Consider the following 70,632-nt stretch of genomic DNA (forward strand, 5'->3'; position numbering starts at 1 on the left):
CACGCACTGTGAGAAGCAGCAGATGCGAGAGGGAGGCTGCAGGCCTTCACCCCCACTCACACCTGACACCCCAAGGGTCTCCCAAAGCAACACGGAGACCATCGTTCCGGACCACTAATACTTTGGTGGCTAAATCAATAGGCAACACACTGACATGTTAGTCATGTTCATGTTTAGCATTATCTCATTTAATTCTTACAATAGAATTTTGAGTTCGGTGTCATTTCTGTCTTCTCTTTGTAGACAGATAAAAATAGGCTGGAGGGAGTTAGGCTCGGATTCACTCTTCTGGTGTAATGGAGGACTGATAAGCAACTATTCCCAGAGCCTCAGTTCCAGCCCAGCACTGTGCCTACCCTCAGGTGTCCCCACTGGTGACAGGTGTATGTCCTCCTGTCCATCCAAACACCACATACCTATGCCTACCCTCAGGTGTCCCCACTGCTGACAGGTGTATGTCCTCCTGTCCATCCAAACACCACATACTGTGCACAGAGTCTTAGTACTTCACTGTGGAACCCCAAACCCTGAGTTGTGACCAGTGGCAATGAATCTAATTGTGAATAGAGTTTCATCTAATTTAATAGAAATGTAGTAAAGAGCTTCAGACTTGGGAAACACTTCATCCAGGAACAAAGTTTGGCTTGCCAGTGACTATATACGGAACTATGAATAAGTTACTCATTCTCTGTGTCTTGCTATGTTAGTGAAAATAATAACTGCCTAACCTCATAAATTGTTGGGAAGAAACGGCAACCACAGTTGTAGGATCTAAAGTTTGTCTAAGGAAAGCTGAGCTCTCCTTGGTAAATTCCAGAATTGCCTTGCTGCAAGTTTTGACTACATTTTCAAGTCTCCATTTAAAAATATTAAAGAAGTAAAAAAAACGTCTTTGAGGTGATCAATGATTCCTTATTCAGCAGTTCAGAATTCTAGAGAATTTATACATTAAATTATGCATTGAAAGTCATTAGGTACAGAGAGTCTTGAGAACCACACTCTTGCTATAAGGCAGTAATGACCCTGCTATATAAATATTTAGGTTTCCTGTCATTTCCACATCTAACTCTCTATTCTTGTATATCTAATTGCTGTAGGACATCTAATTGCTAAGTAACCTCCATGGAGAATACCACAGAAGTGACCCAGTTCATCCTCCTAGGACTGACCAAAGCCACAAACCTAGGAATCCCTCTTGTAATGATATTCACTCTTATATATGTCATAAATGTCATCGGGAACCTGGGGATGATTGCGTTGATTGTTTTGGACACTCGTCTCCACACGCCCATGTACTTCTTCCTCAGTAACCTGTCCCTGATGGACTTCTGTTACTCTACTGCTGTCATCCCTACGGTCATGGCTGGGTTACTTGTGGGAAATGAGGTCATCTCCTACAATGCATGTGCAGCTCAGATGTTCTTTTTTGCAGCCTTTGCCTCTGGGGAAATTTACCTCTTGGCTGCTATGGCCTATGACCGCTATGCAGCCGTGTGCAAACCCCTGCATTACACCACCATCATGACCACAGGTGTGTGTGTGTTTCTGGCCTTATTCTGCCACGCTGCTGGTTTCCTGAATGCCTCCATCCATGTTGGGGACACATTCAGTCTTGCTTACTGCAGCTCCAATGTAGTCCATCATTTTTTCTGTGATGTTCCAGCTGTCATGACTCTCTCTTGCTCTGATAAACATATTGCTGAGATGGTTCTTGTTTATGTGGACACCTTCCATGTCTTTTCTGCCCTCCTCGTTATTATTGTATCCTATGTGTTCATTTTTATCACCATCCAAAAGATGCGCTCATCTGCAGGCTACCAGAAGGCTGTGTCCACCTGTGCTTCTCACTTCACGGCCATCACCATCTTCTATGGGACGATCATCTTCATGTACTTACAGCCCAGCTCCATCCATTCTATGGACAAAGACAAAATGGCGTCCGTGTTTTATACATTGGTCATCCCCATGCTCAACCCTATAGTCTACAGCCTGAGGAACAAGGAGGTCAAGAATGCAGTCAAGAAGTTGAGTGAGAAGACAAAATTGTCTCTGGGATTATGATTTAACTTTGTGTGGGTCTTAATTAGCTATTTTCATTCCTCTTGATCTCCTTTGTGTGCTGAGTTAGAATAAGAAACATTTAAGTCCTGAATTGAAAGCCTATCTTTTCTAATCTTATTTCTAGAATAAGGAAAGTGCAGCAATGTAACTAGTAATTGCTAATGGGAAACATAAAATATGTGTTTCTCTGTGTCAAAAAAAATTAGGGAGCCCTCCCTGGTGGTGCAATGAGTTAAAGCACAGTACTGTAAGCTAGCTGCAGCCACTTCAGCACAATTCCCAGGCCAGAGAGGTGACCCACATAGCACAACAGACCTCTCCTGTCTCCCCACTGATCCCCTCAGCAGTGTACTTCATCAATCTGCCTATTTTGCTCCACTCTGTCCCTGGTGAATTCTCTCACCCCACAAACACACATCTCTGGTCTGTACCCAAGTTCCATATGCATAAATAAATAAGTCTTTAAAAAGAAATAAACTCTCCTGTCTCTCCTGCTGCTCCCTTCAGCAGTGTATTTTGTCAGTCTGCCTGTTCTGCTTCCCACTCTATCTCTGGTGAATCTTCTCACCACTCCTGCAATTCGGACCTGTACCCCAGTTCTGTAAATAAATATTTAAAAAGAAATACACATTAGGGATATTAACTTATTCACTTGTTCTATATGAATTTCTCCTACCATATGCACTAAAATTCATGACAGCAGAAAATTAGCAAGAAGTTAAAAAGAGTATTATTCTTAACAAAAATAATTTAAATATTAATTTGAGATATTAATACATAAAATATATTATGGTGACTTTTGTCAAAAATAATCTAAGGCTCCTAGTATGAGGGAAAAAATGAGATACAATCATAATACTCCGCATTTATTTTGTTTGCATATTTTACTGACAGAATATAGACCTGGCATCATAAATGAGTCAAAAATTCTACCTTGTCTGTATCATCGTCTTGGGATGATATTTTCTCATTTTTCTTTTCAAAAGGAAAATAGCCACAGCACAAAAAAACAAGGAAGAAAAGTAAAAACAAGCATTTTCAGTTTCATCATAGATGACTGCTAACTTGCACATTGTTTCAAAATGCACTGAGACATTGATAATGTCTATTGATAGTGTCTATTAATTCTTAATTTAGTCAAGTTGCATTATATATTTTCACTCCTCCAGTCTCTTTCCACAGTTTATTCACAATGATTTTTTCACAATTTCCTCACAACTCCAAGCACCTTCCACTTCAAAGATCTTTGTCCTTGTTTTGAAGGCTCTAATTAAATGACATTATGTTTCCCAAATGTTGTCTTCAACAACCATCTTCATAAATGGTCAGCACCCACCCAGTGTGCACTGTTCCCTTATCCTGTGTAATTCTTCTTAATTTGATTGGCACTGCCTAATTATATGTTATTTCCTCATTACTTTATAATCTCGCTCTACAGTTAGACTCTAAATTCCAAGACATCAGTGACATTGCTTTCTTTATAAAATGATCGTTAGTACTTAAATATGTGTGTTGCATCAGAGATTCTCAATAAATGTTGGTAAACTGAGTGAATGAAATAAAGGTTGGTATCTAATTGTCCCAGTATGTTGTGTCTTTGAATCACCAATCATAGTGTGCTGCCGTGATTTGCCTGCCAGGTATATGTTACTAGTACCCCGAGAAAAACACAGCTAAGTGTCTGCTATGCTGAGATATTTTAATATATTCTCACTTATTGTTAAATTCCAAGCTAGTGGACAAGATTGCTTCCTAGAAATCCATCCGTCATGAGTGTCATCTCAAACCATCTTCCGAGGAGTACCTTGAAATGATGACTATGGGAGGAAATGTATCAAACATATATTATTTTGTAAATCCAAAGAAACATTAACTATGAGATTATTTTAAGAGGTGATATGTTTGGAATGTTGTTTCAAATATCTTAATTACACATTTAACTAAAATATTTCTAAATATCAATATACAATATCAATATGGCAATAGGTATAAGTAATAAAATATATATTCCTTAGGTTGTAATAATCCAGAGTATTTAGGTTTTTTCCTTCATTTTATATATTTTTTAAATCTTTTATTTATTTATATTGTTGCTCAACTTTGTACAATAATTGGATTGTCCCCTCAGGTATAGTCTCAATAAAATTCCTACCAGCAAATCACTCATGCTCCTTGCTCTTGTATTCCTCACTCTTCCCTCTCCATTCCTCCTTATTGTGGTATTTCTCAGTTCTATAGTTTGCCTCCCAGTTTTGTCTTTTATTTCTGACCCAATGTTTGCTTTTCCTATATTTCTCCTATAAAGTAAACCATCTGATTTTTTTTTTTCCTTCTGACTTGTTTCCCTTACCATAATTCCTCCCAGATCCATCTATGTTGCTGGGAATAGCACGAGTTTATCTTTTTTGTTGCTGAGTAGTATTCCAATTTGTATATATACCACATATTCTTGATCCAGACATTTGTTTTTGGAAATATAGGTTGGAGCTCAAAAAAATATATGGAAAAAAACTGATATTCACTTACAAAGGAATTAAATTTGACCATTAGACCATACACCAAAATAAAACTCAAAATGTATTAAAGATTTAAATGAAAGATAAGAAAATTCAAAAAAAAAGAAAGAAAATGTCAGAATCAAAGAAATGGATACTAAGGCCCTAGGGGAGAACATTCTGACAGAGGCAAAATTATATAGAAAAAAAACAGGTAATTATGGCAGTGTTGACTCCTAAGAAGTTAAAGGATCAAAATCTTAGAACTATACATTAAAAGGTGTGCATATTGCTCTCTGCAACTTATTAAATTAAAAATGAAAATAATATGAAATAATAATGCAAATACATATGGACACCCTAAATTTAAATGGTGTGGTTTCCATATGCAGTTTGGTTAATTTTTCCCTTGAAAGTGGAGTGAGACACTGGAAGTGGCCTCATGGGGGGACATCCCCTGAGAACCTCATGTCTTTATAATCCATCTTGGTCCCCACGCACTACCCTGGAATCCACCGTGATTTCTGAGCTGTATTTACAATGACCAGGCGTTGGCCCTAACCCCACTGAACATCATGTGTTCCCCTGAACGCTGATGATTTGCACACAGACGTCTCCTCTTCTGATCTCAAGATTTCCTACCAACTTGCAGCCATGGCCCGGGAAACACCCGAAGGTAAAAATAATGGAATGACTTCAAAATGAAACCCCTAAGCCCAACAAGTTGTTTTATAGCCACTGGATTTATTATTTGCAAACACAGTTCCATGGGCTACATGAAAAAGATGATTTTATTCTTTTTATTTTAGAAATAAGGAGAAAGAAGTGACTCCAAAAGAATACACGGTAGATTCAGGACTTGAACCCAGTTAATGTTTTGTTTGTTTTTTTCCCTCCATTGTCCCTGCTTCAGCGCCCCGGGAACCTGTGCCCACCACGACACAGAGCTTCTCCGGCAGACTCTGTCCACTCTTCCACCGCTGGATTTTTCTTTCCCAAACACACAATTGAGGATTGACTGTCATTCGGTTTCAAGTGGAAGGTGAGCATCTATATTCAATCTGCTTTTGGTGAAAACCACAATTCATGCAAAAGTTGTGAGGCAACTACTGTGAGTTGCTGAACACAGAAATAGATATTTTCAACATTTTCTTTAAAATCTAAGGTGAAACCGGGGAGTAAGTGTCAAAACAGCACCAAAAGAAACCTAGATGCTCACCACACTGCTCCTCTAAAAAAAAAAAAATTAGTGAAGGAAAGAAGTATTGCTCTGATTAGGCAGAAATTTCATCTAATCCACTTCAAGTCAGCAGTGGAATTTAAGAAAAGTGAAATGGCCTTCCTTTAGACTGCAAAGAAACCAAAGTGAAGTAGCAGAATCCAAGTTTCAGTTTAACATTCCTGCAAAATGGCACCGTTATTATTTCTGTCTTGTCTACACATGCCGACAGTGAAATAGATAAAACATTGCACTTTTGATTAGGTCAAAATAAGTTTGAATCTTTCACTTCTCAGCCTTTTGGCTAAGATCAAGTGTAGCTAAATAAGTTTGAATCTTGAATGTTCTTCCTAGAGGTGTGCACCTGTAGATACAAATCCTGATTCCCTGATGATAAAATATCACCTCATACCTCGCACAATCGCACATACTCTTGCACACTCTTAAATGGATAAAGCTCTTAGCCTTATTGTAGCACACAGGTTTGTTAACGGTGGTTGTGTGTGTTTGTCAAGATCGAGCCCTCCTGGGCTAGGCTCAGGGGCAGGTGCTCAGGAATCACAAAGAGCATAGAGGCAGGCTGCCCTTCCAAAGACAGCTGATTAGAATGAAAAGAATTAAGATACTACACAAGAATAGATTCACATAAAATAGTCACGATTTTTGCTACAAAAATGAATGTATACGTTAAAGGCAAGCCACAAACTATGAACTTTCATCCTCTATCCCAGTGATTCAAATGTGGGATGCCAGTAATGAAACAGAGTGAGTTTGAGAAAAGGAGGTTCCAGTCTTTGCAAGCTGACGATACTTAGCATCTGAGGAGAAGGAAAGACAGGGGAAGGGTGGGTGAGCACAACGATGGGGTGCTGCCTTGGGGAACCATAGCCTTGGAATCTGCGCAGGATGAGAGAAAGTTCACTTTAAGTCCACGTGGAGCAGTGAGAAGTCTACACCAAGGAGTCGCCCCTATGCAAGGACCAGCCTCTATTTACTTGGAGCGAGGTTCGGAGAAGATGGGCAAGCGCGTGGGGAAAGTGCCCGTAGCGTGTGTGTTATGGGGATGCAATATCAGGGATGTATCATGGTCTGGTGCCAGACAGGGTGGAGTGACAGGGCTATTGCCTGGGGGCTCCATGATTCCTGCTAATCAAAGCCCCATCTCCATTCCTGTTCTTACCCAACCTACTGCTACCCTACAGGGAAGGTAATTAGCTGACCTTGCTAATCGGGCACATCTGCTTGCTGCTTTCAGCAGATGTTGGTTTCCCAGCCCGTTCCTCATACCTGGAGTTTTGTCCTTGGTAAGCTGCCCCTGCCTGAATACATTTCCTTTGACCAGCAGGAACTCTGGGCCCAGAGACCATCGCTTTGGGGGGGTTGGGGAGGTGGGAGTGGATTCCTCATGGTGGAGAATTATGGGTTCTTCAGTGGTGGGAAAATATGGGGGCAAAACTCGAGGAAGAAATTATTTATGGGGGGGGGAGACGAACAAGGATATCAAATATTGGTAGTTCAGTTAAAAAAAATTAGAAAAGGAGACTCTTTAAAAGCTAATTAAAATAGGAATCTAAGGAATAAATTATGAGAGTAGCACTATAGAAAAGGGTAAAGCAGCCAACGTGCAGGGGACAAGCACAGGGTGAGCGATGGGGAAGCCGTGACCCTCTAGTGTCCACACACTGTGAGAAGCAGAGGACGCGAGAGGGAGGCTGCAGGACTTCACGCCCACTCACACCTGACGCCCCAAGGGTCTCCCAAAGCAACACGGAGACTATTGTTCCGGACCACTAATACTTTGGTGGCTAAACCAATAGGCAACACACTTACATGTTAGTCATGTTTAGCATTATCTCATTTAATTCTTACAATAGAATTTTGAGTTAGGTGTCATTTCTGTCTTCTCTTTGTAGACAGATAAAAATAGGCTGGAGGGAGTTAGGGGAGTGTTCACTCTTCTGGTGTAATGGAGGACTGATAAGCAACTATTCCCAGAGCCTGAGGGCTAGCCCAGCGCTGTGCCTACCCTCAGGTGCCCCCACTGGGGACAGGTGTATGTCCTCCTGCTCCAGCCAACCCCCCACATACAATCAGGTTTCCTGTCAATTCCACATCTAATTCTCTATTCCTATATTTCTTATTGTTGCAGGACATCTGATTTGTAAACAACTTCCATGGAGAACACCACAGAAACGACACAGTTCATCCTCCTAGGACTGACCAAAGCCACAAACTTACGAATCCCACTTATAATGATATTCACTCTCATATATGCCATAAATGCCATCGGGAACCTGGGGATGATCCTGTTGATCCTTTTGGACACTCGTCTCCACACGCCCATGTACTTCTTCCTCAGTAACCTGTCCCTGATGGACTTCTGTTACTCTACTGCTGTCATCCCTACAGCCATGGCTGGGTTACTCATAGGAGACGAGGTCATTTCCTACGGTGCATGTGCTTCTCAGATGTTCTTTTTTGTAGGCTTTGCCACTGGGGAAAATTTCCTTTTGGCTGCTATGGCCTTTGACCGCTATGCAGCCGTGTGCAAACCCCTGCATTACACCACCATCATGACCACAGGTGTGTGTGTGTTTCTGGCCATAGTCTGCCATGCTGGTGGTTTCCTGAATGCCATCATCCATGTTGGAGAAACATTCAGTCTCACTTTCTGTCGCTCCAATATGGTCCATCACTTTTTCTGTGATGTTCCGGCAGTCATGTCTCTCTCTTGCTCTGATAAACATGTTGCTGAGATGGTTCTTGTCTATGTGGATACCTTCAATGTCTTTTCTGCTCTTTCAGTCATCTTTGTATCCTACATATTCATTTTTATCACCATCCTAAAGATGCGCTCATCGGCAGGCTACCAGAAGGCTCTGTCCACCTGTGCTTCTCACGTCACTGCCATCTCCATCTTCTATGGGACGATCATCTTCATGTACTTACAGCCCAGCTCCAGCCATTCCATGGACACAGACAAAATGGCGTCCGTGTTTTATACATTGGTCATCCCCATGCTCAACCCTATAGTGTACAGCCTGCGAAACAAGGAGGTCAAGAATGCAGTCAAGAAGTTGGGTGAGAAGACAAAACTGTCTCTGGGATTGTGATTTAACATTGTAGGGTGTGTAATTAGGTTTTTGATTCCTCTCAATTTTCATGTACTGACTTAGAATCTATATCTCGAATTAAATACTGAAGTGATATCCTCATCTTTTCTAAAGTCTATTGTCTAGAGTAAAAAAAACACATCCAGCAATGCAAATCTAACTAAGAATGGCAAAGGAGATGTATAAAATATCTGGTTCTGTGTATCAAAAACACATATAGGGATATTTGACTTCTTTACGTGTATTTTCTCTGCTACATGCTCTACAATTACACAAAGCAGATGAAAAATCAAGTGCAATGAAACAAGTGAGTGCAGATACACACAGAAACAAACTTAGCAAGAGATAAACATAGAGTATTGTTAATAAAATTAAAGATTAAATTATTACCTTTACATATAGAATATATCAGGTGACTTTAGTTTAAAAATAATCTGAGCCTATTTCAGAAAAAAATGGGATACAGTCATCATAGTATGTGTTTAGCTCATTGGCATATTTTATTAATAGAATAGAGAGCATCATAAATTAATCAAAAATTCTACCTTGTCTGAATCATTTTGTTGAGTTTATATTTCTCACTATACTTTGCAAAAGGGAAAGAGCCACAACACAAAAAAACTAGGGTATAAAAGCATTTTCAATTTCTTTATAGATGAAACTTCCACACACATTGTTTCAAAAATGTGCTGAATCATTGAATATGTATTTCAAGTCTACAAATACTTTAGATGTTAATGTTGCTCCTTAATTCTTCATTTAGTCAAGCTGCATTGTATCATTTCACTCCTTCAATTTTCACCAATGTTAAGTTCACAGTAATTTTTTTTCACCTCTCCAAGCAGCTTCCACTGCAGTGATTTTGTCCTTAACTGTCTCCTCAGTGAGAATCAAGAAGACTCTGCTTCACTGACCCTCTAGTGCCCATGGTATCCACCATAGCATCTTCAGAAATGTCCATCACGCACTCCATTGCATTGTCCCTCACCCTGTGTGATTCTGCATTGATATCACCTAACTGTAAAGTATTTCTGCATTGCTATGTAATCACTCTCTGCAACAAGACTCTAAATTCCAAGACATCAGCAATGTTGTTTTCTTTGTAACATGATCCGTGGTACTTAAACATGTGTGTTGCCTAGGAGATCCTCAATAGATGTTTGTAAAATGTATGCATGAAATAAAGGTTGGAGTCTAACTGTCCCAATGTGTTGAATCTTTGAACCACCGATCATAGCATGGCATCTGTAATTTAGAACTGCCAGATAGATATTAGTTGTACCCTAGAAAGGCCAAGCTAGATATCTGCTTTCCTGAGATATTATATTTTCACTCATCATTAAACTCCAAACTATTGAACAGGATTGCTTCCTGGAAATCCACCCATCATGAGTGTCATCTCAAACCATCTTATGTGTAATACCTTGAAATGATGACTGTGGAAGGGAATACAGCAAATAAAGTCCATGCACAGCACTTTGAATCTTGGACTTACAGCTTCCAGAGCTGCGAGAAATAAATTTTTGTTCTTTAGAAGCTACCCAATGTATGCTATTTTATGATAGAAACCTGAGTGAACTGAGAGAAGCAGAAGCATTAGAAGAGCAAATGAACTCAAGCTCTCCCCAAACTACTAGCTATGATAAGACACTTGTGAAAAATCAACAATGATGAGAAATCCTTCAGGTCTGCTCTGTAGGAATGAAATAATATGTTCTGCCATAACAAAATGGAGTTCTCTACATGTTAGAAAATGATCTCTGGAACTGGCCTCTACCGGGAATTGCTCGCTCCTTAGGACTGGGATTAGCTCCTAGTCAGCCTTGTCTGGTTTTTATATTAAACCATTAAATCTCATTCAATAAAAACAAATAAATTAGGAAGGAAATGCGTGAGTAGATGATTGTATGTTGAGTAAATAAATGTACTTATGGGCTGAGATTGAGTGAATGAGTCAGTTCCATCCTGGGCCTCCAACTCCAATGTACGATTGTAGGATTTAAGATCTGTTCATGCTTTGTGTCCAAAGAGGACGTTTCTCAAATCACCCAATAATGTTCTCTTTTCCCTCACCCCATGAAAATACAAACCATATTCGTTATCATTAAATCCAATGTTCATCTATTACAACCAAGCCCACTCTCTATCCTAAATAAAGCCTTTTCAGGCCTCATAAAAGTCAAGAAATTAAAAGGGATAGAAATGGAATTTAAATAGTGAACTCTATGTAGTATATTCACATGCTGGTTTCCAATGAGGAACACTTGAATTTTATATGATGTGCTAGTACAAGATTATTTCAAACAAATAAATAAAAGCAAAAAGAGAGGCAAGATGCATTTCAGTCTAACAAATCAAGGCAATAAACATCATAGCATCCAACCTTTATAGGAAACCTCTGTTCATGAAGATGGACTAGAAGAAAAGGGCCCAGTCTTTCTTCATCTCTGGCCCAATGACCAGAAAGACAAGCAGAGAGCATGAGAAATGATATGGTGGAAATAGCCACCACACTTGGCGAAAGCACCAGGTACTCTCTCGAAAGGACTACAGAGTTCTTATTGCTTATGGGGATTCACAAAGTGCAGGGTCACTATGCAAAAACAGAGCATGAACAAAACTGACTTTTTCTAGGGAATTCTCTTTAGAAAAGAAATCACAAGCTGCCTTCAATTAAAATTATTTCATAAACTCTTCACTCTGAAGGAGTGGAATTTTACAAGAATTCAATCAGGACCCCCAAAGTGAGACAATAAGGATTCAAGGGTTACTGATCACTGTCACTTTGTATGTAAAATATGCAAAAAAAAAAAAATTATAACTACCTCAAAAGGTTGAAGTAAGATTTCAGGGGATAGTACATCTCATGTGTTTTGCACAGTGCTTAGTGATAATAAACAACCAATTGTTATTATACCTTCAGCAAAAGTGATAGAAACTAGGCCATGACCTCTCCCTGCCCTGTGCCACCAAGCCCACCTCTCCTACCGGTCTTGGAGTTCTATGACCTCTACTTCTGCTCTTATCCTGTCTCTTCCTGGGGCAGCTTCCTGGGGCCAAGGTTATGGGGAAACCCCCCAAAAAAGACCAATTTCTCTGACTTGACCCCAATCAATCAAAGCCCTGTGACCTCAGTTACCTATTGTGCCATCCTGACACATCCTGAGCACCCGGGTGCTCAGCAAATGTGTTGAGAACAACGGACTTTCGTGTCTTGTTAACAGTCCTCAACTACAAATTTTATAATTCCAGTAATAATGAAAGTGGTGATTTTGTTTATTCTTATGCTCAATACAGGTACAGAGGTCATCACCTGTGTACTTAATTGATCCTCTCTACTATTCTAGTGAGAGAGCTAGTGTGCTTTGCAATAACATGCATGAGTGCTAGCAGTAGTCATCCAAGAGGATACTATTTGTTGATATATGGATGGATTTTGCAAAGGAGGAAAGTCAAGGCACAGATGATACTGAGTCCATGTGGGCATGAGATAATATTTTAATGATATCGTGAAGGATTGCTGCCTTCTCAGCATGTCAAACCCTTTCATAAAGTGTCTGATGAATCCATAAAGAATAATTTGTTCTCAAATCTTATTGAGCGTGAATGGCAGCACCATTTTACAGGCAAACATTTCTGAATGTGTTGATTGGGAAAAACATTACTGATTGGGGGTCAGAACATCTGGGACCCATTGAAGGTAATCTGCTATTTGATATTCAATTTCTTTCCTTCAGAACCAAACTAAATGAGCCAAAATCTATGTGGGTGAACCTAAGACTGTGTAATTATCACCTAGGATAATAATCATATCTTGAAGGGAGCATAGCTGAAGTTTGATCTATTGCAAAAGGAAATGAAAAAGAAGAAGTGTGATAAGGATAAAGATCTTTTTTCACACAGCAAGTTTATTATGACAAAGTAATATTTGAGTGAGAACACAATCCTATCTATGAAATGTATAGTACATTGGCTGAATATATGCACATTCCTCGAATTCACAATAAGGAAAATATTTTTAAATTAATAAATTATGTGGCTGCCTCATGCTCCCCCTCAACTTCCCCCTTTATAGACAACCAAGGCTTCCACTTTTTCATATGAAATATAAACTATGATCTCAATTCTCCAGGACAATAGTAATTCAGAACTTGGGCTGAACTAGCTCTGACAACCATTTGGATGTAACTCCTTGAAACAGAAGGCTGAAATACCTTGATGAAGGAACTTCATGTGTTTTAGGAAATTATTTTTAGCACTTAGGATGTTGTTAATGGGGTTATACTGGTCTTTGACAAGCATACTCCAGACTTCCTGCTGACAGTGGATCCCCAGTGTAGGGGCAGTTTTTGTTTGGACTAATTAATCTGGTAGCAGGGGAGGAGATCAGCAATCAACAGCCTCTGGGAGATTGGAGTTTTGAGACAAACCCTAGGTCGCAAAATAATTTACTGCTTGCATAGCTTTTGTTTGGGAAGATTACTGAGGTCTCTGTCCCACTGGGGAGTGTCTCCAGGCTCAGGGTCCTCACTTCACTATCCACAAGAGCAACATCAACTGCCAAGTCCTGTCTTTTATGAACATAGCAGAGAAGGCTGGCTCGGTGGACCCTTCTCCCTTCTCAAGCTGGAGCTAAGAGAAAGCCCTTTGTCTACCTTCTTTCTTACAAAGTCCCAGGCACTGACTGGCATTGAATTTAAAAAAGTGAGTAATGCCTTTGCAAACTGAGACTCTTCTATTTCAGAAGAGTTAAGACTATGACTTACAGTATTTTCTCTGGCTCCACTTAAAAAACCAAATTTTTTAGTAATAGGGTAATAAATCAAACAAACATGGAGAGAGTAAATAATACAAATTTTGGAACAGGCTGAGTTTCTAAAGCCTTCTCCTCATACAGTAGAACTGTTTAATCCTAACAGATAATAAGGCAGATAATAATATTTTCTCTTATTAATATCTTTCATTTCATAGTTTCAAAGCAATGAGAGAATTGTCGTTTTATGCAAATTAACTGGTTCATATATCAAGCCAAATATTCACAACACTCTAGCTCATTGAATCTCATCACAGCCCTATTAGGTAAGTAAGATTATTTACATCTTTCAAACAGAAAAACCAAAAGTAAAATGAGATGATCTGCTCAGAGAATAAAGCTACAGGTAGTAGGATGAGATTCTAGCACAGGTCTGTTTAATGCCAAATCCACTAATTAAATCCCTTCTCAAAACAATGCTAATTAGACATTAAAAGCTGTCTTAACCTAGGCTCTCTGGAGTTCCAGAATGCACATAAGTCATTTTTCTCATAATATCCTTGCCATTGGGGCTGATCTGGCTGGAGAGATAAGAAGGAACAGGGTGGGGGGGGGGGCAAGGTGGGGCTAGGTGGCTCTTTGATGAGTGTGGATTCATGAATAGATGCCAAACGGGCAAATTTCTGGGGATGGAGCTGAAATGCTCTTTTCTTACCTGTGTCTTGTGCAACTTGGAATAGTAAGTTGATGATATGTTGATATAATAAATTTCACTCTCTTAGAACTATAAATCATTATTTCATCATCTACCCACAGTATGGACCCCTCTGAGCTGTCTCCCTCCCCTCTTAATGTCCATTTTTCAGATGTAACCTTATATATCAGCTTCCCCCAGCAAGCCTTTGCTGTGTGGTCTTATAACAGATTATTTCATCTCACACACACGCATACACTCATTTTTATTAAAAAACAGACTGTTCATGAAGATATGGGTGAGGTCCAAACCTTTGAATGCTGACCATTCATGTGATCCCCCCATGGAGCACATTTCTAAGGGAGTTTTTCAAAATAAGAGAATTTCTGCAGCTAAAATTAAGGGAAGTATCCAAACCACACTAGCTGAGGAATAACAAAATAAATCCAAATGAAATTTTAGGACTGAGCGATAATGATTCTTTAGTGTCTGAAGTGTATCATGTAAAGTGGCCCCATGGTGTAAAACAGAATGGATGTGCAAGAGCTTCAGAGGCATGCTTCAGCTAATTTCTAGAAAGGCTTTTTAAACAATTAAGCCTTCCACAATGAAGCAGGAGAGGCTGGAGGTAATGGAGTTTCTTGGTCATTGAAGAAGACACAATGTTCAGATCCTTTACTGGAGATTCAGAATGTAATAAGGAACTGAACTAAACAATTTTTGAGACCTCTTCCGATTTAGGACTTCATTACTTGTGATAGTTCTTATATGAGTATTTTATTATAGATCCTGCAAAGCACCATTCAGATGCTGTGAGTGTGACTGGCTACAATAAAATCCTCCCAGGTCTTCATCATCATACAGACTTCAAAGCCCACAATCATAATATAGAAGTCTGCGTGTCGTAGCTTTCAGTAATGGGGTAGTGAGACTTTTTCCACAATGTAGCTCTTCCATATGGCTTCTGAAGTTGTTTTCCATGAGATCCCAAACAAAAGATTTCACTATGAAATAATCTTAAAAGACTCAATGAGGAAATGTGTTGATGATATGTTTTCACAGTATATTTATCCATGTAATGTGCATTTATTGAGTGTCTGTGATTTTTACATCATTTGCTTGGTGATATAGGGAGCTACAATATAAATCAGGAAGATGATTGCACTTGAACTTCCAATTAACAATGATGACTATCTGTTGATAGTCTGTAATGACTGTGGACTAGACACTAGGCTATATTATGATCTCCTTTAATCCTTACAATGCTTAGAACTAAATATAATTGCTATTTTTCAAATAAAATAACATGGACTCAGAAAAATTATATAGTGCCATGAAGCCAGGAGATGGAATTTTTCAAATCACATCACTCAAGTTCAAAACTGATTTCACACTATATTATAATATGTGTGGTCTATGCTATGAGAGATTAGTAATAATTCAAAACAATATTGAAGTCCAGAAAAGGAAAATGGAAAATAGAATGAGTGGACTAGACCCTGCCTGCTAGCTGCTAGAAAAACAACAGAAAACCTTTGATGTCCTCAGTACTCTTTTTTTTTTTTAAAGATTTATTTATTTATTCATACAGATCTGGGGTACAGGCCAGAGATGCGGAGGGTGAGAGGCTTCACCAGAGACAGTGTGGGGAGCAGAACAGGTAGATCGACGAAGTACACTGCTAAGGGGAGCAGCGGGCGGGTCAGGAGAGGTCTGCCGTGCCATGTGGTCACCTCCGGGGCAGGCGGTGATCGAACTCATGCGGAAGTGGCTTAAGCTTCTTAGTGCAGTGCTTTAACCCACTGCGCCACCAGGGAGGGCCTGTCCTCAGTACTCTTATCTCATTCCTCCTTATGGTGGTGGCACTGAAGTGGGTCTGTGTGATTGGGTCTTCCTAGAAATGGTATTTCTAGAATGAGATGTTTCTTCAATGCTCATTTGAATGAAAAGAAATATTAGAACTGGGCTAGTTGAAACAAGATCACATCTCACCTGTTTTCTACCTTCTGAACATGACTTGGTCTTGGATAAAAAGGGGGATGGTCACTCTTTGATGATAGGTCTGTTCATTAGAAGATTCTCAAGAAAGCTAGATGATCTATTCAGGGTTTTAGAAGAAAAGGTTAACTATGAAATTAGACTAGCTTGTCTTGGCTATTTATCCCCAAACTTACAACAATGATCTTAGATCTTTAAAAGTTTGTGATCAGTATTTTCAATTCCTCCACAAGCATTATGATAAAATACTCTGTTTTCCTTCGGGTCCTATGTTTTTGCAGATTGGGTAAGGCTACAGAATCAGAACTCGAGAGGGTTTGTTGTCTGAACTGTGTCCCTCACTGTCAAGCTCAGGTCTGTGTCAGGTCTTTGTTCTGTGGGCATCAATTCTTTCCCCACTCTCTACATCTCAATCTTAATACACTTTCAACATCCATTTGTTTCAGACAGATAGACAAGCAGATAGATGATACAGAGAGAAAGTATTTTCACCCAATATTGGTTTATTACATGTTTTTCTACCAGTGAAAACCTAACAGGTGCACAACACTGCATTTTGCCCTTGTGTATGGCGGTCAAAAACATGTGACATAAAATCTAGTCTCTTCAAAATGTCCCTTACAGAGAAGGCCTCCCATAATTTCCAACCCCGTAAGATTTCATGGCAGCCTTCTCTTCACAACCCCTTTCCAAAAACTCAAATACAGTCCCTGTAGACTGAATCACCATTTCTGAGGACTGTCCTATCCCTGTGTACCAACAAACTTTCTTTTCCATAAACAATCTTGCTCTTCTATTTCTACTCTCTTGAAGTCTTAATGACTCCTGAAATTGAAAATGCATTTAATCTCTAAAACCTAACTTTCTGATTTGTAAATTTTCCTATGACTCAAAGTACTTTTTATCATAGACACCTTATACATATCTTCTACTACATTTGAGTTTTGATGTTACATCCATATATCTCCAACCCAATACTCAGGAAGTACAGAGTATAAACATAAATGGATTGATGAATAAATAAATAAATAATCTTCTCCCTTCACCTCTACAACCTCAGACCCCCAAAATTTCTGCCATTTGCTTGTAAAATTACTGAAATAATCTAATATTCTACTTCTGAAAGTAGCTGAGAATTCCAATTTACTCCAACTCTTTTCTCAAGCATCCTTGGTCATTTAGAAATTTATTTGTAGGAAAAAAATAGAATTATCCTTGATCCCTCTGATTTCTAATCCCAACCCTGCAGAGATTAGATTAGTAGTCTGTCAGAGACACTTTGTCCCCAATCATGGATTATTGGGGGGCAGAACAGGCAGGGTCTCAAGGTGGGAACGGCGAGTGGAGATTCCTAGAAAAAGGGGGAAAAGGGAAAAAAGGGGAGCATGCGCGAGGAAGACACGGGAATGGAAGTCTTCCTGCTCAGCCTCTAGCAGAGGTTTATTTTATACACTTCAAGCAGACAGAGGGATGATATTAGCATATGAAATGGGCTGAGATCACAATCACCTTTTTGCTAAGAATAGCCTAGGGTCATTTTGACCTACAGTTGAGATTATAACATTTTAAAAATCAATCTATCAAGGTTAAAACAGGTACATAGATTCACAAAGTTTAAGACTAATATTACTATATTTATCATAGTGAAGATTAACCAAAATAAAGTCCCTTAAACATTATCTATTACTTAAAGGCTTTCATTCCCATAGAGACATCCTAGGGGGTAAAATGAAGGCAGGAAGAGGAAATTTCTTGTAAATCAAATTAAGGTAAGTTTTTTGAAAAAACTTGTTAGAAAGTTTAAGTGAGTTTTTTTGAAGTCTAGAAGGTAGAAAACCTGATTAGCTCCACATAGGCCACTTGGGTGAATTTCCATATCCAAAGACTAGATAGGACAAAGCTGGAGTGGTTCTTTAGAAACTGAATAGAAGGCTATTGTGAGATAGAGTGATAAGATTTGGGTTTTCCTCAGTCTGGCAGTGAGAGAGACTTTGCAGTAACAGCCATTTGTTTTTATTAATCAGCCAGTTGTTTAATGACTTTTGACTTCAAGAGGAATTTCTCACCCTGGTGCAGTACTTGCTTGTCAGGGCCAAGTAGTGCCTCCTGAGGCTGAGGCAATCCAATTGTAAGCTGAAGGTTGCTCAGAATATTTTGATATTACAATTATACAAAAAAGGGAGGTCATAACATAAGTTAGCGTGGAAAGTCTGATTTTTCAGAGCATTTCCCCTCCACCCGTACTGTGTCTGTCGACAGAGGTTGCATAGCTTGTGTCAGTAGCCCAGAATATGAACTATTCTACTGTCAGTCTGATTCTTCTGTCTTTGTAACTCTCAACAGAAAAAAAAAAAAAGCTGGTAGCTCAATGACCTGGCAAAATCATTCAGTGTTTATGGAATTTGTGTTTCTGGCCTATCCCTCCCACCCAGAGATTTGCATCTTATCCTTCCTTGGAGTCAGCCTGGTTTATGCATTCGTCATCACTGGCAATGCGCTCATCATGGTGACCATCCAGACAGAAGCCCGTCTACACACACCCATGTACTATTTCCTGGGCAGCCTCTCAGGCATAGAACTATGCTACACTGCCGTGGTGGTGCCTCACATGATGGCCAAGCTCCTGCAGTCGGACAAGACCATCACCCTGCTGGGCTGCGCCACCCAGATGATCGTCCTCATTGGACTCGGCAGTGCTGACTGCTTCCTCTTGGCCGTCATGGCCTATGACCGGTACGTTGCTATTTGCCACCCCTTGCAATACCCACTCATCGTGACCCTGACTCTTTGTGTCCGCCTGGTGGTGGCCTGTGTGGTCAGCGGCCTGTTCCTGTCATTACAATTAGGGGCCTTCATCTTCTCTCTGCCGTTCTGCCGTTCTCGGGGTATCCAGCACTTCTTCTGTGATGCGCCACCAGTGATGCGTCTCGTGTGTGCCAAGAGTCACATCCATGAGCAGTCAGTGCTGGTGGCGGCCACTCTGGCCATTGCTGTGCCTTTCTTCCTCATCACCACCTCCTACGGCTTCATCGTGACCGCCGTACTCAAAATCCACTCTGCAGCTGGCCGCCACCGGGCCTTCTCCACCTGCTCCTCCCACCTCATGGTGGTTTTGTTGCAGTACGGCTGCTGTGCCTTCATGTATCTGCGCCCTAACTCCAGCTACAACCCCAACCATGACCAGTTTGTGTCGCTGGTATACACCCTGGGAACCCCACTGCTCAACCCACTTATCTACACCCTGAGGAACAATGAGATGAAGGGGGCCATCGGGAGAGTCCTTACCAGGAATTACCTCTCCCACAACAAGTAAGGGAGGGGATCAGAAAACATCAGTTGATTCCAGCAGGTGATCTTCATGGAACTGGGACTTATCTCAGCTGATGTTAAAACTAGCTTTAAAAAGTGTAGAAGCTATTTAGCTGTGTGGGCCAAATGTCTCCATCACTAGACTCAGCAATTTCTCATCTAGGGATGAAATACATAAGCAAATCATCATAAAGTAATATGCAAGGCAAGTATAAAATAATATACAGATTATCAGCTGGGAAACCATGGTGCATCCCGTAGTTCTGAACTGGGGGAGTGGGATGGTACAGACATGATCTGCAGAGGTCATGGGTTAGAGTACCAACCAGCAGTGTCAAGACTGGACCACCAAGAAGGGAGCCATGATCACCCTTAGACCTCAAAAAGAGGGCACAGTATTACCAGAGGCTAGAGAGGACCCACTAGAGGAGAAAAGCAACTGTAAGGGGAAAAGCAACTATTGGCATACCGTGGCCATTCTAGAAGGAGCAATGGGATGAAGATCCACCCTCTTTCTGCTTGGACTCACCCCTCTTGTCTCCCTTTGGTCAAACCGACAGCCAAGCAAGAGGAAGGGAAGTCTGGTGATTCCGTTTGCAGCAATCAGCCCTCTGAGAGCACAGTACAGAAAGGAGCTTGAGAGTGAAGTGCAAGCAGATAATAACCATAACAAAGGTGTTGGCTATAGTATTATATGCAACAATGAAAATACACTAACCATCTTATTTCTTCACAATAAAGTATTAGTTAAGCAAATAATGTATGATGGGATTGACAACCTTAAAACATGCCTTCCAAGTGTAGTTGTTAGTAACATGAAGTGCTTGCTGTCTGCCAGAAACTGCTGTGGCTGGGCCCTCCCTGGTAGCACAAGGGGTTAAATAAAGCACAGCGCTACAAAGCTGGCCACAGCTGCTTCAGCATGAGTTCAATCCCCAGCCAAGGAGCTGACCCACATGGCACAGCAGATCTCTCCTGTCTCCCTTCTGATCCCCTCAGCAGTGCACTTCATCAATCTGCCTGTTCTCCCCACTCTGTCCCTGGTAAATCCTCTCAATGCCCCTGCACCTCTAGCCTGTACCCCAGTTCTGTGTGCATAAATAAATAAATCTTTAAAAAAAAAGATCTGTGGGGGGGGCATGACTATACACACTTAGGTATGCAATATATGTATGCATGTGTGTGTGTGTGTGTGTGTGTACATGTAAACTTCCAAAACCCTATAAGTGTCTCATATCCCCATTTTCCAGAAATGGAAAGAGATTAAATCACTGGCATGGGGTTACATAGCCAAGAATTATGGAACTGAGATTTGAAGACATCCCAACTTCAGAACCAAAGTTCATATTTTTAAGTATGAGGAGCAAAATCAAGATAGGAAACTACTTCTACAGCATTGTATACACACATATTATCCATTTTCATCTTTTCCCCATTTTCACTTTTTTTATTACAAATATACTTTTTTATTTAGAAAAAAGTCAACTTTGGAAAGCATGTTTATAAATAATCACTCTCGTGTATTAGTTTTGTAAAAGATTTATTTCGGCATAGAAGAACTGAGGTTCCAGGCCAGAGGTGGCGAGTGGTAAGAGGGCTTACCAGAGACAGGGTGGGGCTAAGAGCAGGCAGGTGTACTGAAACACACTACGAGGAGAGCAGCGGGCAAGACAGGAGAGGTCCGCTGTGCCCTGTGGGTCACTCCCTGGCCGAGCATTTAGCTCAAGCTGCAGTGGTGACAGCAATGAGACTTAGCCCCTAAGCCCCAGGGCAGTCCCCAAGCATTAGTTTGAAGCATGTGACATTATTGCCATCTGTCCACAAATGATCTCCAGAACTGCAACAGCATATACCTATCGCATTCAATTAGTGTAAATCTCCCACCCACCCCAGCAAGGATACCTGCTACCAGGAATAACTCCATGCTGTGAACTTTATCTTTCATGCTTCCTTCTCACACAACGTCTAATGGGTTAAGATTCATTGTGTCAGTGTCAGCTCACCTAGCAGTGAGGGCAGCAACACGTGAGGCTTCTGCTCCTGTCCTCTCCTCCTGGACAGTTCCAGTAATGAGGACAAAGTAGACTATCTCTTCCACTAACTGAATGTGGATGGAATGAAGCAAATTCATCAGCAGGGAGGCTGCTTAGTCTTTAGTAGGGGAGTCGGGGAGCCAATATGTCAGTTTCATGTGCAACATTGTTCTGGGCATGGAGAATAGAAAAAGGAGGAAGGGAAAGGAAGGAGAAAGAAGGTTTTCAAGTGCACTTAAATGCTGTCTTTGATGTCAGGAATTATACTCGACTTTACTTAGAACTCAAAAAAAGAAATAGAACTCAAGAAAGAAAGGATTGAATATAAGCCTACAGGAGAAAAATCATTAAGGAGTGATTCCAAATCACTGTCCCTCCCCCCAGACCTCCTTCATGCAGACATATTATTATTATCAGTAAATGATGAGTTTTACTCCCCTGGTGAAAAACACTTCCCAGCACATGTACTTAGATAGTCAACAGAGTCTCTCTTTAGAATCATTAACCATGAAAAACTACAAGGGGTAACAGCGTTGTGGAGCGAAGAAAACCTGCCTCCCTGTGTTTACATTTCCTTCACAGTGTTTCCATAAAGTCTATATTTCACAAATTATAACTGTCACCCTCTGATTCTTTTTCTGTGACTGGATAAACTTTAGACAACTAAGATCATAACCATCTCAAAGGGGCTCCTGTCTGAGATGGAGCCTTGAAAGCCCAAGAACACCTTCTGGCTGATTAGTTATGTCTCCAAGAAGCTCCTGGCTTCTCGTGTCCTCTTGTATGGCTAGTCTTCTGGTCTCTATGTCGTTGACTTTTACCTATCCTACCTTACTGGGGTGGACGCTCAAGTACTCCAAGCTCACTGATGGTCTGCCCGGATGCTCTCTTGTGTGCTCAGCCTTGGCTTTTTAGCTGTATGTGGTTCTGTCTCTCCTCCTTTGTGCCTTTTGCTTCAATGCTCAAAACCCCAGCAGAGTTTTATCATCCAAGTCCTAGCTGTCTGGCATAGACATTAAGCAAGAAGTATAGCCAATAACTTTGATATAAGCAAAGAACAAAGCTCTTCATCTGTATTACTGTAAGTTTCTAATAACTCCTGATAGAAAGTTACAATGCTAGCCAATGCATCATACTTTTCTTCTAGAAATCCTATATTGGGAAAAAAATAAATAAGGAAGTTTTAAAAAAGAATTTTTACCTATTCTTTATCCTTTCAAAAATTTTAATATTTTAAAGTCAAATTGCCAAGTCTCTCTCACACACACACACAGACACACAATGGCAGGATTTTTATTAAGACTGTGATGAAGCCATAAATCATTTTGATGAGAACACCTATCTTAAAACATGGGATATGGTGATGCATGGTTTTTAGGTTTGAGCCAATGTCTTTCAATCAAGTTACCTATTTTTCCAAATAGGAATCTTCTACTTCTATTATTTAGTGCTACTCATACTTTACTAAAATAGAGCATGTATCTCAGAAAATGCAGACTTAAAACTACACAGGTCAATGAATTGCAATAAGATAGGCTTGGACCAAGAACCTCTAGAAAGGACTTGGACAAAGACGGCACAGAAAGCCCTTTCTTGCCGTTGGACCCATCAGCTCCACCCCAGAGGCACCTTGCTACATTACCATCATCATAGAGCTGTTTTACCAATGACTTTTGTTTTTTAATTTTTTAGTATACTCATTAACTCATCCTTCATTTTTGTACAAGGTATGGTTCCCCGTGAAATCCCCACCACCGGTTCCCCCTCCCCCCAGCACCATTACCATAGTCCCTGTGCTCTTCTCCCCCCTCCCCCCCCTCCCGCCTCCTCCCCTACAGAATGGCTCTTATCTGTAGGTACCTGATGGGTTTTATTTTTACTTTTTTAATAGTTACTTTTTTCTTTCTGATTCCTTTTTAGTTTTCTCTACCTTCCTCCTATAAATGAGACCATTCGTTATTTTTCTTTTTCTTTCTTAAACTTCAAATAAATTGGATAAAACAGTGGCATGATTATCAATTGCTGCCCTCTGACATAAGCCCATTCTTTTTTGTCCTGCTCACTGAGGCTGAAGGTGACCATTTCTGCTTTGTTAGCAGGCAGGGTGCTGACTGTTATCTGCCGGGAATTTCATTTAAGAGACACTTCAAAAGAATGTGGCCATTCTTTCGAATTCTGAGAGCTATTTCCTTCTTTCTTCTGGAAAGCAGGCTGCTCGGACGGACATGGGATACACTAGCTCTTGTGCCAACCTGTGTCCAGGCTCACCCTAGTCAAGGACCCACTATATTATCTGTCCTGGACAGAGAATTCCTAGAATAGGGACTGAGGTTTGGGCCATCAGTAAACCCTACAAATGCCTCATTCGAAATAGTGGAGTGAGCAAACAGGCTGTGGTGCAACCTGAGTCCCTCTACATGGCCCTCTCCAAGGCCACAATTGCTTCTTATTTCTGGATGCTGGGCGGTTGCTCCACACTCAGTTCCACTGCAACAAACACAGAGTGACTCCAACATTTGCATATCAAACACTTGCAAATCAAATCTCCTTTTAACATTGACCCACATTAAGATACCAGAGTTTATTTCTCTTAACTTTTACTGATCTTCCAGGGTCACTGTTGATAATCCTTAGGTTTCAACTATTTAGGTCACATCCCTAGTGGCGTTCTGCAAAGCCTCTCTCTCTATGAATGTCTTACTTTTCTTCGTGTTTATCTAAACTAAGACATGAAAGTTTCTGAGAAGATGGTATGCATAGGAATTCAAGGGGATTTTTCTGCACTGATAATTGATAGCCCCACTCACATTCTTCAGTTTATTAATTTCTTGTTTTTAAGTTTCATCTTTAAAAATGCCAGTGTTCTTAAAGGAAGTGTGCAGAAGACTTGATTTTTTTTTACCCAAATTCTCTCTGGGATTAATTAAACACAATCCTATAAGTCAGGGCGGGGGGTGGGGAGGAGTAGAATTACTGCAGCAATAAATTCCTCATTCTATGAAGTGCTTGATCCATCACTACAGTATTTCCTGATGCTTGCTCTATAAAACATGGGGCATGAGAAATACATTATTGGTTAATCAATTATCTGAGTTTCCTTCATCCACTTCTCCAAGTGTTTTCCCCTGAAGAAAGATGGGTAGGAACGGGATGTAGGCGAGATGGAGCTTTGGTACCAACCGTGCGCCCATGTCCTCACAGGTGGGCATAGCCAGATAGAAAGCCAGGTCAAGGCCATCCTAAAGTCGGTATATTTGTTGTGCTATGGTCTCCAGGTGTGTGTGGTGGAGGCATGAAAGATGACGACACTTCTAAATGGAAGACACTTCTAACTTAAGGGAGAAAAGCTAAAGAAGATATTTCCTGTGTGACATATTCTTTTCCACATTATTACCTATTATCATGGGTTGAATTGTGTCCCCAAATATGGTGACATTAAATAAGTAACATGTCAACCCTTAATGCTTTAGAATGAACTATATTTTCAGATAGGATTTTTAAAGAGATAGTTAAAATAAGTTCTGCTGTTTAAGTCACCGGTCTGTGTTACTTTCTCTCAATGGTCCTGGCAAACTAATACACATATCTACAATGCAAAATGTTGCAATACTTTTCTCTAAGTGATGTAGCTTAGAAGGTAAAAAGGCTTTGATAACCTAATATATAAAGTCATAATAGATATTTTTGACATGTGTATTAGAAAAACTCTCCCCCACACGCTGTCTAAAGAGCAATTTCTGCAATCATCTTGTGTAATTTTGTACTCCAAAATGCATTCTCTAGATGCTTACTTAAGTCAAGAAACAGCAGGCCTAGATGGTTAACCTCACGATTGCTATACAATGACTTGCCTCACTCCTGGAAGTAGCAGCCATTGAGATAATGTATTCTAGAGTGGGAAGGAATCCTGCAGGTTTTCACAGTCATCAAACTGCTTAGGTGCAGGTTTACTTATCCTCTTCTGCCCCCAAAGTCCACAGAGATGATTTGCTTCTAAAGAACATGAGTTCATCTATATTATGCAAATGAGGAGTTGGTCAGGAAGAATTGTTGATGTTTCCTTAGAAGTGAGCTGGGGAAAGGATACTCTGATTGTAGGTAACTATTTCTAATTGATTTTATTGAACTGAGTTACAGCCATTAACTCATTTTATTTGGATTCAAAGTATGTGGAATATAGCGAGAAATAGTAAGGAGAGTAATGAAGGGAAGAGAGGGCATCAGAAACACCTGACATGAAGAAAAAGAATATAAACACATACAGCTCTGTTAATTACCATTCTGTGTTCTGTTAGTAACCCTTCACCATTATCATGAGTTGAAATACTCACTCTCATAAAGTTCTCCTAAATCTCCAGTATTTACTCCATCAAAATAGCTATTTTTGAGCTCCTTTTATAGGTCTGACCCAATGATTCTCACCTGAGAGCAATTTGTCTCTCCCAGAAACATTTGAGGAGGTCTGGAGGAATTTTTGGTTATCACCACCAGTGGGTAGGATCCAGCCATCTCGCGAGTATAATCCAGGACACAACCTACCACAACAGAATTACCCAGCCAGATGTCAATGCCTTGATTCAAAACCTTTTTTCACTATACAATATATACACAAGTTGAAGAAAAGGAGGCTCTGTCTTTGCCCAGTTGTGATCACATGATAGTAGAAGAGAAAAGTTAATTGAAACACAAAAATGTTTAAAATTGCAACTTTGAGAGTTTCAAAGATGGAATGGTATGTTAGATTCCTAAAGAAGATTCCAAAATGTGTATTTGATCCTGATAGACCAACGTCAGAGAAATCTTCCTTGAGAAAGTTATAATGGAACTCAGATGAAGGAGAAATACTTGGGTAAAGAGAAAATAGAAAGGTTATTCTAAGCAGAATGATGAGCATATAAAAAGGCCTGGGCCTGGGAAGAAGCAAAGTGAGAAGAAGGGACTTCAAATTAAACAAGATCAATAAAACAAACAGTCAGGAGGAGGCTAGAGGTTAGTGACGCTCAGATCTCATATGACCTTCTAGAGGATATTCTAAGTCTTCCTTGTAATTATAACCAGATCTTACCTTGACTAAAGAATAACCCTTCATCATTGCAACTATCAAAGTTGCTATTTTAAACATGGCAATAAAGGCCAATGTGGCTAGATAATGTTTGACATAGAAGAAAAGAAATATGCTTTAAGGCAAGCAAACTTCATCTCAGCTACTCAAGCCATCTATTCTTGGACAAATTACTCGAGTTCTATCAGCCTTTTACTTTTGACTTCTACCTGTAAAATGGGAATAGTGCTCACTTGGCAGAGTGTTTATGCAAGTTAAATAATACAATGTGTAGTTGGGAAAGCAATAGCTTCTCTTGGGGGTGTCATGAGGATGAAGGTAGTTACCATCTGGAAGGGGTGTGGTATATAATATGCACAACCTAAGACTTAGCTATTGTCTTACACTACCCAGTACCCAGTGGATAATCGATGACACACAGTAGATAATGCTTTCTGCTTCCTGTCCCCCCCCACTGACTTTCTCCCTCATTTGTTGACTTTGGAGATACTTCACAAGTCTTTGAACATCTCAGGTAGCTCTACCCTGCCTGGCTGTTGGGGTCTGATTGATGCTCCCAACACACACACACGCACACGCAAATGCACACGCACACATCCAAGAGCTATGTTAATCACTCCAGACCTACATAGAGGATTTGCCTTTGATCAAGTGAGGCACATGGCTACACTCACACAGATACATAAATATGTGTACACATGGTCAACCCATAACTTTTCAAGGAATAAGTTATTCTACAAAAAGCCTATGGGAATGTCTCTGCTAAAAGAAAGTTAAACAAAGAACGGTCCCCAGAAAGAGGTGAGACATTTGATAAACATTCATGGATATTCATGGGCAGCACTGTGCCAGAGTCCAGAAAACTAGACAAAATAAATAACGTGGTCTCCATTCTCCAGGACAGTAGTAATTTGGGATTTGGCTTGAACCCAGTTATGACAATCTGATGGGAGTAAATTCTTCAAAACAAGAAGCTCAAATGGCCTTGATTTCCTAATCAATGTCACATTTCTCAGAAAATTATTTCAAGCACTGAGAATGTTGCTAAAGAGTTTAATACTGGTCTTTACTTGGACAAGCATACTCCAGGTCTTCATTGGTGGGGACCCCAAGGGGACAGACCCTGTTAGTTTGGACTAATTATCCAGTAACCTGGGAGGAGATCAGCAATCACTGTGCTACCTTCTTCTGGGAGATGGAACTTATGAGGCAAGACTCTGGATATAAAAGCAATTTACTCCTCTATGGTTTTTGTTTGGGATGATTACTAAGGTCCCATTGGGGAGACTTTCCAGTCTACGGTCTTCCCTTCCCTACCCACTAGAGCAGTGAGACACAACTGTTGGTCCTGTCTTTTATGCATATAACCAAGAACACAGGCTCAGTATCTCCCTCTCCCTCCTTAGGCTGAAGGTAAGAGAAAGTCTCCTTTCTACATTGCACTGTATATTAGATTTCCAATATAATAGGTGCCAACAGACACTGAATTAGAAGAGAAGTAAATGACATTAGAAGCAGACACTCCAGGATTTCAGAACTAGTTCAGCCTGCGGATTGTAGTGTTCCTCTGAAGTCACTTGCAAGCCCAGTTCTTTGGATTAAACATGCAATAACTAATCCCAACATAAGAAATACTGATGGAATGACAAATACAAATTTGAATAAAATTTAAGAATTAATATAAACCCTTTCTTTATAAGATAGTTCACTTAATCCTCTGCTATGAAGCACATATTATTAATAACATCCCCTTAATAGATTCAGAGAATAGAGGGAAGAATTAACATTTATTATGCAATTTAATAGGATTCATTCATCAAACCAAATGTTCTAACTACTTTATCTCTTTTAACCTCATCACAACTCCATTAAGAAAGTGTTGTTATTTACATCTTTTCGACATGAGAAGAAGCAGAAATTAATGTGAGAGGATCCTCCCAAGCGACAATGTTATTATAATAATGGATAGATATTACACCTTGGGTTTATTATTTTCAAAAGCACTAATATATTTTTACACAATGCTAACAAGACAATTGTGGAGCTTATTCAGCTGATACTCTCTGTATTTCCAGAATACACATGGATTATGTTTCTTATGATATTGAGGCCCCTTGGGGCTGGGTTGGCTGGAAAAGGAAGCTAAGGGTATGATGTAGGATGTGAGCTGAAGACACTCAGAAGGGTGTGACTCCATGAACAGATGCCAGCCTGAGACAGACTTCTCGGGGTGATTCTGAAATGCCCTTATCTGGCCTCTGTCTTATAAAACATTTAGTAAGAACTGGGACTATCAAGAACATAATATGTTTATATGTTTCACTTTCTTGGAAACATAGAAACCAGTCTTTTATCTATCTAAAATATGAACTCCACTATTCTGCCCACTTCTGTCCATTTTCAAATCTAAGCTAAAATATTACTTCCTTTAGGAAAGTTTAATCAGAGCTATAGTGGAACCCCATGTTGAACAAATTTATAGCACAGTCTATAAAAATATAGTTACATTTTTGTAACATTCAATCATAGCTGGAAGTATATAGACACACATACACAGACACACATATATATATACACACACACACACACATATATTATGTGCCAGATTCTTTAATTAACCACTAGGCCACAATATGTGACCACAATTTTGGTCACCATTTTACGGGATTCCCAACACTTAATTCATAAAAAAAATAAGTGTGAGTGTATCCAGGACAGAAAGACGGGTGAAAATTTAAGCTGTGTGATAAGAACTCAGTAGTTTCTGAAGTAAATCCTGTAGAAATGGCCCCATTGTGAGGAAGACAATAGCCATGAAGAAGCTGCAGGAGTCCACCCTTACAAGGAAGAGCGCTAGAGAAGCTTGTCAGCCGACTCGTGTGAGAGATTCAAGGACGTCAGAGAGGACTGAAGTCGATTTCCAAGGTCTCTTTTAGCACTGAGAATTCATGACCTATAGACAACTCTATTATGGGTATTTTATGACAGATCCTGGAAAGCACCATTAAGATGATATGAGTGTGAATTACTGTAATAAAATGCTCAGGATTCATTATCACAAATTTCAGAGCTCTCAATCACACATGGTCATGCAAGGAGAGGGGGAGATGCAGAGTGGGAAGGGGGTCTGTGGCATGTGATAAAGGGGTCCTGGGGCATATGACGAAGGGGTGTGGGTGCTCTGGGGTGGGCTTTGTGGGGCTGTACATCTCTGGAGTTGTGACCCTATTCCTTGGAATCAACGTTGGTGCTGTAAATCAATGCTACCTCAAAAAATAAATTTTAGAAAATAATGTAATTGTCAGCTAGCCTCAGGCTTGCTCTGGTTGTGCTCATTCTGCAGGCCTTACCCCTGAGGGGCAAGATTTTTCCTTAGTACAGCCCAGATGTTAGGAAAATAAGTTATTTCCACTAGGACTCCTAAAGAACTGATATGATTATGAAAGAATCTTAGAAAGTAGGAAAAACCAATGATTTATATTTTTCAGTTTGTTAATTAGTGCAACATGTATTTATTGAATGCCTAACACTTTGACTACAGCAGACTCAGTCCTGTGGAAGTAAAAAATACAAAGAAAATACCAAAAAAATGGTTAAACTTGAACTTTAATATCATGACGATGGTTGTCTGTCGTTGGCTGCTGTGACTGTAGACTAGACACTGTGAGGATACTTTACAAAACATCCCTTGGAAATAAGAATAATTGGTAGGCCCCTTCTCAAATAAGGAAACAGAGCTCAAAAAATTATATAGTGCCTGGTGTCCTGGAGCCAGGAGATGGGCTTATTCTAACCACATCATTGAATGTCAAAACTGATTCCAGAGTGATATACAGCCCCTCCTGCACACCTTATACGAAGATGTTGACCATTCTCAGTGACTTTAGGAATAATCCCAAACACTACCAGAAGTTCAGAAGAGGAAAAGAGATGGAACAAAATGGACCTGTGTGTTAGCTTTCAAAAAAACAAGAGAACTTTTGTGTCCTTGTTTCTCCTCATACTTGAGTTTTTAGGAGCACTCCCTGGGGCTGCCGAGGGTTAAGTCTCAGCACTATGAAGCTAGCATCAGCCACTGCAGCATGAGTTCCATTCCTGGCCAGGGAGGTGACCTGCTTGGCCTGGCACACCTCTCCTGTCTCCCCGCTGCTCCCCTCAGCAGTGGCTTTCACTCAGTCTGCCTGTTCTGCTCCCGACACTGTCTCTGGTGAGTCCTCTAACCCACCCACACCCCACTCTCGGCTACACCCAGAGTCTTTAGTCACATTGCTCATTGCTCCCTGTGTTTGTGACACCAGGTGGGCTTGTGTGATGACTTTAAGAAGAGGTGCTGTGATTAAGGTTTTTCTCCTAACTTTGTCGTAAATAGTAGACAGAGATTAGACTAGTTGAAACAAGCTCACTGTCACTTTTTTTTTTTTTAGATTTTATTTATTTACGGATACAGAACTGGGGTACAGGCCAAGGTGCAGGGATGGTGAGAGGCTTCACCAGAGACAGAGCGGGGAGCAGAACAGGCAGATCGACGAAGTACACTGCTGAGGGGAGCAGCGGGAGGGCCAGGAGAGGTCTGCCGCACCATGTGGTCACCTCTGGGGCAGGCGGGGATCTAACTCATGCGCAAGTGGCTTTAGCTTCTTAGTGCTGTGCTTTAATCCACTGCACCTCACTCTCACTTTTTTCCATTTTCTTGAATATGAGTTGCTCTTGGAAAGGGAGAGGAATGGCTACCCTTTCTACACCTGTTTATTAGAAGGTTTTCAAAGAAGCTAGATGAGCTTTACTTTTGCACTTTAGGAGAGAAGAGAAATAAATAGAAACTAGCTTGGTCTTTCTTGTTCATCCCCAAAATCATAGGAAGAGTGTTTAGACTTCTAACAGCTTATGATTACATATTTTTCTGTAAGCCAGGAGGAGCCTTTGATAAAATAAAAAACAACCCCCTGTTTCTTTTGGGTACTCAGCTCATCCTCATTAGATATGGTTGAGAAGCCAGGAGTAGAAGGCCTTTGGTTTGGGGGTCATTCCTGACACTGAGCATCTCAAGTCTATGTCAACACTTTGTCTGTGGACATCAACTTCTTCATTTGACATCAAATCACTAGCTTTTTTTTTTTTTTAAGATTTATTTATTTATTCATACAGAACTGGGGTACAGGCCAGAGATGCAGAGGGTGAGAGGATTCACCAGAGACAGAGCGGGGAGCAGAACAGGCAGATGTACGCAGTACACTGCTGAGGGGAGCAGCGGGCGGTCAGGAGAGGTCTGCCACGCCATGTGGTCACCTCCGGGACAGGCGGGGATCGAACTCATACAGAAGTTGCTTTAGCTTCTTGGTGCAGTGCTTTAACCCGCTGCGCACCAGGGAGGGCCCAAATCACTAGCTTTTTAGTGTTAGATACATATGTCCCTTGAGGGACATACTTTAGGAGGCATTATACGCAAATAAATAAGAAAAAGGAAGAGAGGAAGAAGAAAGGAGGGAGTAAAGGAGAGAGGGAGAGAGCAATGGAAAGAGGGAGGAGACAGAGAGGGAGAGAGGACATCTGTGCTGGATTCCGGGTCCCAAGAATTTCCAAAAATTCCATGACATTTTCTTATGAATTTATTGAATTTAATTTTCCTTGCACTTCTACAAATAACTTGGAAACTCCACCAACTTTCTCTCTCTTTTCTAATAGTTTCTTACATAATTTGACCCAATTCTTATGAGTTAGAAAATAAGTTAGATAATTACATGGAGAAGTCTGGTAAAAGTCAAGGAACATTGAAGAACTAGTCCTGATCCTTCTACGTTCTCACTCCGGCCTCAACCAGATCAGATGAGCAGCCCAGAAGGAGAACTAATATGTATTGTGAGTCTGATTCTTCTTCTGTCTTTGCTACTCTCAACAGAAAAGATTTGTTAGCTCAATGACCTGGAAAAATCACTCAGTGTTGATGGAATTTGTGTTTCTGGCCTATCCATCCCACCCAGAACTGCACGTTTTGTCCTTCCTTGGAGTCAGCCTGGTTTATGCATTCGTCATCACTGGCAATGCGCTCATCATGGTGACCATCCAGACAGAAGCCCGTCTACACACACCCATGTACTATTTCCTGGGCAGCCTCTCAGGCATAGAACTATGCTACACTGCCGTGGTGGTGCCTCACATGATGGCCAAGCTCCTGCAGTCGGACAAGACCATCACCCTGCTGGGCTGCGCCACCCAGATGATTTTCTTCATTGGACTCGGCAGTGCTGACTGCTTCCTCTTGGCCGTCATGGCCTATGACCGGTACGTTGCTATTTGCCACCCCTTGCAATACCCACTCATCGTGACCCTGACTCTTTGTGTCCGCCTGGTGGTGGCCTGTGTGGTCATCGGCTTGTTCCTGTCATTACAGTTAGTGGCCTTCATCTTCTCTCTGCCGTTCTGCCGTTCTCGGGGTATCCAGCACTTCTTCTGTGATGTACCACCAGTGATGCGTCTCGTGTGTGCCAAGAGTCACATCCATGAGCAGTCAGTGCTGGTGGCGGCCACTCTGGCCATTGCTGTGCCTTTCTTCCTTATCACCACCTCCTATGGCTTCATCGTGACCGCGGTACTCAAAATCCACTCTGCAGCTGGCCGCCACCGGGCCTTCTCCACCTGCTCCTCCCACCTCATGGTGGTCTTGTTGCAGTACGGCTGCTGTGCCTTCATGTATCTGCGCCCTAACTCCAGCTACAACCCCAAGCAAGATCAGTTCATCTCGCTGGTGTACACCCTGGGAACCCCACTGCTCAACCCACTTATCTACACCCTGAGGAACAATGAGATGAAGGGGGCCATCGGGAGAGTCCTTACCAGGAATTACCTCTCCCACAACAAGTAAGGGAGGGTGCTTGACAGCACTTGTTGATTCCAGCAAGTGCCGTCCTCATGCACCTGGGACTTATCTCAGGTGATGTTAAAACTGACCTTAAAAGATGGGATGGCTTGGATACCATGTGTACAGAGACTTTTCAAATGTTTGGCCACTTTACTCAGCAATTTGCCTCTTAGGAAAAAAAATTAACAAATGAGTGAAAATTTAACTCAAGTGGAAGTATATACAAGTAGAAGACTACATCCCAGGACATTATCAAGACTGCATCTCAGTTAACAGTTGCAACAGATGGCTCATCCAGTTGAAATAAATGCCATAAAGAGATTATTTGTAGATGTATGAGTAAGGAAACCAATAAGAAGTGACAATACAGTCTAGACTAACAATAGCAGGAAGTCTTTATCTCCCCAGATACCACAGACAAAGGATTGTACTGTGTTACCAGAGAACAATGAGAAATACATCTATGAAGAAAAACCACTTGGAAGTAGTTGAAAAACCATTGTAGCTTGAGGGGAGGAAACAACTATTGGCACAACTGTGGCAATGTAATGAGAGATGGAGCAGATAAATACCCCAACCTTTCTCTGCTCATAGACTGCCATTTCCAATCTTGTCCCCCACTGGCAAACCCCAAATGGGAAAAAGAGAGCAGGAATGTTGGTGATACAGTTTTCTGAAGTTATCCTTTGGGGAAGGACAGGACAGAAGTGGACCTTGAGAAGGGCAGGAAGAGGAGAATCAACTATAGATTGTTATAATATTTACATAAAAATGGAAATACACTAACAATCCAATTTTCTTACTATAAAGTGTTGGTTAAACAATTGTATTAATAACATTACAATGCCTTAAAAATTTGTTTTCAAATAGTAGTTATAGGTAATATCTCATTAATGTCATTAAGTGCTTATGTTGTATCAATACTTACATTTATATAAAGATAGTTACATTATATCCTTAGAGCAAAATCTTCTTTATTTTAATATTTTTTATTGATCTCTCATCTATTGTGGTGGGAATGCAAGTTTCCTTTTCTGGGAAAAAGGTATGGATGTTTCTTTAAAAAATAATAATGGAAATCCTGTAGCCCAGCAATACCTCTATTAGTTATTTACCTTAAAAATGTAAAAATTCTAGTATGAAAAGATTTATGTATATGACCGTGCACATATCAGTACATTTGCCAAGTTATGGAACCAACCTAAGTTTACTTTAACACACAAATGGATAAAAAAAAAATAACTGTGTAATATATAATATATTCAGTGGAATAGTACACCTCCACGAAAAGGATAAAATAGTAGCTTTGGGGACAAAATGGATGGACTTCAAGGTTATTATGTTAAATAAAATAAGTCAGAAAGTGAAATATATCACATGGTTTTGCACATCTGTAGAATATAAATAATAAAAAAAAATGCACAAACACAATGTAGCAGGAGTAAACTCCAGATTTAATGAAAGAATTTAATGGTCACTAGAGGGAAGAGGGAGAAGAAGGAGGTTCTGGGGGTGGGAGGTATATGGGTCAGGTTTGGTGGAGGATGAGTAGAGCATATGTACATACAAAATTAAATTAAATTAAAAATAAAATTAAAAAATACATTTAACCTAGTATGAAAATGGTATATTCTTTCCCTGCAAAAGTATAAAAGAAGTAAAGTCATCAAAACAAATAAATATAGCTGTGTGGGAATAAAACGGAAATTAGTCTAAATATAGCCAACCTAATTGACCATTGCCACAAATAGAAAAACCCTGTTTCCTTCACTCCCATGGGGTTTAGGTATTTCTTAGAGAAGCTTTATAGATAAATGTGTTGTGCTTATTTTGGCTTCAGAAAAACCTTTATTGTGTTGTTGTGTCTGCCCTAATATACTTCCCCTTCCTGTCTCCTGGTTCGTTTGTCATCTCTTAGATCCCTACCTGTCACCTCAGAGAGGCCTTCCCAGAACACAGCGCAGCCTCTGCTCATGTCATGTCAATCATATCACCCTCCCAGTACCCTTACCCCGTTCTTTTTCCCAGCCCTATTCCTAAATTTTCTTATTCTTATTTATTGCTTATTTTCTGTGAGCCCCCCCACCAAGAATATGACATACGCATATCATGGCTGTTATATATACATGTGTTGTGTGTGTGTGTGCATGTGCACCTATGTATGAATGTGGAAATTACAATAATATCTTTTAATTTGATATGTAAACTTTTAGATGATAGATGGATGGATCTTTCTTGATCAAGAAACAGAAATATGTAGGATAAGGAGAAAATGAAATCAGAGATCAGAAGAAATGATTATAGGGAAAATCCTTCATAAATGTTTTACTTCCCAAGAAAAAGCAAAGTTGATCAAATTTTAGAGCTGGAAAGACCCATGGAATCCATTGGATACAATGACCTATGTCACAGATGAGGAAGCCCAGGTAAGTCCTTCCTTACTTGCCTGATGTCAACAGTCACCACACATAGAGCCATGAGTAGACTTGTGATACTGACTTAGAGGAACTTTGTATGTTCCATGAGCTCTAGCTAAGATGCTGAAGGTATTATGTGCCTTCAACAAGGCTCACTGGGAGTTTGCCTAAAACACAGTATTAGTACATTCCCTGTATGGTACAGGAAAATGAAGATACCCACCAGGAATTCCCAAAGCATAACTGTCTACAGTGACCACACAGGCATTTGCCTATTAATCTTGCTTAGTAGATCAAGTTGAGGGATTTCTTCTTAAATCTGTTCTCTAGTTGAGTTCAGTTTAAGGGACACAACTGGGGAATGCCTCTTCTCTGGGGACTCATTAATTTTACAGAGAGTTCATAAAGGACACAAAATAATCTAACTCCAACAAGAATGGACTCTGGATTTATCTGAATCTATTGTCTCTTGTTAGGGAACAGACAGAGCTTATCATTCAGAACTTGATTTAGGATTATTCTACACTTTCTTCCTTTCCAAAGATGTCCCCCTCACCCTACTCCCGTTATCACAAACTTCTATGAGATTCCTCTTCTCCTGAACATTAATACACAGAGGACACATGTCCATTTTCATCTGGATATTAAGGAGGTGTGACTTATCATCTTTTTGTCCTTATCAGGAGAACACAGGGCTCATGGATCCTCATTCCACTGTACTCTGTAAAGATCTCTGCATTCATTGGAAAAGCTCCTCTGGCCTCTACATCAGAAATGGCCACAGCATTCACCTGCTCTTTAGTGGATTTCTTTAGATGGCTGATGGCATGAAACAAATTTCAAATTGGTAAGAGAATATCTCAAGAGACTTTGTTTCTTTGATTTGGCTTTTATTTCTAAAAATAAAATACACACTTTCTATGATGCTTTTTACATTATTGACATTTATCAACTCTGAATTGTAGAAAACAAATGAGTTATCAGACTAATACTCTCCATTTTTACAGGCACAGAAAAAAAAATCTGTTAAATCATTGAACTACCCAAAATTATATATCTAATAATTGTAAAGCTAGGATAAAACCTGGGATTTGTGCCTTTCTTTTCAAAATCCCCAACACAGGATTTTCCTAAAAACATGGAATCACTTTTTAAAGAAGCATCATTAAGTCATAAATAAGTTAACGTTGCTATGTAAAAGAAAAAAAAATGTTCAGTGGTAAAACAGAGTTGGGATTTTTTTAGATAAAATTAAGCTGTTTGCTTTATGACAGAAATTCACAAAATTTTCTTGTGATAATATGTATTGTGAATCTTGAGAAAAGTGTGAATGTTTTTCAATTCGATTACAAAAAACTGTTATTTCTGGGACAGCATGAAAATTTTATGTTCCAATACAATGTAGGAGTTGGAGGATATTTACATTCTTTTTTAAGCATCATCCTCCCTTATGAGGTGGGAGTTGGCAATCATGTCATATAAATTTCTGATGCCCCTGAAAGACCTGAGTTGATACCAGATAATAAATATTGATCTGCTTGATTTATTTATTGATAAGTTACCATCACCTTAGAGTGAAGGTGAGGAAAATTTGGGGGAGTTCCTACTGGGAGCACTGTTACTAGCGTTGGGAAAATTTGGGGATCAGGGAAACCTTTCTGGTAGAAATGGCTTCTGAACTGAGTTCTGAAGAAAGAGTAAGATGGGTCCAAAGTGGAGAAGCATATCTGTCCAAGGCATACAGAATAGATAATGCAAAGGGCTATCCAAGCTTCCCAGAGCAAGAAAGAGCTTGGAAAAGAACTAAAAGTGATTCAGTAGAAGAGGGGCAGAGAGTCCAACAAGAACAATAGAAGAAGAATATCTACCTACTAGATGTCACCACGTCAATAATCGGCCATTACTGCTACTTCTCACAATAACTCAGCAGGGTAACCACAGTATTCCCATTGTACCTCGAATCCTGAGACTCATAAAAATTAACTGTTTCCATGGTTCTAATATTAGTAAATGGCAAATCCAGAACCCACACTCTTGTTGAGAGAGTATCTCCTAAAGTTCTGATTAACTTGGAGATGTTGAGAAGAGCTTTTGATTATTCCAACAAAGATGTTGCTTCCCTTACCTATGGAAGGCATCAGACTGAGATAGAGTCAGTTTTTCAGCAGCACTTCCAGAACCACTGGAAGTGTCCTTTCTGTCTCATGCCTGACTCTCTTAACTAAGTTACAGCCTTTGGAGTTGGTGAAAAGTGAGACATACTAAAAGCCTGTGTGCAGACTTCCCCTTGCTAACTAAACAAATAGACAGCAGGCTCCAGGCTCAGATACGCCCATAACTAGCCACATGCCTTTGAACAAGGCTTAATCATCACAGGCCTCAGTTTCTACATATAGGATATGAGAGAATGGAACTAGATACAGCTTGAGTTCCCTTTAGTTCCCGTATGTAGGGATTCAACTTCGTGTATGCTACATGCGTGAGCACAGGTTTGGGCTATGACTGGACTTGCCATAATTGCATGGTCCCTCTCATTTTCAAGTCTTTTGGTTTTATATGCACGTTGTCTGTGGTTTAGAAGATCACAGACAGTCCATACTGTCCTATGGCTTTCATCAGCCTACATGAGCTCCCCCAATGGTACCAAACTTACTGGTCAACCAGTACATCAATAATTTCACTGCCCTGCTTCCTGCCATCCATTTATTAACTGACTCCAGCCCCCATGAGCCCTCCCTCAAAGAAAAACAAAATAATCATCCAGCTGAGAAAACCCCAATCTATGAAGGGACTAAAGTAATTGAAACATAAATGGGCTGAATACCAAAAGAACATGGAATATAACTATAAACTAATTCAATTCAGGTCAGATCCAATCAATTGGGGTAGTGATATAGCAGAGAAGACAGAAGCCCTCATAAGTAGCAAACACAGGCTTCATTGAAATGTCTATCAAAGTCTTATTGCCAGGAATTGAGTGTTTTAAGTGTCAGATCTTCAAGAAGGAATATGAATTCCTTAATCGTGGAAAGTGATGACAACAACATTGGAAGTTTGCTAAGAAGACTTAGAATAACAAATGCAGCCTATGGATTTGTCTGCACTGTTAGGTGACATAGAAATGAAGTTTTGAATGCCTCAGATCGATCATACACTAAGATGATAGACTCAGAATAGAGAAATTTATTTTCACCAAAATCTTGTGAACTTGAAATAAAGCACCTGCACAGGGGAAATAGCTATTAAAAACTTTTTTAGAGGCAATCAACCCATTACCCAGTTAGAAATGTCAAAATGATAAGATATTTTTTCTGTTCCATCCAAGACCTCTTATTTGGTCCTGTCGATATGATAATTATAATTATTTTACTGAAATCTCTTCTCATTTTATCTTATTACTGTATTGGTCATTTTAAATCAAGGTGAGTGAGCTAAAGTGTTGAATTTGAATAGAAGAATCAATTACTTGATTTTGTGATCAAAAACAGGAACAAGAGAAATTTTCACATCAATTCTACCACACATTGTGAATGAAAAACCTAATAACAATGATGTTTATTGTTTATTACATAAAAGCAGAAGAAAATGTATATTTCTACCACCCAAGATTAGCCTCACCAACTCAACTGTGATCAAACTCAGTAGTGCAAAACTGTGGCAACCAGTGTATTCACTGCATTTCATCTCAAATGTTTTGCTATTAAGAAAAGGAAATGTATCTTCGAAATGTAAATATATGGCACAGCTGTTGACATTTAAGAAAATGTGCAGTCTTTGAAAATAATCCCTAAAGGAGCATCAGAAATGGTTTGATGAAGGTTAATGCCAGTAGAGTAATTGAAAATGCTTTTAAAAGGGGGCATTGAAGGAAAAACCCTGATTTGTGTATATAAACTCAGGTGTGCCTGGTTTTTCAATAATTTACAGCCTCACCTTGGATATGCATGCTAGCTTTTCCTAGAAATCGCCCTAATTGTGACTTGTCTAGAACTCCGACACAACAGGGCTTGCTTTATCCACAGAGGTAGCCTGTTTTGCTTTAAACAATTTCAACAAACTGAAATTGTTCCCATTTCAGTACAATACAGTTTGACGTTCAAGATGGACTAATGTTTTTCTAAGACCCATCCAAGACCTCTTATTTGGTCCTGTCGATACGATAATTATAATTATTTTACTGAAATCTCTTCTCATTTTATCTTATTACTGTATTGGTCATTTTAAATCAGATCATTTGGAATGGGTTTGTGGCATTATTTCAACTGATGGTTAATATTCAAATACATGTTTGAATAGCTATTTCTCCTCACGTTTAAATGAAAATGCTTCTAAAATCTTTCCTTAGATAGCTTGAAGAAATGAATGTATTTTCATTTCTCCCATGGTTCCCTAGCAATTTCCCAATTATGTCATTTGTGACTTCAAAACTTCATAACTACATTAATTTTGTTATATCGCAACGTGTTTCCAAGAATTATCTTTGAAATGTTTGTGCATTTAACTATTTTATTACCCATTTGAGGTAAAAATACAACCTTTATCAGTTAACTTTTCAAATTAGATTTTACATAGTAACTTCCCCAGTCTTGAATTATATATAGTGATTAATCATGAAGCAAGAGTCTTTCTTTGTGGGCAAATTGCATTCTTTGTATCATTTTTTTTTAAAGATTTATTCATTTATTCATACAGAACTGGGGTACAGGCCAGAGATGAGGAGGGTGAGAGGATTCATCAGAGATAGAGTGGGGAGCAGAACAGCCAGATCCATGAAGTACACTGCTGAGGGGAGCAGCGGGCGGGTCAGGAGAGGTCTGCCGCGCCATGTGGTCACCTCCGGGGCAGGCGGGAATCGAACTCATGCGGAAGTGGCTTTAGCGTCTCAGTGCTGTGTTTTAACCCGCTGTGCCACCAGGGAGGGCCTCTTTGTATCATTTTAATACATTTTAGTTGAATTAAATACCAGCAAAGAATTAGCCCATATCATTTAAATTAAAAGCACCAGAATAAAAAAAAAGAAATTACACCAGAAACGTCTGCATGTGTTTGTCACCAAGAACACAGGCCTGTAAGTATCTACAGATGAGTATCCCCTTAAAGCGTTTCAAGGAAAAACACGTTCTCCACAGTGAATTAATTTGCAAGCACTGTCATCGGAAGCAATTCCTAATAGGCCATACCAAATCAGAAATCAAACTTTAAATCCCTGTTTCGGTTCAAGTAATAAAGCAATAAGCGAAGTTGGGGTGCTTTCTGTTCTTCCTCCGCAGGTGTCAGACATGCTTACCCCGAGCCCCGTCTTCAACCAGTCGGGTCCCACGGAGTTTGTGTTCCGCGCGTTCACGGCTGTCCCTGAACTCCAGGCCCTCCTGTTCCTCTTCTTCCTCCTGCTCTACTTGATGATCCTCTGTGGCAACACGGCCATCATCTGGGTGGTGTGCACACACAGCTCCCTCCGCACCCCAATGTACTTCTTCCTGTCCAACCTGTCTTTCCTGGAAATCTGCTACACCACCGTGGTGGTGCCTCTGATGCTTTCCAACATCTGGGGGGCCCAGAAGCCCATCCCGTTGGCTGGCTGTGGTGCCCAAATGTTCTTCTTTGTCACCCTGGGCAGCACCGACTGCTTCCTCTTGGCCGTGATGGCCTATGACCGCTACGTGGCCATCTGCCACCCCCTGCACTACATGCTCATCATGACCCAGAAGCTGTGCGTCCAGATGGTGACGGGCGCGCTGGGCCTGGCCCTTTTCCTGTCCCTGCAGCTCACAGCCCTGATCTTCACCCTCCCCTTCTGCGGCCACCGGCGAGAAATCAACCACTTCCTCTGTGACGTGCCTCCCGTGCTGCGGCTGGCCTGCGCCAACACGCGCCTGCACCAGGCGGTCCTTTACGTGGTGGGCATCCTCGTTCTGACCGTCCCCTTCCTGCTTATCTGTGTCTCCTACGTGTTCATCGCCCGCGCCATCCTGCGCATCCGCTCGGCCGAGGGCCGCCGCCGCGCCTTCTCCACCTGCTCCTCACACCTCACGGTGGTCCTGCTGCAATATGGCTGTTGCAGCCTGGTCTACCTGCGCCCCCCCTCTAGCGCCTCAGAGGACGAGGACCGCCAAATCGCCCTGGTCTACACCTTCGTCACCCCCTTACTGAACCCCCTGATTTACACTCTCAGGAATAAGGATGTCAAGGGAGCTCTGAGGAACGCCATCGTCCACAAAGCTGCGTCCGGGACCAAATGAAGGCTGCGGGGTACTGGGGCTCGCGTCTACCCGTTGCTGTGATGAGGAGCTGTAAACCACAAATAGAAAATTATCATTTCCCAGGAGAGCTCTGAGTAAGATGTGAACATTTGGACAAAACTTGCAGCGTAAGAACTGTGGGTACTGACTCTGCTTTCACCCTCTTACACACACACACGCACAGAGTGAATAGCTAGCTACCTTTAGACAGCGGCTTCCTGAGAAGGCAAGACATTCATCCATCCCGGGAAACATGCCTTCATTAAGGACAGTTCACTGACATATTTTACCCAAAGAAACATTCTGTGGTTGTTTTAGACACAAATGTATGGCAAGCAATATTACTAGCTGTATTCTTTTTCTTTATTCCAACAGCCTATCCAGTTGTCTTGGTTTTTCTTTCATTCTGCCATGCCAGGAAATAGTAAGGAGTTAGCATGCACTGAGTAAGCACCTGCTGTGTACCGGCCACGCTGGAATAGGGGAGACGACTTCCGGGTAACGCCTCACGGCTTGCGTGGGCGACGTGGGCTGCTCCCTGTAATTCCGCCTTCCCTGCTCTTCCTGTGCCGCTGTTCATAGATCATGCAGCAGGTGGCGCCACTGTTCCTTCCACCTTAGTGTGCTCCTCTTCAACAACTGCTGTTCCTTCCCTTGCCCCCCCCCCCCAGATTGTATTGATTTGGCAGTCGTTTACATAGCTATCAACATATGAGTTGGGGATACAAGTTCACACCTCCATGTGTGAAGACATGCTGCTCTCACCCTTCCCAAAATTCGAGTGCCAAGCCCTATCGCCTGCCTTCCCTTCCCCCTCCTCCCTTCTGCCATATCCTATAGAAATCTGCATATCTTTCAGAGTTTAAAAATTAGTTTTGTTCTGTGTTGCCTATTGTTTCTTTGGTTATTTACACTCCTCAAGTGAGTGAAAACATCCACTGTCGTTCAATTTCTGACTTATTTCACTGAGCATCCTTGCCTCAACATCGGTACCTGTGGTCCCCCAAGGCACTAGCTCATCTTTTGTAACGGCTGAGTAGTACTCCACTGAGTATATGTTCCACGATTTCTTTAGCCAGGCAGCTGTGAACAGGCACCTTGGTGTGTTCCATGGCTCAGCTACTGTAAATTGTGCTGCTCTGAACACCGACGAGCAGAAATCCTTCCCTATCTGTAGTTTTCATATTCTTTTGGTAAAAACCTAAAAGTATGCCCTCCCTTGTGGTGCAACAGTTTAAAGCACAGCACTAAGACGCTAAAGCTACTTCAGCATGAGTTCGATCACCACCCCAGAGGTGATCCACATGGCACAGCAGACCTCTCCTGACCTGCCCGCTGCTCCCCTCAGCAGTGAATTTTGTCAGTCGGCCTGTTCTGCTCCCCACTCTGTCTCTGGTGAATCCTCTCACCTCCCCTGCATCTCTAGCCTGTACCCCAGTTCTGTATGCATAAATAAATAAATATTATTAAAAATATTAAAAAAAGAAACCTAGAAGTAGTGTTGCTGAATCAGATGAAATTTCCTTTTTTTTTGAAGACTCTCCATTCTGCTCCCCACCACCAACAGTGAATCCATGTTCCTTTTTCTGCTTCTCTTGCCAACACTGGTCATTACTAATCTTTTTGAGATAGACCATTCTCACAGGGATGAGGGAACATCTCCTTGTGGTTTTTATTTTCATTTCCCTTATAATTAGTGCTATTGGGTACTTTTCCTGTGTCTGTCAGCCATCTGAATATCTTCTTTGGAGTAATAACTAGTTCTTTGCCCCCCCCCTTTTTTTTTTGATTGGGTGGTTTGTTTTTGTTTGTTGAATTGTAGGCGTTCTTCATATGTTTTGGAAATTATGTTTAAATGAATATTTAATCACAAGAAGGAATGTTTATCACTGAAACTGTAAGTGATAAAAGCAAACACTGCATTTATAATAGCAGCACAAGTTTATAAAAAAAACACACATGCATAATAATGAATAGAAATGCACCAGAAAAGTAACAGCTATGTTCTGTGCTTGTAGACCGATGGACGATTTTGTGTTCTTTATTAATTTTGCATCTTTAGGCAACTAATGAATTTAAGCAATTTGTGTTAAATAAGACCATGTTACTCTTTTTGAGGGGAAGACAGTTATTTCCTAAGGAACCTGAGGCTTATATAGATTTATTTGGCACACAACCTCCTGCCATCACAGCACTATCCTTCTGCCTTCTCATATTTTGCCCAGATTAGCACTTTATATTTTGATTGCTTTCTTTTCTTTTCAAAACTACATTTGATGCTTGGAAAGGAATTGCTAAGTATCTCTTATTCTGGTTATGGTCACGGCTCTAACATGTATTAAAAACGTCTTTGTCTCCAACTGCGTGTTAGAGGAAAGGGTAAAACTCTGGGGCTAGCAGGCTGGCGTTCAACACCCAGGACAAATCACGTCAGAACACAATGCATGTACACCATGTGGTAGACCCAACAAAAGGAAATTTTGCGACTGCATTTCTATGTCTCCTTTTATTTTGATTGAATGGCACAAACCATACAGAAAATGAACTTGAAACTCAAAAGGAAGAGGGTGAACTGTGACTCCATCGGAAGAAAGAGCAGTCTCTATTTAAGTGGTGATGAAAGGGAGGATTAGTCACAGTGGTAGGAAAAGAATGTCCATGTGGGAATTCCTGCCCAGCATTTCTCGAAAAAATGATTTTAAGTCTAAAGTTCCAGAAAATGTAGTTTAAAAAATCAGGAAAATTGCAAAAAGAATCCTAATTCTCCTGCAGGAATGAAAGTGTCATAATCAACATAGAGAGGCTGCGAGTTCAGAGGAATCCTCAGAGTCAGGGTGTCAAAGCAAGGACAGGAGACAGTGACACCGGAGCCCACGAAGCTGCCTGCACTTCCAAGCCACTCTGGGGAGAAGCAGCTGCCACCCGATCAGCCAGTCTTGTTTGTAACTGTTTCCACATGAGCAACACTCACCAATAATGAGTCATTCCTGCAAATAAAATAAACAGTAATATGTTAATATGCTTGGGATGCTTTCTACAAATCCTAAGAGTGCTGTTCCCAGAAATAGCAAGACTTGGAAGCAGATAAATCCTTAAACTGGAGATTTTCACACGTGCTTCTGTGAGACACTTAGTGCTCTCCGAAAAGTTTATTATAAAAGGGAGAGAAGAGTGAAAGACACAGAGACACAACAGGTAGAAAAAAGCTGTCCTGAAGGGTCAGGTTTGCTAAGAGAGAGGTCTGGGTGGTCCAGGCGGGTGACCCTGGGAGGCTCCGTCAATGATGTTTTGCAAAGGGAGCAGGTTGGCAACCCGAGACCCTGCAGCATCACCAGCAGGCACATGGGCAGCCCAGGCCAGCGCTGAATTTGATGTACCTTCTCTTTGGGAGGGGCTCGTTTCTTTGTGGAGTTGTTGACTTTTGTGAAATTAATTACTTCTAGGGTGCGACTAGGTTGATTTGTAAGGACAAGTGATTCCCTACAGTGGCCTCCATCTCCATATTCCACCTCTGGGTTGCGCCTGGGAAGCTTTCTATATAGCAGCTATAGCATCTGATATTTGCATATCAGTTGGCCCTAAAGATTTTTCACTTCTATAGCTGGTTTAATGACTATATTAATCATTTCTACCTCCACCTCCAGCTCTTGGCCTGTGTGAGGCAGTTTCTGGTCTTATGATGCCTTCTTTCCAAACTTCCTACTCTTCACCTCCATTGGGACAGCTGGGTGCTAAATCACTCAAGGGCACTCTCCAGCGTGTGGGTGCCCACCCTAGTCTGCAGAAGTGGCAAACGCTAAAAGGCTAATGTTGATCATCACTAAGCAAATTTCAGGCGCCCGTAATGATGAGTAAACAACAGTATCCTTTGTACACAGCCTAGCGCTCAGGTTCTGTCCTCCACAATTTCTCGTCTTGGCAGAGAAAATGAACCTTGAACCAGAGTAACTCAAAACTCTGGAGGGAAGGCTGGGAAATGCAATTACATCCACCACAGCACAAAAGGTTAGGGCAGTTAAGAATTTCCCCTTGGAGAAAGTTCTGGGTCCATTGCAAACATTCCAAATAAGCCAAAGAGTGAGTCAAGGGGGCGTCTAAAGCATGGAGGAGAGAGATAGTATCAGCCAGAGCCTCAGGGCCAGTGAAGACCCAAACAACTTTCTTTAATATTCCTGCCTTCGTTTTCCAGGAGCTCAAGTTAGGTAACCTCCATCAAGGGGTCTCTAGACCAGGTTTCTCAACAGAGACAATGTCGCCCCCAACTGGCCAAAAACTAGTACTTGAAGGTGAAAACAAAAGGGCCGTCGCTCTCCAAAATGCAGCCCTTTCTGACAAAATCTTAACCCGCAGTATTTCATTTCACGAGAGGGGGGGAAAGGTTGAGGATTAAGGACCTAAAGAGTTCCGTACGAAGGTACCTAGATAATGACAAGTAAAAGGGTGAGACAATACTACTGCAGGAAGACCAAACTGGCAGCTTCTTTCATTGCATTCTTCTGAGGAAATGGCGGTGCCCTATTTAATTGTAGGATCCAGAGATAATGAGAGGGCTTGAGTAGATCTGGGTAGCACAAGAGAGAGATTGTACTGGACACAAACCTCAGATCTCCCTCTTCTTTCTAAAGATGTTACTCACCTCACCCTCTCCCAAGCCCTCTCTGCTAACCAGCATCTGCCTCAAGCCTACATACCGAAACTTCTCACACACCTTTCCCAGATTAATAGCCTGATTGGGAAAGGTAGTTGCTTCTTAGCAAGAAGCAACTAGAAGACTGGCACTAAGACAGGAGCAGCCATCCTGGTCCTTTCTGACTGCCATGCAATGTAGTTTAAGTATTAAAAACCCAGAGTTTCGGGCCCTCCCTGATGGCACAGCAGGTTAAAGCGCAGCACTAAGAAGCTAAAGCCACACATCACAGGTGTGTGTTCCAGTCAGATCTCCCTGAAAAGATCCTCGCTGACAGGACAGGAGGTGAGAAAAACCAGCCACGTAATATGCCTTTCTCCTCTACCTGGATGGAGGGGTCTCACATGCTGGTGAGCCAACAGAGGGATAATCTTCTCTGGCTTTTCCAGAACTACTGTGGCATCATCCTTTCAACAGCTCAGGTCTTTGCATTGTTTGTAACCAGCCCAGCCTCTGTTCCCTCCATTGTCTTCCTCCTTGACCCCTGGCATTTCACCTTCCAAGTAAAATGCCAACTCAAATTCTTGCTTCAGGCTCTGATTTCTAGAAGACTGGCACTAAGACAGGAGCAGCCATCCTGGTCCTTTCTGACTGCCATGCAATGTAGTTTAAGTATTAAAAACCCAGAGTTTCGGGCCCTCCCTGATGGCACAGCAGGTTAAAGTGCAGCACCAAGAAGCTAAAGCCACTTCAGCATGAGTTCGATTCCCACCTGGAGATGACCACATGGCGCGGCAGACCTCTCCTGGCCCCCCGCTGCTCCCCTCAGCAGTGAGCTTTGTCAGTCGGTCTGTTTTTCTCCCTACTCTGTCTCTGGTGAATCCTCTCACCGCCCCTGCACCTCTGGCCTGTACCCCAGTTCTGTAGGCATAAAATAAGTCTTAAATAAAAAAAAAAAAAGCCAGAGTTTCTTTCTTTGTAACCAAGAACTGTGGTGCCGGATCATAGTGTCCAGATCCCCTTTCAACACCACATTCACTCAAGTCCAGAACACCAGAGCCCACGCTGTTCCTCTAGAGATTCAGGGCATCTCTTTGCTGGAATATTTGACTCCCGCTCAAATCTCAAGGTTTGATGAATTGTTTCCCCTCCACTAAGCATAGAGGGAAAATGGGAAAAGACTCTCCACATGCTACCATGTCACCGCGAACATGACACACACAGCAATATAACTATTAATGAGTGGTAGCCAAGTAAGCGTCCATCAGCCCTGAGGAAGAGGCTCTTGAAAACAAAACAAAAGCAGAGCTCTTCACCTGTTCCCCACTTACCTCATTGAAACTGGGATGTGAAAACAACAGTCTGAGGAAAACACATCAGGGATACTATCTCAAGGGACTTAGAAGGAGCTAAATACTCCATATGAGCCTAGCGCCACCATTCTATTAACTCAGGTCTTGGGGAGCTGTGAAAACACAAGACCTGCTCTCGGGCTCCCCCTGCTGGCCAGTAAAACAAGGACCGTCACTGGTCTAGATTCTAATCGCTTCCTAGATTCTAACGTCCTTCAGAGGTAAGAATCTTTGGAAGACAGCATTACTCTTAACCAGTTAAGCGAGTGCCTCAAGAGCTCAGAACAACTTGTGCCATCCTGCTGGTAGGTGGGAGGGGTGATGGGAAGATAAAGCCAGTGATTGTCACCCAAAACCTCACAGTTCCCCTTTCCAATCAAGCCTTTATCAGCTCACGCTTTGGCGACCATAAGGAGCTTCTGAGACGAAAATTTTTCTTGCCCTGAGGTTTCGAATGAGATGCCTGCTCATTCTCTACCCTACTTGGGTTTGGTCTTGTAGCTCCACTTTTCATGCAAGTTCTCCCTTTCTCGGATTTTTAAGCTGAACCTGTCAAGAGCAAGGAACACCACCTCCTATACCAGCCTCCAACTTCCATAAATTTTTCTGGAGTCTTCCTGGGGGGAAAACTACTTTCAAAATTGACTATTTCTAATATTTGAGACAGGTGATTTTGAAGAAGAGATAAGAAAATGAGAGACAATACCAGGAGGTCAGAGAGACAAGGACCAGCACCCCTTGGCTTCTGAGCCAGTGTTCATTCCAATAAGCCACCAGGAAAACCGTACTCAGCCCAATCTCCCTTCCCTGTCTCTGGCAACACCTTGGGACATCTCTACAACTTTCTGGCTACTTGTAGTTTTAAAAAGAAATCTCAGCCCAAGGGGATTACAACTGAGATAAGAAAATGCACAAATGATGTAAAAATAAACTACTGTATTATTTTTAAAAAAAGAAATCTCATTTTTACAACAAAGACCTACTTGCATTTATTCAAAGTCCCAATCCAACTTATCTCTTCAGTGTCACATCCTTCAAGCATCCTTCAAGCTTGAAGGGGTACAATGGAGGGGAAAAGAGCAGGGCTTCAAGTCTGCTGCCATAGAACACTAGCCTTGGTGAGCTGTATGTATGCCAGGGAGCTCTGTCATGAGACCATCTGGGTGTTCCTTAGTGACCCCCTTTCAGGGATTGTGTCAGTAAGTGGCGAGTTTCCTCTCATCGCTCATGAGAAAGCTTCTTCCTGACCCCTCCCTGCCATAGCCTTCTCTACCCCCACAGTCTGACTCTTGGTTGGTGTTTCAATGAGGCAGCACGGACCCACGACCTCCTGCAGCACTCACTGGGCCTGTGGGAAGCTCGTGGATCCATGCTGTGCCCTGAGTGGGAAGACCTGGTGGCCTTTCCATGGCTTCTCCTCCATGTAGTCACCCCCCCCACCTTCAGGAAGTAGCATCAAACACAGTCCTCTCAGTTCTTCCGTTGCTCCTAACCCTTCTCCATCCACCTTCTCCATCCACCTAGCCACAAAGGAAGTAAAATTGTGTCGCCCATTCTTTTGTACTCATTTTCCAAGGGCAATTCTTTCCGTGTCTCCCCCCTAACCTGAGTGGGAAAGAAAATCCACACAGCAATATAGTCCCACAAATATGGTGATTGTTCACAGGTGAAATGGTGGCAGGAGAATTATAGGGATTACAATGATGGAAGGAAACAATTCAATTAATTAATAATATGTGCGTGTGTTCCCATAAGGGTTCCTCGGCCTCACTTGTTTCTACTTTCCCAAACTCTTTAGTTTGTTGAGTTTCAATTATCTATCTCCTTTAAAGGGGAGGCTGAATGCGGACAAGGCTGTAGGTCCAGTTGCTTCATATTTAAGTGATTCCTTCACAGATATCTGCCATCCTTAGAATTTAAAGTCCACCCCATCTGTCATCCTCAGTTTGGGGCACTCAGCTACATTTAGAGCCAACCACAAAAGTCACGTTCAGAATCATGCCAAGCTTAAGGCATGTTCATTGAGAAGTAGCTGTAATGTGTCTGTCTTGTCTTTCTACGGAATGTCCTGCCTCTCTGCACTGCTTAGTTCCTTCCTAAGTAGTCATTCTCCACTCTTGTCTGTTCAGCCTAGAGGAGCACTCACACCCCTGTAATGGCTGCAGCTGAATGGCACCATATGGGGTTCTTTGGCCAGAGTATGAAGAACGTATGTTCCTTTCTTCAGGTCAGCGGGATCATGTGTCCAGGAAACCAAACCACCATCTCTGAATTCCTCCTTGTGGGACTGTCCAGCCAGGCCGAGCAGCAAAAGCTCCTTTTTGTGCTCTTTCTGGGTATGTACCTGATCACAGTGGCTGGGAATGGACTCATCATTCTAGCCATTGGCTTGGATTCTCACCTACACACTCCCATGTATCTCCTCCTTGCCAATCTATCTTTTGCTGATATTTCCTCCATTTCCACCTCAGTCCCCAAAATGCTGGTGAATATCCAGACCAAGAGTCAGTCCATCTCCTATGAGAGCTGCATTGCCCAAGTGTACTTTTCTATCGTGTTTGTGGTCATTGACAATTTCCTTTTGGGGGTCATGGCCTACGACCGCTTTGTGGCTATCTGCCATCCCCTGAACTATGCCACCATCATGCAACCCAAACTCTGTGCTCTGCTCACCATCCTCCCCTGGGTCCTCAGTAACATTGTCGCCCTGACCCACACCCTGCTGCTCCTTCGACTTCTCTTCTGTGATGGCAACACGATCCCACACTTCTTCTGTGACTTGGCCCCTCTTCTCAAACTATCCTGCTCAGACACGATGATCAACGAGCTCATGCTGTTGGTCGTGGGTTTATCGGTCATCACCTTCCCCTTTGCCCTCATCGTCTTCTCCTACGTCTGCATCGTCAGGGCTGTCCTGAGAATCTCCTCTGTGGAGGGAAAGTGGAAGGCCTTCTCCACCTGCGCTTCTCACCTGACAGTCGTGTTGCTTTTCTACGGGACCATCGTAGGTGTTTACTTCTTCCCCTCGGCTGCGCACCCCGAGCACACAAACAAGATTGGTGCGGTGCTGTTCACTGTGGTGACACCCATGGTGAACCCCTTCATCTATAGCTTGAGGAACAAGGACATGAAAGGTGCCCTGAGAAAGCTCGTCATTAGGAAAAGCTTCCTCCCCCTAATGCCCTGAGAACCTGGTGCCTGGACCACTGAGAGCAGGTGGGTGATTCACTTCCTACCCTTCTCAGGTCATGTTCCCGACACAGTGAGTGACAGGGACACTGACCAGGTGGGCTGTGGGCAAGCTGGGATCTGGCCTGAAAAAATGATTTAGGATTAAGGGTGAAACACACAAAAAAAGACAGTTGATTAAATAGAGAATTGCAAACTTGAATGTAAACCCTGACACAAATTTATGGAGGAAAGGCAAAAATCTGTACCTGGATGCCTGTGTTTCCCTGAATCATTCTTGTCCGTCATTTTCAACAAATATCTATTATAAACCTTCTTTTTACCAGGCTCTGAGTCTGGGCCTGGAACTAAAAAGATTAATAATTCACTGCATCTGCCCTCAAGGTACTCACAAACAAAAGTGAGAAACTGACTCTAAACTAATTTTAAATGTTTTTTGAGGCTGGATTAACATAGACAATCTTTAGTCAATAATTAATGGTTTTAGATTGAGGAAGTAGAAAGATTTTGTGGAAAAGCACAGTCAACCAGATTTGATGCTACTCTCGTGCTTTGTAGAAGCCATTCCTGGGGCTTGAGTAAATTAACCCCTGCCACCCAAGTGTCAGTGACACACATGCAGTAGAAATATTATCCAAAAGTCCATACATTGGGTAAGACTGATTTAGAAGACCTAATTTGTAAGCAAGTATTCAGGTGTTTACTTACTAGTAAAGTTTTGTTAGTGTCTAATAAGACCCAAAGCCAGTACAGTTGCTTCCTGGCTCTTACTTCACTGAGCATGAGCATAAAGTAACTACCCAGTGATCCGAAGAGCGGTAGCAAGCTCCCTGAGGATCAGTGATGCTGGTGAGGAAGGTCCCATGACACAGAGTGGAATCGCTGTTTAAGGGGTTCACAGCTTGGGGAGGGCCTCTCGGGTATTTGAATCTGAGTAGACCTGGGAAAAACATGTTCCAAGAACAGGGGAAAACAGGAGGGGAGACTCTGATGCAGGAACCAGCTTGAACTGCTCCAGGAACCGCAAGTGGGTTTGGGGGGGAGGGTAGATGTAGTTATGGGGTTTCCTAGGGACTCAGCTTGGTTAAATTTTGTAGATGAGAGCAAAATTTGAATTTTATTTAAATACTTCAAGTTAGTACTGAAATCCCTGAGACTTGATGAACTGATGTACGGCATAACCACATCACAGAAAGACTTTGGCTTTGCCCCACCCAGATGACATTTAGAAATAAGGACCCAGCAATGAACTGAAGAGCAGCCTCAGGGAGGGAGTCATATGAGAATAAAGTAGTGTCAGGTGGAGAAAGACAGTGAGAATTCTTCCAAGAAAAATGAGGGATCAGCTGCTTCAAATACCTCAGGACCCTGGTCATCCCTCCTGAAATGTACTTTCTGATGCTTTTTCTCCAACCCTATCAGCTATCACCCTTTTGGATCTCTCCTTCAGCCCAGCATCCTAGGGCTGAATGCAAGTGGAAATGCCTCTTTTGGAACATATCCTCAGAAGATGAAAACATCTAAAGTTTCTTCTTTGCTCCCATCTCCCTTTCACTGCTGAAGCCTCACTCTATATTCTTTGTTTTATAGGGACTTTAGATGACTCAGAATGACAAACCTCTTTGAAACTGGTATGTGGCCATGAGCCATCCATCTGTGACCTTTCTAATCAAACAAGCATGCTCAGAAACTTCAACTTTCTTTGATAATAAAAGAGTAGTACCCTGTGACCAAGTGAGACATCCCCAAAATGCAAGAATTACTGAATGTTACGAAAGTGAATCAGTGTCACTCACCATTTAATAAACAAAAAAATAAAATGATAGGATCATCCAAGGGGACTCAAAAACACCTTTTGAAAAAATCCATTCTTTATTAAAAAATTTTTTTCCAACACATTACGAATCAAAGGAAGAGCCCTTCACTTTAACATCGTTAAAGGGCATAATGATGAAAGACTGAAATTTTTCCCCTAAGATCAAGAACAGGCAGGAATTTACGCTCTCATCACTTCTATTCACATAGAAGTGTTGAGTGAGAAAAAGAAATAAATTTACTCAAATTAGAAAGTAAAAATATATTATTTTTAATTCATCGACAACATGATTGGCTATGTAGAAAAAGAAACAATGCAATATACAAAAACTACTAGAACTAATAAATGAGTTTATCTAACATCTGACTTCAAAATTGAAGCACCTGGGGTTATGGTGGTAGAATAGGGGAGCAGGAGTGAAGGGGGCCTGATGGAAGGTGCTAAAGGAATGTTGGGTCACAGGCAGCATTTGAAAATACATACTTGTAGGAGTTTAAACTTATAGACCCCAAAGCAGATATGAAGATGAAAACCTACTTTTCTTCAACAAAAATAATGTACAAACAAATTAATAAATTTAGCAAGGTTGACAGATACAGACCAATATGAAGAAGTGATTATATTTCTGGAAATAAGCAAGGAACAGTTGGAAACATTCCTCATGGGAAGAAAAGTTGTCATTTCAACACAAGGTGTTAGAACAGCTGAATACGCATAAGCAAAAATAGTATACCTTGTTCTATTTATAAAACTCAATTGAAATTGGATCTTAACATAAAAGTAAAACTGAAACTATAAACTTCTAGAAGAGGAGAAAATGTTTGCCATTGTGGGGTAGGCAAAATTTCTTAAGTATGAAACTAAAAACACAACCACACATGGTAAAATTGATCAGTGGGACTTCATCAGCATTGAGTATTTACTCTGTGCAAGGCAGTGGAGTCACGAGAGTAATAATGTAGAAATGAGAAGAAAATCTTAGCAAATCATAGATCTTGTATCCATGTCTTGTTATCCCAAAATACAAAGAGCTCTCGGATAGCAATCATAAGAAAACAGCATGACAACTTAAAAATGGTCAAAAGGTTTCAAGAGTTAGCCAAAGAAGATGTCCAAAGGTAGTTGAGCACATTAAAAGATGAAAATATCCTCAATACATTACTCATCAGAGAAAGCAAACTAAAGCCCAAGTGAGATACCATTACACACCTTCTAGAAACCTAGCATTAAAAATCCTGGCCACGTCACATGTTGGAAGAATGGGAAGCATCTGTGATCTCACACACTCTTGAGGAGAAGGCTGTGATACAGCCTCTTTAAAAAGCAAGTTGATCCTTTCTTAAAAAATTAATCACGGCCCTCCCTGGTGGCGCAGCGGGTTAAAGCCCAGCACTGAAAAGCTAAAGCCACTTCCGCATAAGTTCTATACCTGCCTGCCCTGGAGGTGACCACATGGCGTGGCAGACCTCTCCTGACCCGCCCGCTGCTCCCCTCAGCAGTGTGCTTCATTGATCTGCCTGTTCTGCTCACCACTCTGTCTCTGGTAAACCTCTCACCATCCGCATCTCTGGCCTGTACCCCAGTTCTGTATGAATAAATAAATTTTAAAAAATTAATCACAATGGGAAGCCCACGGGGATTACAACTGAAATGGAAAAAGGCACAAAATGATGTAAAAATAAACTACTATATTATTTTAAAATAAAATTAATCACAGCAGGAGAGGGAGACGTCAAACAGGGAGGGAAGAGCACAAGGGACTGTAGTGATAGATCAGGGGGATTGTGCTGGTGGGAGAACCATGGGGACCACCTCTTAGGGAAAAAGCAAGTACTATGTAAAAATTAACAGTGAGAAACAAAAAGAAAATCACAACAACAATTAAGTCAATTGTTTAACCAAAGCAGAAAATAAGAAGAAAGCGGCAGACCAGAGTGCATTTCAAGTCTCCCTGAATTCCGAGAAAATAAGTCAATAAATATTAATCACAGAGATAAAAGTATATACCCATACAAATACTTTTTTTAAAGATTTATTTATTTATTCATACAGAACTGGGGTACAGGCCAGAGATGTGGAGGGTGAGAAGATTCACCAGGGACATCGGGGGGAGCAGAACAGGCAGATCGACGAAGTACACTGCTGAGGGGAGCAGCGGGCAAGTCAGGAGAGGTCTGCCGTGCCATGTGGATCTCCTCCGGGGCAGGCGGGAATCGAACTCATGCGGAAGCGGCTTTAGCTTCTCAGTGCTGTGCTTTAACCCACGGCGCCACCAGGGAAGGCCCCAAAGACTTTTTAATGGGTACTTGTAGCAACTTTATTTTAAATAGTCAAAAGTTTGGTCTCCCTGGTGGCCTGGGGGTTAAGTCTCAGCACTATCACCACTATAGCCTAAGTTTGATCAACCACAGAGTCGATCCCCAGGGCACAGCTGACCTCTCCTGTCTCACCTGCTGCTCCCCTCAGCAGTGTATCTCAGCCTATCTGCCTATTCTGTTCCCCACTGTCTCCAGTGAACCCTCTCACCCTCTGTCTCCACACCTCTGGCCTGGACCCAGCTCTTGTATGCATAAATAAATATGTCTTAAAAAAAAAAAAAAAAGAAATCCAAACTAATGTAGAGTGATAAAAAGGAGATTCTGGGTGACAAAAAAGCCTGGGGTGTGCAGAGGGCGCCAGTGGAAGGGGCCCATGGGAGAAAGCACAGTTGGTAAATGATGACTTGTGGGAGTAGTGTCTAGGGTCTTGGTTGTCTTGGGATGTCTGTCTTGATTATAGTGATGGTTTCATGGGAGTATTCATATCAAAATTTACCAAATGTACGTTTTAAATACGTGCCATTTATTATATGTCAATGACAACTCAATAAGGCTGGTTTTTTAAAAGTCTTAACAAAGGAACTCCAGATCTGTCCTTTGAGTAACATCATAGATATATGATAGACAGACAGAAGGACAGATGATGGATGAGGATAGCTAGGCGGAGAGATAGGTAGATGATAAATAATGATGGGGAAGGTAGATAGATGATGATGATAGATACATAGCTAAAACAAAATACTGAATTCTACATGGTGTGTATGTGTGTGTATACGATACTATTAAATGGTGAGTAATAACAATAATCCATGTTTGGAATGGAATCTTGATATCTTAGGTGACCACCAAGGACTGAAAAAGAAGATGCAGAAGCTAGGGATAGGCTAGTGACTCTTTGAAAGCACCACAAAGATGAGCTACTGATACTTATTGGAAGCAGCTCTGAGCCAGGAGGTGTTCCGACAGAGCCTTAGATGGTGATAGTCCTGCTGTCTCTGAGGGAGTTGAATTTCCCCAGCTACTCCTCACAGACCTATGAGAAGACAAAGATGTGTTCTGTGAACTGCACATTTATGTCAGATTATAGATGTGCCCACCTAGCTCAGCCCTACCAAACACTGAGAGCAGTGAGGTGACTGAAATCCAGACACCCCCAAGGGTGTGCAAAAAAGAGGGGAATACAAAGGGTGTCTCTCACTAAGACACTTACTTGAGGGCACACGCTGTGAGCTGTACCCTCGGAATTAAGGGAGACTTGAAACGCACTCTGGTCTGCCGCTTTCTTGCTATGCCTTTGAGCAAAGCAAATGCACTGAGTCTTTGTTTTCCCTTTTCCTAAATGAGGTCAATAATTGCTTTCCATTAAAGTTGTTAGAAGGACTAAAATAAATGATTCGTGTAAAGTCTTCACCACCATGCTTTGCCTGTAGTAAAGCTTTAGCTTAAGAGTTATATTTAACAGAACAATTGTTTTAATATGTGGAGAAACGTCCATACTGTTTTCCATAAAAACTGAGGCATGCTACCCTCCCACCAACAGTAAAAAAGAGTTCCTTTTTCCTCACCAGCACCTGTTGTTTTTCATTTTCTTGATATGGGTCACATGACCCAGGAATTCCACTCCTAGCTGAAATATACTAAGGCAAAGAAATACATGCATACCTATACTCACTGCAGTACTGTTTACAATAGCCAAGTATTGAGAGAATTCAGATGCCCAAGGACAGTGCAGTGGATTAAGAAGCTGTGGTGTGTTCGCCGTGAAATGCTGCTCAGCTATTGTCTTAAAAGATGAAATCTTGCCGCGTTCAACACATATGGACCTGGAGGGTGTGGTGCTCAGCAAAACAAGTCAAGAGGAGAAAGATAAAAGCTGGATGGTATCATTCATGTGTGGAACACATAGAAAGCAAACAAAGGCACAGACAAAACGAAACAAGACAAATGCCAGAAATCTCATTGCAGGGTTGAGGCCACAGGGGAGAAGGAGGGTGTCAAGAAAAGAGAGAAGGCGACTCCATAGTCTATTGTTGAATACTGGATGCTTTGGGGCGGTAACATAACCTGAAGAGTTGTGAATCTATAACCTTGAATCATATACAGTGTTATAAACCAGTGTGACCTCAATTTTAAAAATGACAGCTTTTTTTTTTTTTAAGTACTAGTGAGCATTCCACTTCTGAAGGTGCCCTGATCCAATCTGCGCACAGACAGTCCTCAGTGACGGGGCTCACGAATCAGGTGTGGGTCTCCTGCCCCTCACCGCTGGATGGACCAGGTTAATAGCATCACTCAGTGTTCACAGACTCTAGCTTAGCATCTGTCTACTTGCTACAAGCGCCACGTTGCTGTATGAACACATGAGGTACAGGAAATCCTGTCCGGGGGTTAACACCCATAAGCACTGTTCTCAGGGAGCACTGAAAATTCCCAAACCAACCTGCAGCCAAGCAGCTAAGGAGTCACAGACTGGACACTGGGGGTCAAATGCTGAGCACTTTCTACATGCTACAATAGCTGTCGGGGTAGTTTGAAAAGTGACCCCTCACCCCCAGATGCACTCTGCGGAAGAGCTTCCCCCCACAAATGCTTCACTGCACCCTGTAGTTGCTACATGATTTGTGCAAAAACACAAAGGCTCATGTGTGAACCTCCATCTTTTGACCACCATTTGTTTTCTCTTTTCCTAAAGATACACCCATGTCCACCCAGCTCGTCTCTTAAAATGAGCTTCTAGAGTTCAGAAGGTGCCATTTGCTCAACCTACACAGTTGCTCGCACACCACTCTCTGAGCATGTGCTGACGCACGCAGCAGTCACTGCCGGAGCCTGCACTTAGGGGCTAGCCCCCAGCTCGGCGGGTTGGGCTTGCATGTTCTCTTCATGACACAATGAGAAAAGAAAAGTGCAAGAGCAATAAACTCCTGATGGAGCGATTGCAGAGACAGGGCAGTAAATAGCTCAGGGACCCCATGGGTGGCGCACAACTCAGCTCCATTCGGCGCTAGCTCCTTGTACCACTTACTTGCTGACGTGGGGGGAAGCATTCAGTCTCTCCAGGTCCCAGCGCCCCCTCTACCACTAAAGCTGGGGTAATAATAGAACATGCCTCCTGCATTTGTGAGAATTAAAACCGGTAACTCCTAGAGCAGCATCCCAATTTCTGCAAATTGAATCAGCCTACCAAATAAATATTAGTTGCTTTTCAGCTGTTATCTTCATCATCGTTATTTATTACTCTTACTATTTAAAAGCCACAGGAAGAAAAGGCAATCAATGAAAGAACAAATGATGGGAACTAGAAAATCCCTTATCAAAACAGTAGTTGCTTTTTGATTTCCCAGCTGTTTGCCTCACTCACCAAGTATCTGCTGTACAGGCAACGTGCTACATCAACAGAGGCTAGTGAACAAGACAAATGGCCTTCCCACTCACCGCTGGCTCCCCCAAAACAGTCCTGGAAGACAGGGAACCCTACTTGATGGAAGGGGACTGAGGACTGAAGACGCTAGAATTCAAAGGCAGGCACTAGACCTGGGGGTTTGTTGAACGGGCTTATTGACTGGCTTGTAGGTGCTGGGTGCTGCCAGGACCCTGGGCAGACACACAGGAATCTCCGGGAGGGAAACACTTCCTCCCTCATAGTTTACTTTTTAGTTCAGAGAGTTAGAGAATATCAAGTATGTAGAACACACAGTATGTCATACGATGACAAGCAATACGCAGAGTAATGAGTCAGAGTGGAGATGGGAGGGAGATGCGACTTTGAGAAGAGTGGTTGGGAAAAGTCTCCTCAGTGGGTGACAGGTGAGGCCAGGCAGAAGGGACAGAGACTTGGAGGGGTGCCAGCGTGGACAAGCTAAGTCCTCGAGGAAGTCTTTGCCCTGCCCAGGGCTTTCCTAACAGCTTCCTTTACCTCCTTATTCCTCAGGCTGTAGATAAGGGGGTTCAGCATCGGGGTCACCACGGTGTACAGCACCGACACCACGCGGTCTTCCTCTGAGGACTGGCCCGAGTTATCTCGCAGGTACATAAAGATGAGGGTGCCGAAGAAGAGGGCGACTGCCGTGAGGTGGGAGGCGCAAGTGGAGAAGGTCTTGGCCCGGCCCCCCGCAGAGCGGATCTGCAGGATGGCCACGATGATGAACAGGTAGGACACCAGGATCACCATGATACACAAGGGCATGACAAAAATGGCAAACACGATAATCACCACCTCCTGCGTGTAGCTGTCCCCGCACGTGAGTTTCAGCAGCGGAGGGAGGTCACAGAAAATGAAGTTGATCTCGTTGTTTCCACAGAAGGAAAGCGTGAAGGCGGTGACCGTCCGGACAAAGGCGCTGGAGAAACCTGCCACGTAAGCCCCAGCCACTAAGCCCGAGCGCGCCTTCTCCGTCATGATGGTGACATAGAGCAAGGGCTGGCAAACGGCCACGTAGCGGTCGTAGGCCATGAAGGCCAGCAGGTAGCAGTCGATGGAAGCAAAGAAGGTGAAAAGGAAGAATTGCGCTGCGCAGCGAGCTAGCGAGATGGCCGCGCCGTGTTCCCACAGCACAGCCAGCATCTGGGGGACGATGACGGAGGAGTAGCAGATGTCTACGAAGGACAGGTGGTTGAGGAAGAAGTACATGGGGGTGTGGAGCCGGCAGTCTTTACGGATCAGCACGATCATTCCTGCGTTGCCCAGCAGGGTGAAGAGGTAGAAACTCAAGAACACCAGGAAGAGCGGAAGCCCCCACTCCCGGTGTTCAGTGAAAGCAGTCAGGAAGAACTCTGTCACCAGGGTGGAATTCTTCGCTGCCATCCATTGGGTTGATGGTTTACCTGGTTTACCTGTGGGCTGAAACCAGAGTCAGGTGGGGAGGCCCCCTGGAGACAACTCCAGGTCATTTCAAGTCATAAAGCTTTAAACTGAGGTCTGGTATGTGGGCACTGACTTGGACAACCTTTGCTATCTGATGTAGAAATAGACAGTGGTAGTGTTCCCTGTAAAATCAGCCAAATTGTGATGACTGCTTCTATTATGCTAAGAAGGGAGAGCAAGAGATACTCTGATGTAAAAGTCAGCTCTTATATTTGCAACTCTGTCCACAATTAGCTGTTTGATCTTACACAAGGCACTTAACCTCTCTGAACCTCAATTTCCTCCTCAGCCAAAGGGATCATAATATCTGCCCTGCTGAGGAGATAAGGTTAACGCGTAGATTAAAACAGTTGCAAAAAAAAAAAAAATGCCCTGGAAAGCTAAATGCACCCACATATGTTTATGGTGGCTATTGCAAAGTTTAAATAAATGTTTTAAGGCAGGAAAATTTATATTCTGTGAAAAAAAAAAAAGAAAAAAAAAAAAAATCCATTAGCAGTCAGCAATAGGCTTTGCTCGTAGAAATATTTCTATTCTCAGCCCAACAGCAGACATGTTTAACAAGCAGCTGTTATCCTAATTACAGCTGCCTGCTTATTAAGGTTTCGTTGTTTGGCTTTTGTTTTTGGTAAGTATTAGCATTAACCTTGGACTCAGAAGAGCAAACATAAGCTCCTTTCGCACCTAACAAAGCTCCAAAAACACGGTTTGGTAGTTCTCACAGGCCCCGTTAACGCAGTGGTTTGAGAATAAACAATATCCAAATCTGAGAGCAGAACTATTTCTGCAGTCTAGTACTGTCTAAAAGCTGTGGGGGGAATCTGGGTTAATGGGTTTGGGTCCTTAATAGAGCTCTAGAACAGGCTAGGAAGGAAGGCTTTGATCATGTCTGATCACTTGATGCACCAGCAGCCAGCTGAGACTGAGCTGAGCCATTAGGGAAAGTAAGAGAGAACAGAGCTAGACCTGGAAGCCACGAGCTGCGCATCGACCATCCTCACCCGAATTCCACCTCACTGGTGCCTTCCTGGTCTGTAGTGCCTTCTCTGCCAGTCCCAAAGAGACGTGGGTGCTAGTTTGCCCACACGAGATGTGCGGCCTCAGTAGAGTCACTTTTCCTCCCTGGACTTGTTACACTGTCTTTGTTTCCTTTTAATAAACAACGGCATGTGCGAGCCAGTCATCACAGCACCTGGCTGAGATGGTGTGGCTTCCAAAACCTCTGTCTTCTTACTACATGGAGTCTCTACGATTCCTCGCCCCTTGACAGAACAATACCCTAACACTAGAGTTTCCCAGGTTATTTCTCAGACTCAGCCCAGAACAGCAGGGGTAGCAGACCAGCTTCTCTCTCTGAGGTTCGGATTAAGCTGATGGTGCCTCTTGTATCCACGGCCCCAGCATCACACTAATTGGTTCCTGAGGTGTGTCTCCTGGGAAAGGAGACACGCTCCCAAACAAGTCACCTAACATCTTGGAAGATTTATCATTCATTACAAATTCCCAAAACCCCAACCCATGCCTACCATCTCTCAGCAGGATCTGGCCCCTGAACTCATGCATTCCCACCTAGGACCATACAGCATGCACTTCGAAGATGTCCTCTGTCTCAGCAGAGATTTTATCAAGGATTTTGCACAATGTTGCCCTAGACTGACAGGTGCGGTGGGAATTTCTCTGATTTCCCTTACCTTCACATGGTATGAGTCTATCCTTTAGGGAATAAAGGAACCTTTTGGGATTTGATTCCAAAAGCAGGATGTTTTGCAAACCCCAACTTTTGCTCCCCCTCGCCAAGGCATGCTGTAATGGGGGCTCAGAATGGTCACTATTTAGCAGAGATGAGGATGCGGCGCCCAAAGAGGAAAGGTAGAAGAAGCAATTGTTAGCAGGTCATGAGCAGATGTCCGCCAGGCAAGCCAAGCAAATCTGCCTGGTGACCAACTTCTCCTCCTGGATACTGGTTCTCCAACTTCACTCTACACAAGAGTGAATTTGTGCACGGGGCCGCCTCTATCAGTTCCAATGCACTGCATTGGTCAGGGGGCACCCGTGGTGGGTTTGAGACACCTACTCTCCACTAATCAGTTGTACAACCAGGGCTTTGGGAGATGTTCTCAGGCGTCCCAGTCCTGCTGACCTTCTGCTCTGTGCCATAAGTGAAAGTCAAATAAGAAAGGTGTGTTTGTGAAGAGCGCCATTTCTCCAAAATCCCACTGGCATCATCCCGCTCCCATCATGGTCTCTGCGCAGCTGCTTGGTGGCAAAACAATGACTGGAGCCAGGTCATGCTCTGTTGATGGTCTAGTCAAAGAGGGCACAAGACAAGAGGACTTAAGAGCAAGGGTTCTCAGCTTTTAAATCAGCTGGGAGCTTCTATACTCCCACATTCCAGACTGTACCCCTAACAACTGAGTCAGACTGGTTGAGTGCAAGAACCAAACATCACTAATTTCTTAATTCCCACGTACTTACAGTATGAAGTGAGCTTTGTGTGGGCACACGAGATGTGTGGCACCAATCAGCATCTCCCTTACAGAAACTTACACTTCCCAGGACTCTAGGTCAATATATAGAAGGAAAATACTGTTCAGGTAAGTTTGTACATCAGATGCTCCATGTGGAAAGCCATTTTGCCTATCAGCATATTAAGGGGTCTTACTGAAGTTTCTTACACTGTGATATTTTCTCTGCTTTTGTGTATTTTTTAATTCTGTAATAAAGGTAAGGATAATTTTTTTAAAAAAAAAAAAAAAAACCTGGCAAACTGCCTTAACCCAAATTTCACAAAATATTTGGCCATAGGGCTTTGGCATTGAAAGATGATTAATATCCTGCAAAACCAGAGATCCTGGGGAAAGATGAAAGCAATGCAGGGCAGCTCTCTCTAAAAAGGCTCAGCAGAAGAGTAGTTATCCCAAGAAAAGGCATTTTCCGAGGACTCAGCTCAAGGCCCTTCTCCTTTAAGTCTCCATCCGTCTGGCTCCCCTAGGTATTGAGTGCTGCTGGGAGGGGAATAGGATGGGACCAGGAACCACCTTTCCAGATGGTTCTCTCTAGAGCTGCATATAAGAAGCCACCTTGCTTGTTGTGTGGGTGAGTGAGTGGGTGTGTACACGTATATATCAATATAGAGATATCTATACATGTAGGAACATAGTTCATTTAACAAAGTTATTAGATTGGTTTTAATTAACCCTCTTGCTCTTTAAGAGAAACTTCCCCTTCAGATGTAAAGTGATTTCAAGGACAACTCCCTGTTGTTCTGAGAGACCCCCACCCCACCCCACCCCACCCCCCAGGTAAAATAAGCTACTGAGAACATCAAACACCTACTGTCAAGAAACTATCAAAATAAAAATTATTAAATGGATTTCATCACCATGAGGTCAGCTCCAGAAGGGAAAAGAATGGACTTCAAAGACCAAAGATCAAAATATTAGGAGTATTGAGACCTTTAAAACTAAAGCAAAAGAAGTTTAGAGATTTGCTAGTACACACAACTTTGGTTTCCTGATGTAGCGGTTCAGTGCATGGTGATAGCTGAGTCAAAATGTGAAAGGGAAACTCAATAGAATAATAGTAAAGGCCTCTTAATCTACTTGTTTTTACTCTTCTAAGATGATAATGACATAGATGAAAAATGGGTGGATGGATAGATAGACACATACATACATACATACACACATACACACATAGATGTGTTAGCTCATCTAATCTACCCAACACTCCTATGAGTGAGATATTATTATTATTTCTATTTTAAGGTGATTAGAAAATTAAAGCACAGCGTTGAATTAGGTAACTCTCAGTCCCTAAGTAAAGGGCACAGCTTTGGTCTGAACCCAAGCATCTTACCCCAAAATCCCCCTTAACTCTTTTACTACACTGCAAGCCCTCGTGAGGATGTGCTGGACTCCATGCTTGGGAATAGTTGGGGAGTTCTTGCTTCTACATCTGTATTTTCTTTCTAACCTTTTAGAAAGAAGGGGACTGCGTTCTACCCTCTGCAGAATGAGCAGACTGGTCGAAAACCCTTGGGGCACTTGGCCAAGCTCTTTCTCCTTCTACGTAGCCTTCACAGCATGAGGAAGAGCGAGACTCAGTAGCCACCTTCATCCCATATGGCCTCACTTTCTAAACACAGATGATTAGATAAGGAGAAAATTCAAATGGCGTGGATTGCCAGGGTTTGCCCTCTCTTCTTCCAAAAAGCTCTTTCCTTGAACTACATAGCTGGAGCTTTGTTTCTTGGAGCCAAAAGTCAGTAAGTGCAGCCTGGAGAAGGCCCCCAGCAGGAATCAGGTGTTGGTAAAAGCAGGGCATATCCTGCTCTCTTGCTCTGCCCCAGCCTCCATCCCCTCCCAAACTTAGAGGGCTCCCCAGGTGATTCAAGGTGAGAACTACCCAGTGCCCATGAATTTACTTTGTATGTCCTTATCCTGCTGTGACAGTTCATCATTTGTGTCCTCCCCTTACATTGTGTCCTCCTGAGTGGAACTTGGGAATTTCTACAGATGCATCCCTTCAGATGCTAAAACTAAAAGGACATTAGAAGTCAAATCAGCCAGGTTTTTCAATTCACAGGCAAAAGCCTGAGATCGCAAGCTAGGGAGACTTATTGGTTGAATCAGTTCATTTGATTCCCAATCCAACACTTTTTAAGGTCAAGCTGATACTTCCTTAGCTGAGGCCCCTTATCTGTCTCAAAGCCAAAGGAGGCCTGCAACAAAAGATAATCACGTAATCCAGTGAATTCACCTGAGGCAGTCCTAATTCTTGAAAGTGTCTATCCATCCTTCCTACTCCCCAAATCCCCTCAGGTAGAAGGGGACCTGAGACAGTCTCTTCCATTGCTTCCTTTATACGTGTCCTCAAATTTTGCTCAGAGCTTGAATTTCCCAGAATGATGGATCCAGAAGGAACTCAGGAATCCAAAAACTCCTCACTTTCCCAGTGAAACCCTCAAAAGAGAATGGCCTACAGCCTTTGGGGTTTATTTTTTGCTTTTTTTTTTTAAGATTTATTTATTTATGCATACAGAACTGGAATACAAGCCAGAGGTGCAGGGGCAGTGAGAGGATTCACCAGAGACAGAGTGGGGAGCAGAACAGGCAGATGGACGAAGTACACTGCTGAGGGGAGCAGCAGGCGGGCCAGGAGAAGTCTGCTGTGCCATGTGGGTCACCTCCAGGGCCGGGTATCAAACTCTCACTGAAGCAGCTGCAGCTTGCTTGCAGTTCGCTTGCAGTTCTGCATCCTAACCCATTGCGCCCCCAGGGAGGGCTAGCCTCTCAGTTTCTCAATGAGATCTCCTTAGTTGCAAGTGACAGAAGCCTAACATAGGACGTTGACTTGAACACATAAATTAGGCACAAGAATCTCAAGACCTTGGCCAGGGTCAGACCTCAGGACACTGGGCCCCCAACTCTCACGACCCCAGGAACTTCTCTATTGTCCGTAACTGCCACTGAATATCAGCTTTATTTTCTTCCTACACCTACTTCTATCACAAAATGGCCACTGGTTGAGTCCACACTTCACATATGTTCCAGAGTTTCCACCACAAAGGAGATGAAGTTCACTTGCCAAGTTTAAAAATATCTCAGGGGAGTCCTCGGGTGTCATCTGGCCGAGGGCAGGGGCGCCCGCTTTGCCTGGTGCTGGTTAGGTATGTGCTTGGGCCCATCACTGGATACCAGAAAGCTGAGGTCTGTGGGGAGACTAGGTATCCTGTGAACCCCATGGCTAGAGTAGAAAAGAGCACTACCCAGATGAGAGGGGAGGCTGTTCTGGAAACACAGAAGAATAGAGGGTCTCCATCCTTCCAAGAAGAATCAGAGAAATTCCCACTGCACTGTGCTTCGGGGCATTCACAGAGGTGGTGACTGAGCAGTGACTGCTTAGAATTTAGTCAGAAGGAGGCATTCACTTGTCTCTAGATCTGGTGACTCCCTTAGTGGTCCCCCTCAAGCATGTTCTCTCTGCCTTCTGGCAGATTCTCTAAAGCAGCAAATAACTCTTCAGTGCATTGCTCTCATTCACACAGACCACATTGTCTTTCTCGATAAGGAGGGAACTTGATAACTCGACCAAGCTTTCTAACTACCTCCTTTACTTTTCCCACCACCCATAACATAGTTGACACAGGAGCTATGTATTAATCATGCCCCTTAGTGGACATATCCATTTTCTGTCTGGCTTTTGGTATTCAGACAACCCACTATTAAAGAGATCAAATATTTCTTTCGAAATTATAATATATGGGGACCTCCCTCATGGGGCAACAAGTTAAAGCACAGCTCTGCGAAGCAATCCACAGCCACTTCAGCGCGAGTTTGATCCCCGGCCACAGAGCTGATCCACGAGGCGCAGCAGACCTCTCCTGACTCCCTGCTGCTCCCCTCAGCAGTGTACTTCATCAATCTGCCTGTTCTGCTCCCCACTCTGCCTCTGGTGAATCCTCTCACCCCCTGCACCTCTGGCCTGTACCCCAGTTCTGTGTGCATAAATAAATAAATCTTTAAAAAACAAAAACACACGAAATTATAAGTATGTATATGGTATGTGTATCTATTTATGTGTATACACATATTCTAAAACATCCTGCCTTCTAGAATAAATGTACTGTCCTTGAAGAATTAGATATTTTATTTAGCTGTAGGTGACCTTAAATTGAATATTCTTTGACTACCTTCACCTTGAATCTTCTACCCTTCTTTTATCTGCTGCTTCTGATTTAAAACCTTGTTACGGAAACTGCAGATACGATACAGCATGTTTGGCTGAGAGAGCGTGGACTCATCCTCTATTTGAAAGATAAAGTCATCCTCCTTTCCCCTCCTCTGATTTTTCATCTTATCTACCTGGGTTCTTGCTTTTGGTTCTTGTTTTACTCTAGCTTCGTGGTGCTGTGCTTTCACCTGTTGCACCACCGGGCGAGGTGGGAGGAGAACCTCATATGTTATAATTTTGAAAGAAATATTTGAACCCAAGGAACAGGGAGAAAAAGAAAATTAGAGTTCTATGAATAAGGATTTTAAAAAATGGAAAATGGTGAGTAGATCAGGCCTATATCTTCGAGTGTCTTGGGTTGGACGGAGGCAGCTACAGTCAAGAACCAACCGATTGTGGAAGGCTTTGGAGCAGGCTGAGGATTTAAGTAGCCCAGGACTCCTTCCTGCCCACACTTTGGGCAGTGCTAGGCTTTCTCGAGGTCAAAAGCTTTCACAACAGAGGAGCTGACATCTGTGACACAGACATTTGCAGATAGTATTATGGGCAGAGGGAATGGTACAAGTTCACCCAAGAGGTTTTCAGGCAAATGATGTGACAGTGAGAGCTGGATCTGGTGGGGAGAAGAAAGAACAGGGCATGTCTCCAGTGGAGACAGCAATGGAGAGACCTGTCATTACAGGCATTTTTAGAGATGTGTGAGGCATCCTTGGGAACTACTCCGAAAGACTAAAGAATATTTTGAACAGGGTCGGTTTTATTAACTTGGCCATCGAACTACTTTAATTTAATCATTAAAAATAAGTGTTCCCTAAATATTGAAGATTAATTGTTGATGTAATTCTAAAGAGTATAGGAACAGAGAATTCTAATACTGCTATCGAAACTCACCTTAAAATGCATCAAAAAATAAGGAAGATTGATGGGGGAGGTGGTGGATGGAGATAGATGGATGACCAGAGAGATAGATGGATATATGTATAGATGGATAGATAGAAAGATACATAGACAGGATAGGGTAGGGTAGGGTAAGATAAAGCAGTGATAAGAAGCATTAGCAATTGCAGCATCTGAGTCTTTAGTACAGGGAGTTCATTAAACACTACTTTCAACATTTCTTTATCGTGGAAATCTTTTCTAGAAAATTTGCCAAAATCCAGTGTTCTATAGTTATGGACTTAGGAGATGTGCCACACTTAAGTCACACAGGCTTTAACTTTTGACCCTTTTGTCATTAATCCTGGGAGCTAAAGCTCTCATTCCAATGTTTTTTAGGAGTCTTCCTTCTTTTCTTCCTTTTCTCCTTGGAACTAAAAGTTCTGGTTCTGGTTCCGGTTCTCCTTGGACCATGGCATATCCTTTTAGATTTTGAGTGTGCGACAAACAATGAAAGTCCAAAAGGCTGGCACCGCAGAGGAGGTGGCTTGACCAGCCTGGAGATGATTAGGACAACTTGGCTCTGTTGAAGATTTTCCTCAAGGCCTCCTTCACTTCCTTGTTCCTCAGACTGTAGATGAGGGGGTTCAGCATGGGGATCACGGTTGTGTAGAACACAGACACCACTCGATCCTTCTGTGAGGACCGGTCAGAGTTATCCCTCAGGTACATGAAGATGAGAGTGCCAAAGAAGAGTGATACAGCAGTGAGGTGAGAGAAGCAGGTGGAGAAGGTCTTGGCCCGGCCCCCAGCTGAGGGGATCCTCAAAATGGCCACAATGATAAACAGGTAGGACACCAAGATCACCACCATGCAGGCAGGAATAACAAAAATGGCAAATATGATAATTACCATTTCCTGGGTATAACTGTCCCCACAGGTCAGCTTTAAAAGAGGAGGAAGGTCACAAAAAATAAAGTCAATCTCATTGGTGCCACAGAAAGTGAGAGAGAAAGCAGACACAGTCCGCACCAAGGCACTGAAGAAACCAGCCACATAAGCCCCAGCCACGAAACCCAAACGGACCTTCTGAGTCATGATGGAGACGTAGAGTAGAGGCTGACCCACGGCCACATAGCGGTCATAGGCCATGAGGGCCAGGAGGTAGCAGTCGATGGAGCCAAAGAAGGTAAAGAGGAAGAACTGTGCCGCACAGCGGGTGTAGGATAAAGCCACACCATGCTCCAGCAGCACAGCCATCATCTGGGGCACGGTGACAGAGGAATAGCAGATGTCCATGAAGGACAGGTGACTCAGAAAGAAGTACATTGGGGTCTGCAGCCGGTGATCCAGGCGGATGAGGATAATCATGCCCAGGTTTCCCCACAAAGTGATGAGATAGATAAAGAGAAACATGAAGAAAAGGGGGAGCGTCCATTCGGGATGTTCTGTGAAGGCGACCAGGAGGAATTCGGTCACTAAGGTGAGGTTCTTCTTGGCCATGAAGCCAGTGGTACCTGAGAGGGACAGGATGAGAATCACGTCAGGAGGTTCCAAGGAGGCTTTAGCTGTATTTCTGAATTACACTTCAGACAACACGTGCGGACAAAATAGAGCAGGTGCAGTGTGGGAGCACAGAGGTCGGGGTCTCGGGGCCTGCCTTCAAGGGAGTTGAAGGCTTCTCTGCTCAGTGCCTCTCAGTATACCTGGAAAGCCAATGTAGGTGATGGTTGTCAGAATAAGAGAGTGATCACCACCTTTACTGCTAACTAACTATGGGAGCCCTTACAGGTCAACAACAACTCTTGACCAAAAACCCCTCTTGCATCACGTGGGCTCCTGCTTACTCCAGGAACACCCATCTCAGGGCTCTGTCCCTAACTCCATGATCAAGCTCCTCCCTAACATCAAACCCTGCGTTCCAGCTTGCTCCTTGCCAGTCTTGCCCCTCTCGCTGGCCAGAGTGATATTTCTCAAATTTTCACTTGATCATGCCTCATCATCCAGCATGGCGCCCATCCCAGATGGGACATTCCCTAGACTCTCTGCAGGTTGAGAGCACCCAGAGGCCTCCCCTGCTGTGTTCTCCTGTTCTTGTGGATGCCTCACTCCTCACACCCACAGCCGCACCCCTCCCTCGCGTCACACTGAATTTTCATAGACTTCTCTAATTTCTCCCATGTCTTCTCACAGCCCCCTGTCCACCAGCTACCCGCTGTTCCGTCACCATCACACCTTCAAGCTTCACTTAGATCAGACTTCCTATAAAAAATGTCTCTTAAACCAAAGAGTCAGATGAAGAAAAACTTTTAAACCCTCTCTGAAAACTAACCATTGGTTTTGTGGAGGAAGGCAGAGGGTGGAAACAGGAGAAAGAGGGATGTAGGGAGGACATCATGGACTGGGGCAGGGTGGGTGGAGGAGGCTCTCAGTGTGAGAATGCTGGCGACGATGCAAAATAATGGTACTTCAATAATAGTCTTTAATTAAATGATAGATTTTTAAATTTTTTTTAAAGATTTATTTATTCATACAGACCTGGGGTACAGGCCAGAGATGCGGAGGGTGAGAGGATTCACCAGGGACAGAGTGGGGAGCAGAACAGG

The 70,632-nt window shown here is 42.3% G+C and overlaps 8 protein-coding genes across 8 annotated transcripts; 6 read left to right on the forward strand and 2 right to left on the reverse strand.

Annotated features, from left to right (window-relative positions):
* The first annotated feature begins 1,122 nt into the window (after nucleotides 1–1,122).
* On the forward strand, nucleotides 1,123–2,061 carry LOC101625099 (olfactory receptor 5B3-like). The gene has a single exon (XM_004683450.1). It carries the CDS (start codon nucleotides 1,123–1,125, stop codon nucleotides 2,059–2,061), a length of 939 nt encoding a protein of 312 aa, XP_004683507.1.
* Nucleotides 2,062–7,949: 5,888 nt separating this feature from the next.
* Nucleotides 7,950–8,888, forward strand: LOC101625331 (olfactory receptor 5B3-like). Its single transcript, XM_012725290.1, has one exon. The coding sequence runs from the start codon at nucleotides 7,950–7,952 to the stop codon at nucleotides 8,886–8,888; it is 939 nt and encodes a 312-aa protein (XP_012580744.1).
* Nucleotides 8,889–18,728: 9,840 nt separating this feature from the next.
* LOC101625558 (olfactory receptor 10W1-like) lies at nucleotides 18,729–19,646 on the forward strand. The gene has a single exon (XM_004683451.1). It carries the CDS (start codon nucleotides 18,729–18,731, stop codon nucleotides 19,644–19,646), a length of 918 nt encoding a protein of 305 aa, XP_004683508.1.
* A 13,032-nt stretch (nucleotides 19,647–32,678) lies between these two features.
* Nucleotides 32,679–33,596, forward strand: LOC101625789 (olfactory receptor 10W1-like). The gene has a single exon (XM_004683452.1). The coding sequence runs from the start codon at nucleotides 32,679–32,681 to the stop codon at nucleotides 33,594–33,596; it is 918 nt and encodes a 305-aa protein (XP_004683509.1).
* A 7,693-nt stretch (nucleotides 33,597–41,289) lies between these two features.
* On the forward strand, nucleotides 41,290–42,260 carry LOC101626019 (olfactory receptor 10Q1). The gene has a single exon (XM_012725168.1). It carries the CDS (start codon nucleotides 41,290–41,292, stop codon nucleotides 42,247–42,249), a length of 960 nt encoding a protein of 319 aa, XP_012580622.1. The 3' UTR covers nucleotides 42,250–42,260.
* An 8,168-nt stretch (nucleotides 42,261–50,428) lies between these two features.
* Nucleotides 50,429–51,415, forward strand: LOC101626247 (olfactory receptor 1S1-like). Its single transcript, XM_004683454.1, has one exon. It carries the CDS (start codon nucleotides 50,429–50,431, stop codon nucleotides 51,413–51,415), a length of 987 nt encoding a protein of 328 aa, XP_004683511.1.
* A 7,995-nt stretch (nucleotides 51,416–59,410) lies between these two features.
* Nucleotides 59,411–60,355, reverse strand: LOC101626487 (olfactory receptor 9Q2). Its single transcript, XM_004683455.1, has one exon. The coding sequence runs from the start codon at nucleotides 60,353–60,355 to the stop codon at nucleotides 59,411–59,413; it is 945 nt and encodes a 314-aa protein (XP_004683512.1).
* An 8,238-nt stretch (nucleotides 60,356–68,593) lies between these two features.
* LOC101629911 (olfactory receptor 9Q1) lies at nucleotides 68,594–69,529 on the reverse strand. Its single transcript, XM_004682759.1, has one exon. It carries the CDS (start codon nucleotides 69,527–69,529, stop codon nucleotides 68,594–68,596), a length of 936 nt encoding a protein of 311 aa, XP_004682816.1.
* Between the last annotated feature and the right edge of the window lie 1,103 nt (nucleotides 69,530–70,632).

Source organism: Condylura cristata, unplaced genomic scaffold, assembly GCF_000260355.1.
Source record: "Condylura cristata isolate star-nosed mole 26May11 unplaced genomic scaffold, ConCri1.0 scaffold00015, whole genome shotgun sequence".
In the NCBI taxonomy this organism is placed as follows: Eukaryota; Metazoa; Chordata; class Mammalia; order Eulipotyphla; family Talpidae; genus Condylura; species Condylura cristata.

What these genes read in the sequence shown, in the direction of transcription:
- LOC101625789 (XM_004683452.1), top strand. Translation starts at nt 32,679, where the DNA reads ATGGAATTTGTGTTTCTGGCCTATCCATCCCACCCAGAACTGCACGTT.
- LOC101625331 (XM_012725290.1), top strand. Translation starts at nt 7,950, where the DNA reads ATGGAGAACACCACAGAAACGACACAGTTCATCCTCCTAGGACTGACC.
- LOC101626487 (XM_004683455.1), bottom strand. Translation starts at nt 60,355, where the DNA reads ATGGCAGCGAAGAATTCCACCCTGGTGACAGAGTTCTTCCTGACTGCT.
- LOC101626019 (XM_012725168.1), top strand. Translation starts at nt 41,290, where the DNA reads ATGCTTACCCCGAGCCCCGTCTTCAACCAGTCGGGTCCCACGGAGTTT.
- LOC101626247 (XM_004683454.1), top strand. Translation starts at nt 50,429, where the DNA reads ATGAAGAACGTATGTTCCTTTCTTCAGGTCAGCGGGATCATGTGTCCA.
- LOC101625099 (XM_004683450.1), top strand. Translation starts at nt 1,123, where the DNA reads ATGGAGAATACCACAGAAGTGACCCAGTTCATCCTCCTAGGACTGACC.
- LOC101629911 (XM_004682759.1), bottom strand. Translation starts at nt 69,529, where the DNA reads ATGGCCAAGAAGAACCTCACCTTAGTGACCGAATTCCTCCTGGTCGCC.
- LOC101625558 (XM_004683451.1), top strand. Translation starts at nt 18,729, where the DNA reads ATGGAATTTGTGTTTCTGGCCTATCCCTCCCACCCAGAGATTTGCATC.